Source organism: Cryptomeria japonica, chromosome 7 (genome assembly GCF_030272615.1).
Source record: "Cryptomeria japonica chromosome 7, Sugi_1.0, whole genome shotgun sequence".
NCBI lineage: Eukaryota > Viridiplantae > Streptophyta > Pinopsida > Cupressales > Cupressaceae > Cryptomeria > Cryptomeria japonica.
Genome location: NC_081411.1, coordinates 819,312,158 through 819,384,246, shown reverse-complemented (window position 1 = coordinate 819,384,246; position 72,089 = coordinate 819,312,158).

Sequence of the window (72,089 nt, the reverse complement as noted above, 5' to 3'; positions counted from 1 at the left end):
TTCTTACAATGAAAAGAAAGAACTCAACCTTTAATAGGTCAAGAAACCCTAAAAAGGGAAAACCTAGGTTTGCACATAATAATTAATTAAAATAATTAATTATATGCACCTAAAGTTAGCTTAAGTGTAAAAGAGATAAAGGGAACTTAAATAATTAAACAAAGAATGTTTAATCAATCAAGTAAATACCCGAATACTCTAACACCCCCCCTTAAGCTAGACTTAGGGAGAAGCTAAAACCTAGAACAGCTACTGAAAGCAATAAAGATGGGTCCCAGCAACGAGGCCTGATCAGGTACCCAAATACAATGAAATCTCTATGAACTGGAGAAATAGAGAAAACCACGTGGGAACAAAAATCTACTCCAAAAAGAGATGGCAAAGAATATCACTGAAGCATGAAGACCCTGCAAACTCTGTCAAAGAATAACTGCTGATCTGAAGAACATCCACTGAACTAGAACATGACCAGGTAGAGAAGACTGTAATCTGCATGAGTGCCCTCAAATGACACTACTCGAATCAGGAGGCAAACAAAGCAAAACAACTGAAATCGAAGATACAGATGGCATTAGAAACCAAAGCCTGAAGAGCTGATCAATCGAACCACGGAAGCAATAGAACCAACAGGATAAACCTCCCCATAATGCGAAAGTGGGAGAGGGACAGGAACACTGAAAAGGCTAGCCAAAAACAACTGCATGACGAAGGACCAAGAACATCAAAGGTGCTGAGACACATCATCATGAGGCGAATGTCGTAGAAGGAACACTCACTTGACAAAGGAAGATGGCAAACAAAGGCAAACATCAACCCCCTCATGGCACTTGATCAACAGTGCATGTACAATGAGACACAAGATATGCAAGATTCCAAGTAAACAATGCATGATGGCACTTTATCTTAGTGCATTTTCATAATTACAAGCTACAATGATAAGAATACTGGAAATAGAAACGAGAATCAAAACAGAGACACCCTACTCAGAAAAGAGATCCCAGGACCTGAAACAACCACGATATCCACCAAAGTGCTGAAAAGAAAAAAATTGAATAAAATATGCATGCAGAAGAATCTAGAAAAAAAACTCATATTTCTGGAAAGTACACAGAACACGCTTTCCGAAAATATAAAGTTTTCAAAAAATGGAGGTCGGATGCTCATTCTACGTCTCCCAGAGTGCGAAAAAGAGACCTCACTTTGACTGAAAAAATACACAGTCAAATAGAAAAATTATAAAATATTACCAATACCATGAGGTTGGCCTTAGAACCAGCTTTCCGACGCCTATTCGGTTTCCAAAATCTGACTCCGTATGCCCAAGATAGGGCCAAAAAACCAAACCCCCCCCTGAAAAAGCCAAAAAAGGGAGTCTGGTGGCCTGTGGGTGGTCTGGTGGCCAGGGAGCAGAGATCCAGTGGTGCACCAGTGGCTGGGCAGTGGCCGGGTGGTGGAGTGGTGGCCGGCTGGAAAAAAACGGCACCTGGGGAGCAGAGCGGAGGGCGGCCGGAAGCGGCGGCGGGGGCCAGGGAGGACTTGGCAGCTGGCAACGTAGGGAGGCAGCGATCGGGTGAGCTGGGCTGAGCTGTAGGTGAGGAGACTGGTGGCGATAGGCGATGGTGGGCCAGGGCTGAGCACGGAGCGGGCGGAGCTGGGCAGGGAGACCGGCGGCGGTAGGCGGCGGTGGGCCTAGCAGCCGGTAGCGCAGGGAGGCGGCGGCCGGGCAAAGACTGGCCAGCGGGGGCCGGAGCAGCGACATGCAGTGGCCGGCGGAAGCACCGGTAAACAGCGGCATGGGGCCCGAGGGCAGGCAGCAGCAGGAGTCATACGGACAGCTGTAGGGGCTCCACGGTACCCTGCGTACCGTGGGAACCCCAAAATTTTTGTTTTTCCAAAAAATTTTAAATAAAAAACTATTTGCCCTTTTTTTTAAAGATTTTTCTTAAAGGAAAATTTCGGCCTGCATGTCGTAAAAAGGCAAAAAAAATTATTTTTATTTTTTGAATTTTTTTTCTTGATCTGTGTGCCAGGGTTGTACGACCTGGATCTGAGAAATCAAATTGCTCCCAGAGGCTCAGGAACCAAAATAGGTCAAATTTTATATGACCATAGGGGTTTTTGGGCCTTCTGAGCACGATGGTGAGGTCTGTTTAGGCCCAAAGTGCTCAGAAAAAAATCTCAAACCCTAGGTACACAAAAAAATTCCTGAAACCCCAGATCTGCTTCCAAAGAAAAAATTCTCAAAACAAGAACAGGCAGCTGCAGATTTGAGCTCTAATACCATATAGGAGTTGAGAAAATACAACACCACAGGAGCCTGAAGATCTTCTGCAAGCCGAATAACCTGTTACAAGGAGAAGCAATGAAGCAAAATCTGAAGAACATACAAAACATAGAGAATATTCTCAAAAAGAGAGAGCTCAATATTCACAAAAATATGTAATGTCATTCTTACAATGAAAAGAAAGAACTCAACCTTTAATAGGTCAAGAAACCCTAAAAAGGGAAAACCTAGGTTTGCACATAATAATTAATTATATGCACCTAAAGTTTGTTTAAGTGTAAAAGAGATAAAGGGAACTTAAATAATTAAACAAAGAATGTTTAATTAATCAAGTAAATACCCAAATACTCTAACAAGAGAAGCCCTCTTGTGTGCACTTTTTGATCAGCAAATAATGGGATTAACAAACAAATCATCTGGAAAGGCTATATGGGATAAGTTGCAGACTCTTAATGAAGGTGACCCTATAATGAAGATCACTAAACTTGATTGTTACCAGGTGAGATATAAAAACCTAAAGATGGAAGAAGATGAAAGGATTGCTACATTCATTAAAGGGGTAAATGAGATTGTTATGGGAATTCAATATTGTGGTGGAACTCTGAGTGAAGATGAAATTGTTTCTAAAGTTCTGAGAGCCCTACCATCATCTTACAAAATGAAGGATACTACTATTAATGAGTTGAGAACAATTGCTAATACATTTGTCAACATAGATACTTTGGTCGGGAAACTATCTGCATTTGAGCTTGAGGAATTAGGATCTTCTGGAGCTGTGAAGAATGAACCTGCTTTTCATGCATCTACATCTACAACCGGTAAGCAAGACTAGAAAGCTCTATATGCAAAACAACTAGAAGATATGAAGAGAGAAGATGATGAGTTTGAGCAACTTGAAGAACTATTTTCTAGAAGAGTACCGAAAAGACAGGTAGCAAGTAAGTATGAAGGAAAAGCACCTTTTAAATGTTTTGCATGTAATAAAATTGGTAATTTTGCATCTAGATGTCCTGAAAGGAATTCAAGATTTGAAGAAAGAGTTAAAAGATCATTTAAGCCTAACCCTAGATATCAGAACAAGTATAGATTCAAGAAAAACATAGACAAATCATGCTACATAGAGGATGAGGAAGGCATTACTGATTCAGATGATGAACCGGCAGAAGACTCTGCTAGTGGATCTGGCAATGGGAAAGAATGGGTATTCTTCGCTATCAAGGAAGATGATCCAGCACTGGAAGAGAATGTACCTAAGGAGAAGGCACTTGCTGCTAAAATTGCGGATAAGGATGAATAGGTAATTGACAATGATTGTTCACATCATTTGATTGGAGATAAAGAGAAGTTTCTATCTTTGCAATAATTTGATGGTGGACTAGTTAGATTTGGAGATGACAAAGCATGTATGATCAAAGGAAAAGGAACTATATCATTGGATGGTAAGAACAATACTGACAATGTTTATTATGTTGAAGGTTTGAAGCATAATCTTTTGAGTGTAGGACAATTGGTAGATAAGGGATTTCAATAACATTTCAAGGATGGAAAATGCAAAATCATTAACAGATCTGGGTTGGAGATTGCAACCGATACACAGACAAAAGGTAACATATTGGTCATGTTCATTAACGAATCTAGGTTGGAGATTGAACTCGCATCTATTATTGAAGCTTGTAAAAATAAACATTGGTTAAAGGCTATGGAAGATGAATTAGATCAAATAGAGAAGAATGAGTCTTGGACTTTAGTCCCCGGCCTAAAAATAAGAATGTTATTGGAACTAAATGGGTTCTTAGAAATAAAATAAATGATGATGGTCAATTTGTAAGAAACAAGGCTAGATTGGTTTGTAAAGGATATTCTCAAATGGAAGGAATTGATTATGGTGACATATTTGCACCTGTCGCTAGAATTGAAGTTGTTAGACTATTTCTTGCCTATGCAGCTAATAAGAACTATAAGGTCTATCAAATGGATGTTAAATGTGCATTTTTGAATGGTGAACTTGAGGAAGAGGTATACATTGAGTAGCCTGGTGGATTTTCACTGATAGATGATAAAGATATGGTTTGCATATTAAGGAAATCTTTATATGGATTGAAACAAGCTCCTAGAGCTTGGTATGCAAGGTTGGATAAATTTCTTTTGAAGCTTGGTTTTACTAAAGGTAGTGCTGATAGTAATTCATATTATAAGATTATTGATGATGATATTCTGATTATTGAAGTATTTGTTGATGATATCATTTTTGGAGGAGAAGACAAATTGTGCATGGAATTCTCTAATAACATGAAGAATGAATTTGAAATGTCCATGATTTGTGAGATGAGATTTTTCTTACGTTTGTAGATTACTCAAATTGGCAAAGGAATTTTTATCTGTCAAACTAAGTATCTAAGGGAATTGTTAAAGAAGTTTGGTATGGATAATTCCAAACTAGTAAGTACTCCTATGGTGACAAGTGAGAAATTATCTATCAAAGATACATCTGCACCGGTAAATCTGACAAGGTATAAGTCTATGATTGTTGGTCTGTTATATCTAACTCAGACTAGACCAGATATTATAAATGCAGAAAGTATTATTTCAAGATATAAAATTAATCCTAAAGAAAATCATGAATGTGCAATAAAGAGGATATTCTAGTATTTGTAAGGAAGAACAGAATATGGCTTATGGTATTGTAGAGATGATGAATTCACTTTATGTGCATATACAGATTCAGATTGGGTAGGAGATAATGATGACAGAAAGAGCACTTCTGGTGGATCCTTCTTTCTTGGAAAGAAATTGGTTTCATGGATCAGCAAAAAATAGTCATGCATTTGTTTATCTACTATAGAAGCTGAATATGTTGCAGCAGCAACTAATTGCACTCAAGTCTTGTGGATGAAGCAAATGTTGAAGGATATCAAAGTAAATTGTAGTGAACCGGTAGTTATCTACTGTGATAACTCTGCAGCTATTGACATGTCTAAGAATCTGGTATTTCACTCTAAGACTAAGCACATATCAATAAAATATAACTTTCTGAAGGACAAGGTGGAAGAAAATGAAGTAAAATTGATTTATGTGAACACTAAAGAGAAGATTGCAGATATATTCACTAAACCATTGTCTAAGGAATCATTTGAGTATTTGAGAGACAGGTTAGGGGTTTCTGCCCCTCCAGTAGAGACTTGATTGATGTGGTTTGGCATCAGTCTGGCATGCATTATTAGAGATACTATTCATTCTGACACTAACGAGTGGTGCTACTGCTGAGGGGGAGTAGTCAGCTTTGAGATTCAGAGGCTTATATTCTTGCTTTGATATTTTTGTCAGATATCTGGCATTGATGTCAAAGGGGGAGAGATAGTGATGTGAAAATAAATTTTAGAACTTTACAGAGATATTATTCATAGGGGGAGAATTAATGATATTCAGAACTATATACAAGATATTGTTGGTTGTCTTCCATAGGGGGAGACTAGTTTGGCATTTCTTGGTACTTAGATATTTTTCACATCTAGTGTTGCCATCAATGCCAAAGGGGGAGATTGTTGGCAATATGGATGAATTGATTATATGTTGCATTGATGTTTTGTCATTGATGTCAACACTAACTATTTTGGTTGGTTACCGATAGAAGATCTTCTGTTACTGGGAAGGGTTTAAGGTTTAACTGGCAGAGCTTTCACTGAGAAACCTTGATAGAATGCTAAGTGGTGTTGGTGCAACCTCTATATAGAATTCAGGATACAAAAGGTGATCCTTGATCATGCCTCAACTAATTAGAGACATCACTTTGTCGTCGTGGACCCAGATTAGGTCTAGTGCCTAATCTATCTTATGGACTCATATCATGTTAATGTGTTCTCTACACATTACCGAGATGATTTATGGATTGGTTATTGTTGTTTTGGTCTAAAGCCGACATGGCATATCATTGTAATATGGATGTATGTAATGATCTTATTGTAATATCTTTTAGGTGGCCGACCTAATTAGTTTAGGCCTTAGGCTTTGTATAAATTGATGTAAGATCTTATTGTAGATCAAGTGTCATGGTCGTGGAATGCAATATCATATGCAAAGGAGATTTGGTCGATCATAGGTGATCGAATTGGGTTTAAGTAAGAGGTCAAAGGCCTCCGATATTGAGCTTAACTGGGACTATAATCAGGCATGGTAGATGCTATCTCTGGCAGTTCATTCTTCTGGATTGGTGTCCAATTATCTTGAGGTGGTTATAACCTCTCTGTAGTCAGTGAGACTCTTTGTAATGAGTAATACCCTCTAGGTAGTGTGCCTTCCTGCATGTGCAGGCCCCTCATTGTATAACATAATTTCTGCAAAAGTATCATCTAACTGTGGGTAGGCTTCCTACCATGGTTTTTCCCTTTACCAGGTTTTCCACGTACAAATCATGGTGTTATGTGGTATGGTTGCATTGTGTTAATTCTCTATTTCATTCTTAAATTTTATTGCTTACCAGTATCTGTTTCAGCTATTCTGTTAATCAATGTTTATATGCTCTGGCTAAAGGTTATAAAGTGGTTTGATTGATATAATTTGTTAGCAATTGATTCAGCCCCCCCCCCCCCTCTCAGTTGTTCACCGGTTATCCTAACACTATAAGCATATTTGAGCATGTACCATTAGTATTGATCTTACATTGTGGGGGGCCTACATAGTCTCTCTCTTTCCATCTTATAGTGGGTATCAATTCTATCTTTTTGGTGGATGTAGTCCTTCAGGTATTAATGTGTCCTCTATTCATTAATTCTTCTATCACTCATTTATGAATTTTTTTTGCACTCACTCTTTTCAAGAGGATTTTTTGAGCATTGGGTTTTCTCCCTTTCTAATTTAGTGAGAGATAATTTATAAAGGGTACCTAATATGGCCTAGTATATGAGTCCCATAATCACCATAATCATCTTTTCATATTTTCGTCATAAGAGGGGTTGTTGTTGTGAGAATGTGTGTTTCCTAACTAGTTTACCCATATGTAGTGTGAACAAGGTACATTATCTAACTTGACATTAGTTAGGACATTTTCACACATGTTCACATGTTAAGTTTTCTTAGTGAGATAGGAATATCTCTAGAAGGTATAAGGTACATAATGTGATCTTATCCTGTCTTATCACTAGTTCTCATGTATGAAATGATTAAGACACATGTAACTATCCTAGTTAGTCTTATCTCTTAACCATATTTATATAAATAAGGTCTCGTGTGTACATTTCATGTTGTATTGCATATATTGTGTATGTGCATGGTCCAGGAGCACCCTAGGGACCTAGTTTTGGTCCAAAGGTCAAAATTTGAATTTTATGTTTGTTTTGTGTTCTTTTATGAAAATAAGGCTATTTGAGGCCATTTTGATGTATTGAGGACCCAATTTGGAAATTTTGGGTTCCATATGGTTTAAAATGTAAGTTGCAAAAAGTTGTCATTGTTGTTATGACAATTTTTGCAACTTTTGAAAGCAACTTTTTGAAATGTGGTTGAACGTTAGTTTATGGCAGTTTAAAGATATAACCCACTTGGTTGGTTATATATATATAGACCCTTGGCATGCCATCCAAGGCTGGTTGGTGTAATTTTGGAAATTCTGCTAATGAAAGTTGGAGTTTTTATGCATTCTTGGCATAGTAGTTTGATTCTTCTCATTTATCAGTATGAAAGTCATCATGTTTTGATTGGAAACCAATTGAATGTGTTATATTAGTGAACTAACTTCATTTTGGCTTTTGTGAAATTAAATTTAATTTAGATATGAAGTAGTTATGATCATTTTAATGACTGTAACTTCTAGATTTTTACAATAACAGCCTTGTTGCAATGTTTATTCCAAATAGGTATGGAAGAGTTAAGGTTAAAGAATAGAATAATTTGAAATAGGGGTTATTTCATTTGGCACTAGTTTCATGAGTTTTGGTTAATTTTAGTGCAAGTTATAGAAGTTTTTTCTAAAATTTGCCTATGTAAACCCATGTTCAAGGGTTTGAGAGTGGAAAATGGACTTTTCAGCCATTCCACCCATTGTATCATGTTATAACTTGGTGGATTGGATCACACAATTGTAAATGTTTTGTTTCAGGGGTTTTCAAGGGAAGGGGAGGCCATTTTCTAATTTTATGGTGATGCCATAGGTGCATTTTATGTCTTGTTTTGGTGAAAGTTGATGCTTTCATGTACGGTTTGGATGAAAGAACATTGTTACTGAGTGGATGAAGGTTTATAAATCATTTGTAGACATATTTTAACATTTTTGAGATATTTTCAAAGTGGTTTGAGATCCAGAGATAAGAGTTCCAATAAACCCTCATTGTAAGCAAGCCTAGAAGGCCTAGAAGTGAGGTTGGTGTGTTGGGTGAATTTGTGAGGGTTCCCATTGATAAAAATTATGGATTTTGTCTATTTGAATCCTTCCTAGGATATAAAAGGAAAACATTTGGTTTTCAAGACTGTTTAGATGGTAGTTGCTTTGGAAAAGTGGCCTAATTGGCCTTGTGGGACGGCGTATCAGTCCATTTTTGGGATGTTGGTTCCAAAGTGACCTAATCCAATTTTCAGATATGTTTCATAAGAGGGAAAAGGGTATTTAAAATGATGAATATTTTGGGGATTGAGGCATTTCTCTAAAATATATGCCCAGGTTTCATGTTTTGGAGGGCTACAAGAAGTATAGGGTGGAGTTGTGAAGGTATGATGAGTTAGGGTTATAAGGGCTAAAAGATTGTGGGAACTTGACCAATTTGGGTTTTTTAGAAGTTTTCTACCATTCTCTACATCAGTGCATCATATATCATATTGATCTAATATATTTTTGTTAGGAACCAGGAGGACAACTGAGAGGGGGAAGGGGGGTGAATCAGTTGTCGATAAATTGCAACCCAAAACAAATTATTCCAACTCAAAACTCAATGTTGGTAAAATAGATTAATAGTTATAGTATTACTGGTACAACTTAATGCATGAAACGGAAAGAGAAACAGCATCCACAACACATGACACAGAGATTTTAACGTGGAGAAATTGTTGGCATTCTACACTCACATGAGAATGGTTGATGTTGTCATTGATGGCAACCAACTAGAAACAGGTTGAACAGGTTCACCAACGACACAGACATCATCTATAGGCACTAGCAAGCACAACAAGGTCACTCATCGGCATCCAGATTACACTGGCAATGAATTATACCGACACTCAGGCCGACATGAGACAAAGTTTTGTTTATGTGAATTATATTGTAAATGTAATTAATTATTTGTAATCTGACATGATGCATTGTAAAGACTCCTATATGTATGAGATCTAATAAGTCATTTTTGCAATAGTAGGGGATAGAAGAATGTTATGTAGAAGATAGCAAAAGGATTTTGTAATAAGGTAGATAGGTTATGTAAGTGAATATCACTCACCGACAAGGTTTTTGGTTAATTTTTCTGACAGAGCTTAAATTGGTACTGAATCAAGCATTGCAGATGCTATTTTGAGCAATACATTGTATTGGATTTAATTATCCATTTTGTAGTCAATAAGACTCTTCTATTGAGCAGTGAGCTCGAGGTTGTTGGCCTTCCTGCATGTTCAGGCCCCTGTTGTAAGTAATATTTATTCATATTGGCAAGTGAGTAAATATTGTGGGTCACAAATCCCACCAATGTTTTTCCCACACCAGGTTTCCTCGCCAAAATATCTTGTGTTATGGTGTGCATTTATGTTGTCTCTGTTTTTTCTCTTTACTGCACTATTTCTTGTTTACCATTACATTAATTTGGGTTACAAAGTATTGATAAAAATTGTGGATTTTATCTGTTTGAATCCTTCCTAGGATATTAAAGGAAAACAATTGGTTTTCAAGACTATTTAGAGGGTAGCTACTTTGGAAAAGTGGCCTAATTAGCCTTGTGGTATGATGTATCAATCCAGTTTTGGGATGTTGGTTCCAAAGTGACCTAATCCAATTTTGAGATATGTTTCATAAGAGGGAAAAGGGTATTTGAAATTATGAAGAGTTTGGGGATTGAGGCCTTTCTCTAAAATATATGCCCAAGTTTCATGTTTTGGAGGGCTACAAGAAGTATAGGGTGGAGTTGTGAAAGTATGTTGAGTTAGGGTTATAAGGGCTAAAAGATTGTGGGAACCTGACCAATTTGGGTTTGTTAGAAGCTTTCCACCATTCTTTGCACTAGTGCATCATATATCATATTGATCTAATATATTTTTGTTAGGAACTGGGAAGGACAACTGAGAGGGGGAGTGAATCAGTTGTCAATAAATTGCAACCCAAAACAAATTATTCCAACTTAAAACTCAGTGTTGGTAAAACAAATTAACAGTTATAGTATTATCAGTACAACTTAATGTATGAGACAAAAAGACAAACAACATCCACAACACATGACACAGAGATTTTGACGTGGAAACCTAGTAAGGGGAAAAACCACGATGGGAAACCTTACCCACAAGCAGATGATACTACTGTAGATGGTAAGTGAATACAATAATTGGGTCTGCACATGCAAAAAGGCCAACCGCCTAGAGCTCACTGCTCAATCACAAAATTAGGAGTCACATTGACTACACAGTTGGATGGTTAAATCCAAAAACAATGTACTGCTTCAAATTATCATCTTCAATGCCGGATTCAGTAGTGGTTTAAGCTTTGTGCAATGAGGACCAAATACCTTCATAAACTTTAACAACCTTCAGATGATATCTGCATGATTCACACAAGGATCTTCTTGTTTTCGCTCTTCACAATGATCTTCAATATACACACACACACACACTTCTTCCAAATTAGATCTTACAATTATTTATACAAAACCTAAGACCTAATCATTAGGTCAGCTCCCAGAAGATATTACATTTAAATCAATTACAAACTAAGCCTTGGTGCAATACAATATGTCGACCTCAATACATTTACACATTATCCAATCAATAAATCATTTCCAAATCATGTCGTGTTGATCTGGAACATGTTTTCCTATGTCGGTTCATAACCTGGACCTATCTATCAGTTAAGGCAAATATGTGAACCTGATCAGTCCAATATACAAAATGCCAAATGCAAACATCCAATACATGTCTTTGACATAGCCAAATGATCTCCAGATGATAACAAGTCATCACCAACTTCCTAAGCTGTCGGTGAAACATATACCAGTAACTGTGCATAAGCCAATATCCATATCAGGACCATAATATGTCGGTTCATCAATAAACCAATATAACAAGAGTGCCAAATCAACAATGTAGACCTCGAGAAAGATAAGTGTTGACATCAATGACAAAACCAATGTAACACATGACAAATTCATCCATAATACCAATAGTCTACCCCTTTGGCATTAATGGTAACACTAGATGGAAAACATCTAAGTGCCAAAACAGAATGCCGACAATCTGCCTTAAATAGATCAACACAAAGTTTTGTACCAAAAACAGAAATAGTATAACCAAAACCAAAATACATCTTCAAAGTACAATATTTTTCCATAGACATCTCTCCCCCTTTGACATCAAATGCCAAAGCAGTTAAAAATCAAAACATAACATACAGCTAACTACTCCCCCTGAGCAGTAGCTCTCCTTCATCAAGCCGGAAAAAGTTTTTCTGTTAGTCATTGTTGGTTTGATGCCAATCTGCATCATTTAAGTCTCTATCAGTGGGGTGATTACCCCAAGCTTCTCTGTGAGATATTCAAATGTTTCCTTAGGCAAAGGCTTTGTAAAAATATTTACAATTTTCTCTTTAGTGTTCACATAAACCAATCTCACTTCATTTGCTTCAACGTTTTCTTTTAGAAAATTATACTTAATAGAAACATGCTTTGTTTTAGAGTGAAATATCAGATTCTTTCATATATTTATTGTTGCTGAGTTATCATAGTAAATAATTACCAGTTCATTGCATTTTACCTTGATATCCTTCAACATTTTCTTGATTCATAATACCTGAGTGCAATTCGTTGCTACTGCAACATATTTTGCTTCTGTTGTAGATAATGATGCGCAGGTTTGCTTCTTGTTGGTCCATGAAATTAATCTTCTGCCAAGAAAGAATACTCCACCAGTGGTGCTCTTTCTGCCATCCACATCTCTTGCGCAATTTGCATCTATATATGCACATAGCTCAGAATTGGCATTCTTAGGATACCATAAACCAATATTTGTTGTGCCTTGCAGGCACCGAAAAATCCTTTTTACTGCACTTTCAAGGTTTTCTTTAGGATTGCTTTGAAATCTTGAAACAATAAATACAACATTCATTATATCAGGTCTGGTTTGTGTCAAATACAATAACCCTCCAATCATAGATTTGCACCTTGTCGGATTTATAGGAGTTGAATCATCCTTTGATGTCAATTTATCTGTTGTAGTCATAGGAGTGCTTATCGATTTGGAGTTTTCCATTCCAAATTTCTTCAAAAGTTCCTTCAAGTATTTTGTTTGACAAATTAATATACCTTTATCTGTTTGAGAAATTTGCAAACCTAGAAAAAAATTCTCTCCAATCATAGACATTTCAAATTCTTCCTGCATCTTATTAGCAAAAATGATATCATCCACAAATACTTCAAGAACCAAAATATCATCATTGGTAATTTTGTAATACAAGTTACTGTCAGCATTACCTTTTGTGTATCCAAGCTTTAAAATATAGTTATCCAGTCTGGCATACCAAGCTCTGGGACCTTGCTTCAATCCATATAAAGCTTTTCTTAATCTGCAAACCATATCCTTATCATCTGTTAATGAAAATCCATTAGGATGCTCAATGTAAACTTCTTCTTCAAGATCTCCATTCAAAAATGCACATTTTACATCCATTTGATAAACCTTATAGTTCTTGTGAGCTACAAATGCAAGAAATAGTCTTACTGTTTCAATTCTAGCTACCGGTGCAAAGGTTTCATTATAATCAATTCCTTCTTTCTGAGAATAACCTTTACAAACTAATCTTTCTTTGTTTTTTATTACTTCACCATCTTCATTAAGTTCATTTCTAAATACCCATTTAGTTCCAATTACATTTTTATCTTTAGGTCGAGGAACTAATGTCCAAGTATTATTCTTTTCAATCTGTTCTAATTCATCTTCCATTGTTTTTATCCATTGTTTATCTTTACATGCTTCAACAACTGATGTTGGTTCAACTTGAGAAATTAAACATACCTCTTCATTTTCCAATCTTCCTCTTGTCATAACACCTTGATTTTTATTTCCAATTATCTGATTTTCTGAATGATTCAATCTTACATACTTGGGTTTATTCTGATTTCCATTCACAGGCTGTTGTTCTTCAGTCACATTTGATTTTTCTGATGATGTCGGTGTGACTGGTTCTTTATTCTGTTCTATTGCAATCTGTGCCTGTTCATTTATAATCATTTCTACTATTATTTTAGAACCTATAGATCTTGATTCTCCTCTAAAATGTTAATCTATCTTCACATTAGTACTTTCAATGATTTTTTGCAATCTTTTATTATAACATCTATATGCTTTGCTTCTAGTTGAATAACCAATAAATATTCCTTCATCGTTTCTAGGATCAAATTTGCCAATAGACTCATCTCTCCTAATTTAGCATTTGCTTCCAAATATTCTGAAATAATTAAGAGTAGGAATATGACCGAACCATAGTTCATAAGGGGTCTTACCAGTTTCACCTTTGATGTGAACTTTATTGAAAGTATAAACTGTTTTAATTAATGCTTCTCTCTAATACATATGAGGTAGATTTGCTTTCATCATCATGGTTTTTGCTGAATCTAGTATATTTATGTTCTTCCTTTCCACAACACCATTCTATTGGGGTGTCCGAGGTGCTGATAGTTGTCTTTTGATTCCATTCTCTTCACAAAATGCATTGAATTCCCTAGATGTGAATTCTCCTCCTTGATTAGATCTCAAACATTTGATTTTCTTGCTGGTTTCATTCTCTACCATTGCCTTGTATATCTTGAATCTTCCAAAAGCTTCTAATTTCTCCCTAAGAAAAGTAACCCAACACATTCTAGAATAATCATCAATTATTAGCATAAAGTATCTATCACCTTGAGGACTTCTTGTTCTTGCTTGACCACATAAATCAATAATATTATTGGATTTCTCATAAATGCTCTTAAATGTTGTTCTAACTTGCTTTCCCATTTGACATTCCTTACATATCGGATTATGAGGTTTCACAATCTTAAGTAAATCCCTTACTGCCTTGGTTGAATTGATCTTTACAATGCAATCAAAATTCACATGACAAAGTATTTTATGCCATAACCAACTTTTATCAATCTCAGCAATCAAACATGTCTTATCGTTGGTATTCAAATGAAAGATATTACCTTTAGTTTGATTACCGGTTGCAATCTGCAATCCAGTTCGGTTGATGATTTTGTATTTTCCATTCTTGAATTGTAATTGAAAATCTTTTCCCACTAACTAACCAACACTCAACAGATAATTCTTTAAACCTTCAACATAATAAAGACTGTCAGTATTTTGCATACCATCCAAAGATATAGTGCCTCTTCCTTTGATTAAACAAGCTTTGTCATCTCCAAATCTTACTAGACCTCCATGATATTCCTATAATGATAAGAATTTGCTTTTATCACCAGTCATATGATGCGAGCATCCACTATCAATGATCCATTCATCCTTTTCTTCAATTTTTGTTGCTAATGCCTACTCTATCGGTTTGATAATAGGTGTCGGTTGATCTTCTTTTATTGCAACAAATGCCCATCTACTATATGTTGGATCTTCATCAGAATCATCTGTAACACCTTCATCTGCATAGTAACATGACTTATCTTTGTTTTTCTTAAATTTCTATCTCTGATATTGAGGGTTAGGCTTATATGATCTCTTTGCCTCATCTCTTAGTCTTGAATGTCTATCAGGACACCTAGATGCCATATGACCAACTTTATTACAATTAAAACATTTGAAATATTCTTTAACTTCATACTTACTTCCTATTGGACCTTTAGGCATCTTCCTTTCAAATAGTGCTTCAAGTTCTTCAAGTTCTTCATTTTCTCTTCTGATATCTTCAAGTTCTTTTGCATAAAGTGATTTCCAATCAGATTTGTCAGATGATGATGATAATGTTGATGCTTTGAAGGCTATATCAGTCTTGATTGTAGCAATAGGACCAAATTCTTCAAGCTCAAATGCTGAAAGTTTTCCAACCAAAGTATCTCTAGATACTGATGTATTAGGCATTGTTCTCAAATCATTAATAGTTGTCACTTTCATTTTGTAAGCCAATTGCAAAGCTCTTAAAACTTTAGAAACAATTTTATCTTCACTTAAAGATCCTCCACAATGTTGTATTCCTAAAACAATTTCATTCTTTCCATAATACCTAGCCCGGTAACATTCCAGTTTTGCAATTTTGACAGTGGAATCTTCTTCATTCCGTGTTTCCAGTTTATCCCAAATAGCTTATGTTGTAGATCTATCTAATAATCCCATGATTTGTTGATCTCATAATGCACTTAAAACTTCTTCTCTTGCTTTGCAATCATTCTCCAAGTCTTTAGCTAAGGTTGGTGGATTAGGGTTATTCGAATTAGGAGCAACATAACCATTCTTTGTAACATCCCATATATCTCTTCCAATGCAATTCAGATGACTCTTCATTATCTTTCATATACCATAGTTAGTTCCATCAAGTTTGGGACTATCCTTCCTGAAGATATTTGCTACCACAAGATCTCGTCAAGCGGTTAGACTTCCACAAAAAGAGGACTAAGCTCTGATACCAATTGTTAGGAATCGGGAAGGACAACTGAGAGGGGGGGTGAATCAGTTGTCAATAAATTGCAACCCAAAACTTAAAACTCAGTGCTAGTAAAATAGATTAAGAGTTATAGTATTATTGATACAAGTTAATGCATGAAACAGAAAGAGAAACAATATCCACAACACATCACACAAATATTTTCATGTGGAAACCCAGTAAGGGGAAAAACCACGGTGGGAAACCTTACCCACAATCAGATGATACTACTGCAAATAGTAAGTGAATACAATAATGGGGTCTGCACATGCAGAAAGGCCAACCACCTAGAGCTCACTACTCAATCACAAAATTAGGAGTCACACTGACTACACAGTTTAATGGTTAAATCCAAAAATAATGTACAACTTCAATTTAACATCTTCAATGCTGGATTTAGTACCAGTTTAAGATATGTGCATGACGAACAAATACCTTCATAACCTTTAACAACCTTCCTTCAACCTTCAGATGATATCTACATGATTCGCACAAGGATCTGCTTGTTTTCACTCTTCACAATGATCTTCAATATACACACACACTTCTTCCAAAAAAGATCTTACAATTATTTATATAAAACCTAAGACCTAATCATTAGGTCGGCTCCCAAAATATATTACATTTAAATCAATTACAAACTAAGTCTTGGTGCAATACAATATGTTGGCCTCAATACATTTACACATTATCCAATCAATAAATCATTTCCAAATCGTGTTGTGTCATGCTGATCTAGAACATGTTTTCCTATGCTGGTTCATAACCTAGACCTATCTACTGGTTAAGGCAAATATGTGAACCCGATCAGTCCACTATGCAAAACACCAAATGCAAACATCCAATCCATGTCTTCGACATAACCAAATGATCTCTAGATGATAACAAGTCATCACCAACTTCCTAAGCTGTCAATGAAACATATACCAGTAACTTTGCATAAGCCAATATCCATATCGGGACCACAATGTGTCGGTTCATCGATAAACCACTATAACCAGAGTGCCAAATCAACAATGTAGACCTCCAGAAAGATAAGTATTGACATCAATGACAAAACCAATGCAACACTGGTGCAAGGGAACCCCTTCAACATGATCATTCTAGCTCAGAGGAGGAAGGATAAGACCTTAAACATGTCTTGGGATGTTTTCCTTGTGTTTTCAATTATGCATTTTGTGTTTGTAATAAAGGACACCATCTTGTGAACCAAACTCCTATTTTGGCATCTTGATAAACCAATTAGGACTTTTGGACAAAAGGGGACTAAGTGTGCCTAGGATAGGTTTGTCTTAGTGGTTTTATCTTTTTTATGTGCTTCTAGTGTGTTTAGAGGTGTTAATCTTGACCCAAGTCATTCAGGTGCAAGAAATTACATTTTTGACAACTTTGTCAAAAGTTGTCATGAGCAACTTTTGTGCAACTTTTTGAATTTTTGTTAGCTTAACTCCTCCAATGGCTCTAAGATCTTGTTTTCAGTTGTGAGAATTTTTAGAGTGGTATAAACACCTTGTGGACACAATTCCCAAGGAGAGATTGTATGGAGAAAGTTTTTATGATTACAAGCAATAAGAAATTCTGAGTTTTTAGCATGGGGTACGGAGTTGTACAAATTGGGAACAATCCCCAATGTTGTGATTTTGTTAGGGTAGTGAGATAACAATGATTTGGTCTTGATTTTAGGTCTTGATCATTTCTTTTTCTCTAAATATCTAAGTTTTGTTGTAGGTACCCAGAAAACCAGGGTTTTGCCTAGGGTTTTGCCTTCCCATGGCCATAACTTGCAACTTGTTCATCTAAAACTCATGGTAGTGGGTGAGATGCATGTGTGGTATATTTATTCTATGTTTCCAAAATAATTTTGCAGGAGGAGCAAGGAAGATGTGTGCTTGATCAATCCCTAGGTAGACATCTCTATGTAGCTACCTAGTCCTTAGACTGCAATAATTACCCTAGAAGACAATTGGTGATGATTCCAAGTGTGTAACCCTAGAATATATAATGGTTTAAGGCTACCCACATGTCCATGGGGTTTTTATTGTAAGGTGTGTCCATTTTGATATAGTTGCTTCACAAATAGAGGCCTAATTAGCCCTTTAGGACAGTTGGTCATCATTGGGTTCAGACCTTTCCTTGCTAGATCTTGACCTCTCCTTTTAGAGGATTGTATAAAACCATAAAGGGTATCTGAATCTTAGATTTTTTTGTAAGGGTGTTTGGAAAAGTTTGGACTTAAGGTCCCATTACCCATCTCTAAGGGCTACAAGCAAATAGGCCTAATTGTGAAGGTGTCATAGGGAATTGGGTTGAATCCTTGAAACCACTATTTGGTCTAGTCCATGTGAGTGTTGTATGATCCAAAATAGGTGTTGTGAAGGTCAAGAACCTTAGGAGCTTCATGATGCATAATGGAGCAAGTTGCCCAATTTAAGTAGTATGAACCTTGGAATGAAATGAGAAGTTGGAACTAAGATTGTAGAGCCTTGCTTTGCAAGATCCTTTTGGTGTATTGAGGGGTCAGTGTCATACATCCTAAAGTGTTTGACAAGATACAAGGAGGGCTCTGCATCAAGTGGTATTAGAGCTAGTAATGGCTTTGGTAAAGAGATAGTGATTTTGATAAAATGGCAGAAGGAGAGGAAGAAGTCCCTGGGGGACCAATCACCAACATGGAATTGGCAAGGATTGTGAGAGAAAAGAACAATGCTTGAAAGGTTATGCAGAAGGAGATAGAGAGGTTGAGGGGTAGAGTAGGTGAGAAGGAAGATGGAGGCACTGGTAATGGTGAAGAAGGGGATGAAGATGAGATCCCTATGCCAGAGGAAGAGGCGATTCCTCTTGACCAAATGCACTTCCTTAATGCCCTCAAGTCCATGGAGAGAAGAACCATTGAATAGAAGATTTACTTGGCAACTTTCACTAGGAAGATGGAACCAGATGCAGTGGTGGATTGGATAGAATCCTTGTCTAGTTTCTTTGAATGTGAAGACATTCCAGGTCACTAGAAGGTGAAGCTTGCTAAATCCAAGTTGAAGGGAGCTGCCCTAACTTGGTGGAAGTTTGTCCAGGAAGAGAGAGAAAAGGACAACAAACCCAAGATTGTTTCTTGGAAAAAGATGGTTACCTTAGTAAAGGAGTTTTATGTACCCAAGGATTATGAAGTTCAACTCCACAAGAGGAGGCAAAATCATAAACAGAAGGAGATGGATGTGAACTCTTACACTGAGGAGTTCCAAAGGCTATGTATGAAGACTAAAACAAAGGAGGAGGAGAGTGAAAAATTTTCTTGGTACCTAAATGGATTAAGGTACAACATCCAAGAAGAACTAAACCTCCTCAGCCCAGATACAGTTGGTAAATGCCATCATCTTTCCATCAAGGTGGAAGAGAAAATCAAAAGGAGACAAGATCAAAATAATAAAGGAAGAGGAAGACAGTAAAGGGGTGGAAGAAAAATTTTCAGAGGTAAGGGAAATAGTTTTGGAAATCAAGGTGAAACAAATCAAGAAGGCACTAAAGGAGAAAGTAGTCACAATAGCAATGGAAGATACAATCAAAGGGGTTATTTCAGAGGAAGAAGACCACCATTTAGGGGAATATCTCAAGGTAGAGGTCCAATCAGATGCTATAACTACAATCAAGAAGGGCACATGGCCAATAGGTGTCTTGACAAGCCTACTAGTTCCATGGGGGAAAGAAGAAGTAACTTGATCCAAGAATTTGATTGCCAAAGTGTGGCAAGTGCAAATACATACTAGAGTGTCAATACCCCTGATAGATATGGTTACCCTAAAAGATGTGAAGCTTTGATGATCAGAAGAGCAGTAACTACCATGAAGATGGCTGACAAAGAACCCCCATAGAGAAAGTCTCTATTCAAGACCACTTGCAAAGCGGGTGGAAAGGTATGCAAGGTTCTAATAGATTCCGAATCAACTGAAAAATTTGTGTCTCTAGAAATGGTGGAGAAGATAAAATTGAGAAGACTACCTCACCCTTGCCCCTACAAGGTCTCATGGCTCAACCAAGGTCAACAAGCTGTTGTGGAAGAGCAGGCTTGGGTAGAATTCCAGATTGGAGCCTATAAGGATAGGTTGTTGTTTGACATTGCAAAGATGGATGCTTGTCATCTCCTATTTGAGAGACCATGGAAATTTGATTTGAAGGCACAACATGATGGTTCTAGGAACACATATTCAATCACCAAATATGGTAAGGTGATAGAGTTGTTACCTTTGATGGAGAGTGAGGGGGAAACAAAAGGAAAATATACAAAGCTTATGTAGAGGAAGATTGGACTCTGTCAAATCTTGAAAAAATATGGACAAAAAGCTTATGAGCTTCAAATCCCTGTATGTGACTTAACTCTTTACAAATGTAGTGTTGATGCAGGAGAAGAAACCATTCAGGTTGTAGCAGATGATGGCATTCCCAAACATGAACCACCAAAATTACATAAAGTTTTGGACACCAAGGTTGAAAAGAGGACAAGGAAAAAAGTACATATGGAGTATTTGGTGTCCTGGTAGGGATTGCTAGATTTTGAAGCACTCTGGATGGCAGAGCAGCAAATCAAAAACCATGGTGCAGAGCTACAGACTCTCATCTCAAGTGGACTTGAGATTTCTTCTTCCGGGGAGTATGGTGCAGGGGCACCCCTTCAACATGATCATTCAGGCTCAGAGGAGGAAGGATAAGACCTTAAACATGTCTTAGCATCTTTTCCTTGTGTTTTCAATCATGCATTTTGTGTTTGTAATAAAGCACCCCATCTTGTGAGCCAAACTCCTATTTTGGCATCTTGATAAGCCAATTAGGATTTTTGGACAAAACGGGACTAAGTGTTATTAGGATAGGTTTGTCCTAGTGGTTTTAGTTTTTTTATGTGCTTATAGGGTGTTTAGAGGTGTTAGTCTTGACCCAAGTCATTTGGCTTCAATAAATGACATTTTTGACAGCTTTGTCAAAAGTTGTCATGAGCAACTTTTGTGCAACTTTTTGAATTTTTGTTGGTTTAACTCCTCCAGCGACTCTAACCTATTTTTTTTTGTTGGGAGAAGTTTTAGAGGGGTATAAATACCTTGTGGAAACAATTACCAAGGAGATACTATACAAAGAAAGTTTTTATGATTGCAAGCAATAAGAAATTCTGAGTTTTTCCTGCCAACTGTGAGGTTTTGGCATGGGGTATGGAGTTGTACGGATTGGGACCAATCCCCAATGTTGTGATTTTGATAGTGAAGTGAGTTACCAATGATTTGGTCTTGATTTTAGGTCTTGATCATTTTTTTTTCTCCATATATCTAAGTTTTGTTGTAGGTACCCGGAAAAACCAGGGTTTTGCCTAGGGTTTTGCCTTCCCATGGCCATAACTTGCAACTTGTTAATATAAAACTCATGGTAGTGGGTGGGATGCAAGTGTGGAATATTTATTCTATTTTTCCAAAATAATTTTGTAGGAGGAGAAAGGGAGATGTGTGTTTGATCAGTCCCTACGTAGACATCTCTATGTGGATACCTAGTCCTTAGACTACAATAATTACCCTAGAAGACAATTGGTGATGATTCCGAGCGTGTAACCCTAGAATATATAATTTTTTATGGTTCCCCACATTCCCATGGGTTTTGGGTTGTAATGTGTGTCCATTTTGATATAGTTTCTTCACAAATGGAGGCCAAATTAGCCTTTTGGGACAGTTGGTCATCATCGAGTTCCAACCTTTCCTTGCCAGATCTTGACCTCTCCTTTTGGAAGATTGTGTAAGACTATAAAGGATATCCAAATATATGATTTATTTGCCAAGGTTTTTGGAAAAGTTTGGACTTGAGGTCCCATTACCCATCTCCAAGGGCTACAAGCAAATAGGCCTAATTGTGAAGGTTTCATAGAGAACTGGGTTGAATCCTTGAAACCAGTGTTTGGTCTAGTCCATGTGAGTGTTGTATGATCCAAAATAGGTGTTGTGAAGGTCAAGAACCTTAGGAGGCTTCATAATTCATAATGGAGCAAGTTGCCCAATTTGAGTAGTATGAACCTTGGAGTGAAATGAGAAGTTGGAACTAAGACTGTAGACCCTTGCTTTGTAAGATCATATTGGTGTGTTGAGGGGTCATTGTCATACATACTAAAGTGTTTGAAAAGATACAAGGAGGGCTCTGCATCAAACACATGATGAATTCATCCATAATACCAACAATTTTACATCCATTATTGAAAATTTATGCTCCTACTTTTCTCTCTTTTAGAAGGTTATTTTGGTTTTTGTAGGTGATCTTGGGAGCTTGAGTCCTTAAGTGACTTTAAAAAGATACACCTAAATATATATTAATGAAAATAAATTCTTTATAGTAAACTTCTACTATTCAAGGAAACTCAAGATAATTTAGTTGCTAGTTCATTTTCAATGGCTCTAGATGAGGATTTTAATTTTTGTAGAATACTATATGAAAACTTAAAGTTTGTAAGAAAAATGTTTAAAGTATAACCCCTATCAAGTAGAGATACTTCTCCAATATTTAAAGGGAGATTACCAACCTTCATCTTTACATACCTATTATTTGATAGCTTGTATACAAGATACTAACTCCCAATCCACTTTGAGTCAATAAAATGAACCACTTGTATGCTCTACCATAAATGATAAATCCAATACTTTGTATGTATCATTGTATATAACTAGTTTCAAAACATAGAAATTATATAATAGAATTTTGTGCTTTTGACAATTCCATACCCTCAAAAGTAACCTCGACTTAGGTTCTATATCTTACCAAACATTTAGGAAAACCTTTCTCTATGCAATCAAAATAGGTACCTAAAACTAAGTGAAAATTTTGAAATTTTTTGTTGAAGAAAATGACTAATTATATTAACACATTATAGATACTAATTCTCACATTGTAAACTCTTGAGGCTTGTTAAAATAAGTATAAATGGTCTTGAGGTAATTTTGATTAGTTTACCCTTGTTTAAGATCTAACAACAAAATTTAAATCTAAATTCTTAGAGAATAGTTACCATAGAAGTGTGTGTATATGAGGTTTTCCCAAACCTATGAATAAATAATTTCATATAAATCAAATTTAAAAAATTAATTCCTAATCAATTTATATTCTAATAAATAGGAGGTAGTTTCATAGTGTGTCAAATTCTAATATTACCATTCTGATTCAACTGTCTTATTTTTTAGTCAAACACATTAAGCCATATTAGATGAGTAATGGTTAAAAAAAACCAATTTCTTATGATAAATTAAGCATCCAAATTTATAGGGAGGTCACCCATCCCAGACTACTCTAGAATTCAAATGTACTTAATAATGTAGATATTCTCAAAAGGTCAAGCCCACTTAGCTTGCTACCCCATTTTCAAAAACATTAGAAAGTTTTGTGCCTTATGAACCATTCTTAATAGATCCCATTATCTCATCAATTGATATGTGGTATTTTTTATCATAAAAGTTTGCACCCTTGATGACCCAAGAAACCTTGATCATCAACCTTGTGAAACATTGAATCAACCTATCAAGTGTGAGACCTTGCTAAATGTGAGGTTGAATCTCTGGAGAAGGTTGACTTCCTTTCCAATCTAATGCAGGTGTTGGACCAACCCAACACAAATAATCTAACACTACTGATTTTTTATAGGGAAAAGGGAGAGAGAGAAGGGTTGCACGAAAGAAGGGAAATAAGGCTTGCACCTAGATTCAAAATGATGATCTCCCTACCTATAATGGCACAAAACATAAATGAAACCACCCAAGACATGTACAGATTTCTACCATAATTAGCCACCTAAGTGCAAGTGAAGGTTGAAATCTATAAAATGGGGAGAGGAACTGGCCTCAGTTCACAGTCGACAATCACAGAGGGGGTCAACATGAACACTTACGGTGAAGTAAAACAAACAAGAATGTATTCAGACAATGAGGTAAGAGAAATACACACATTATAAGAAATACATTAGGCAAAACAAGTGAATTTCATTGATGAGGAGGCAAGGCATTATTTACAAGTGCAAAGGAACATGAAGAGTTCTATAGAAAAAAAAAAAGGTCTCGTAAACAAGTTACAAAATTGTCTTTATAGTTTAGGCATAATTGAGATGATTACAACTGATGACAACCCTAACCCTAACCAGGGTTAGGTTATGGAATGTCTAAGAGGGGAGAAGATCAAATTGACAGATCTGATAACATGTTGGAACACCCTCTGGAAGAGCAAAAATAACCCATTGGTGAAGTAATCCCTGTCGACAAGCATAGATGAGAACACTTGTAGGGACAAAAAGTTTTTGTATTGCATTGAAAATGCATGGTGGCATCTGAGATTGACCTATAGGGGTTACTTCTAGAGTTATGGCATTGAAATCTGGTGGTTGGAGTGAGATCAAGTCTGAAATGGGCGTCGACTGAGCACAGAATGTCCTCGACCATCGAGTCGACAACCACCCTCCTGAAGAGCATTCAAAACCCAACATCCACCATGACTTCAAATGACCACTGTCGATCTAAGAGATTTGCATGAAGATGGACATGCGAGATCTCTCCATGCTAGCACCCAACGGGCCCAACGCAAGATTAAAACATGGTCGTCAGATCAGGCCTTTATAAAATTCTGGCAGTCATAGATTTCTAACACGGCACCTCGGGTCTAGGTCTCACTGGTTGTGTTTGACCACTGACCACATTGAGTTCTTATCTTACGACATCACTGTGGGTCTACTTTTGCCCTTGCGGGATAAGCGTCTCTTTGTTTTTTCTTCTTTGTTTCTTATCCTATGGCCCTCTTTGAGCCTTCGCTTTACCCCGTGGGATAAGCATTTGTCACTTTTGATCTTTTGCTTCTTATCTTGCAGCATCACATTGTGTCCCTTTTAACCCCCCAGGATAAGAGGAAACACATCAGCCTTAATTACTTTCTTATCCTGCAGGCCGCCATTGTTGTCCTTCTAACCTCACGAGGTAAGGGGAAAGCCTAGCTTTGCCCCTAGAAAACTTATCCCATGGCATCCTTGGTGCATTTTTTCTATCCTATGGGATAAGCAAAAAGCTTCCACGGTTTCTTCAAACCTCTTATTTAGCGAGATGTCATTGAAGTCCATTTCACTTTGCAGGATAAGCAAAATGCTTATCGTTATTTCTTATCTTGCATGGTTTCTCTTTTACCTTTATTTTCTTATCCCTAGGAACGTACCGGATAAGAAATTCTTAGTTTTCCTTTGTTCTCTTATCCCACAGGACCTTATCCTTTGAGAAATTTTTTTCTTTCTCCCTATTAAGGTTGGCAAAAAAATTGCCAACATTTCTGGCAACTCGACGAGGATGGCAAGCCTTCTTGGCACATTGATCAGTAGCCATGAAGTCTATTGGGCACAAAGTCAAAACCTGAAACAAAAAGATAATCTCTACCCCTACAAAAGTCATAACTTCACCATTCTGGAGAAGAGCTTGTGCGCGTGCACTTGTTGGAAAGCAAAAGAACATAAATTACAATATTTACCAACGGGCTACAACAACCACCCCTGAGAGCATGCCTTAAGGTGAATCCCATTCACCATAATGGGGAGAGATTCCCCATTCAACCTAGATAACTTGAAAGCATTATCCTCCTTGCAGCCTATAATCACATAGGGACCACTTGATATTGTGTCAAATTTTGAGTGCTTCCCAAGTTTCGCTCTATCAGTATCCCATTTTAGGACAAAATCTCCAACCTGGAAGGTCCTCAACTTGCTCTTCTTATCAAAGTATCTCATTAATTTTCCTTGATGGACATTTATAGTCTACTTGGCCTTCTCTCTAACCTCTTCAAGCTCTGTAAGTTGCCTTACTGACAAAACATCATTTTCCAAGAGCTCCAACTGATGTGCTAGGTCTAGAGATGGAAACTCAAGGGATAGGGGGAGCCTAGATTCCCTCCCATATACTAGCATGAAAGGAGAATTACCCAATGCTCTCTTGAGAGTAATTGTATCAGCCCATAGGGCTATTCCCAACTTGAGGTGTCATGACCTCTGATTGTCCTCAAGAGTCCTTTTGATGATCCTAATTAAATTCTTGTTGGAGGACTTAGCCAATCAATTGCCTTGAGGATAATAATTTAATGATGTTTGTAGAAACACGTCATGATGGATTGCCCATATACTCATCTGAGATCCCACAAAGGCCTTGGCATTGTCTGATATGATGGTTGAAGGGGATTCAAATCTAGTTGCAATCCCCTCAAGGAATTGAACCACTGAATTCTTAGTTGCATCCTTCAAAGAAATAATCTCTGTCCACCTTGTGAAATAGTCTGTGGCGGCCAAAATCCAATTATGGCCTACACTTGACATTGGATTGATAGGGCTAATGAAATCAAGCCCCCATTGTGCAAAGGGTTTATCAGTTCAAATGGGATGAAGAGGAAGGGCAACTAACCCTTGTTACTACTTATCAAATTTCCATTAGTTTTATATACAAAGTCATTCTATATACTCTAGTCGGTTACCACTACTGAAATATTTAGTTGGTATGAACAACCTAGTCGGTTACAGAAGGAAAACAGTCACAAAGCCCAGTATACACCGAGTTGTCTACCAAGTGTTATTTCATGACTATTGAGTAGTAAAGATAATACACTGAGTTGATATACACCAAGTGAAACGTGTTACCAGATTCATTGAACCTGGACACACATATGAAAACATGTTACAAGATCAAGGCACACAGAATCGTTATCACATTGGAAATTGCACATACAGATTTTGTATAATTTTGAGGTCATCTAACCAATGAAATATTTTGCATGGTTATTTATTTGAGAAATCATGTTTGTAAGATTGAAGCAATGAATCAGATCACCGACATAAGAAGTCTATTTATACAACATGAATTTAGGGTTAGAAGAGGTGTGAATGTGAGAAATGTGTGTGCATATGTGTATGAAGCAAGACTTATGTGATACATGAGAAATCATAGAGTATTATGACTATTATAGAGACATAGAGGTCACCGAGAAGGTTATCAAAGAATAGTCAAGGAACAGAGTAAATAGAAGGGTTTACCGAGTTACTTTATGAGTTACCAAGGTATGCTATAGGCAAGGTAATCTTATTTTGAGCACATAGAATCTGTTACAACATTTCAGATGTAAAGTTGCAGATATTTGTAATGATTATATTGTAATATTTTGAAGTTGTAAGAGAAACCTTTAACAGTGTAAAAGACTCTAACCAAGTCTATAAATTGTAAATCCTTTAACCAGGTGCTACACTTATATAGTGTTGTATAAATCCTTTAGCAAGGTAGATCTAACTGATCTTAATACTCCTAACAGGGTAAGCTATCAGAAATAGCTAAATGTATCTCTAACCGAGCACTCTTTATTATTGCAGTAGTGAAGTTGTGGGTGCCATCCCCACCGCAGTTTTTCTCTCTAACCAAGAGTTTCTGTGTGACCAAAATATATGTGTTATGGAGTGAATCATGTATGAATGTTATCTGTTGATTATAGTTTTATTTTATGTTACTGCACTATTCTATTTATGCATAATAGCTAAGATATTGTTGAGAAAAGGATTTGAAGTACTGATTCACCCCTCCCCTCTCAGTACATTAGCTTTCCATATTGGGCCTAACAATTGGTATCAGAGCTTGAATCTTGGAAAAGGGTTTAACTACCTAAAGAGAAAGATCTTATCAATGGAAGGCTATAGGCAATCTCGGAGGATTGTGTATCTACAAGAAGACCTGGATAATGCAAATCAAGTGATTGCAGACATGCAAAGGCAAATGCAAAAATCTTTGAAAGTAAGGAGAAGATTATCTGATGACTTGCAGGATTCTCAAGAGTTAGTGGAACAAATCGAGACATCATCTGAGAATAGTATATCTGAAGAAATTGAAGAAATGATTGGAAGGTTGAAAGAAAAGAACAAAGCATTAGCTAATCAACTAAAAGCTATGAAAAGAGAACATGAACATTTCAGTACAGAGATGACTGAAAATCTAGATGCATTAAGGATAGCTAAGGATAAAGCAAGAGATCTACAAAGAGAGAAACAACAACTTGAAGTCTTAGTATCTGATAAGAATGATGAAATCATAAGGCTAACTGGTATTCAACAAAATCTGATAAATCAACTAGGTTATACACATCATGAAGCAAATCTAAAAGATGATGAGAATCAAGCATTGAAACTTGAAGTATCAAGGTTGAGCAATGAACTTGAAACAAAGAAGAAATCCAAGGAAACACTGAAGAAGAGTTATGAAGCATCAAAGATGTTGGATGAGCAACTGAACACAAGACGGCCCTACAAAGAAGGAGGACTCGGTTACAAAGGAAAAGACTCTACCGAGAAGGGAATCTGCACTACCGAGAGAGGAGAATCATAAAAACAAGCTAGAAGAAGGAATAACATCAAAAGGAAGAGGCCTATTTTCTACTACTGTGGAAATCAAGGTCATATTGCCAACATGTGTCAAATCAAAAATGGTAAGCAACTGAATACCACTAAAACCAATGGTTATTGTTACAATTGCAATAAATATGGTCACACATCTAATCAATGTAGGACAAAGTCTGTTAACAATTATCAGAAGGCAAAATTCAAAGGGTTTTGTAAAAACTGCAATAGATATGGACATAGTATCGAGAAGTGTTGGTTTAAGCAAAAGAACCACATGTGGTCTGCACACCGAGCAAATACTAGAGGTTACCGAACTCACATAGATCCTTACTGACAATATTCTGTAGTACCATGGGATTACAATACAAGGATATGGTGTGAATGTTGTGGAAGATATGGACATATAAGTGCCAATTGCTTTATAAGGTTTGGAATGAATAACCGAAGATCATGGAGAAATCCTGGTATGGCATGTTTTCATTGTCACAAAGTTGGACACTTGGCTGGAGATTGCAGAGATCAACCTAGAGAAGACACTAAGGAAATAAAAGAGAAATTAAAGATGATTTGGAGAAAGAAGGAAATTGTGTCAAATAAAGAAAGCACCTTACCTACCGAGTTAGGTGCTCCCACTCCAAATTAATTAGTAAAGGTATGAAGGGACTGCAATCTCACAGGGTTAAATCTTAAACAGTTCCTATTTTAGTATGAACTAAATTCAAAATCTGCATAGTAAGATGTAGTAGTAAGTTCGAAATTCTATCAAAGTCTTTTGGAGCACTTTACAAGAAAACTGTTAAGTCGGTGAATTTAGGAAGCTTGTCAAGTCGGTATATGAAGGAAATCTGGTTACTCGGTTAAAGTGCAAAATAACGGGAAAGAAAGTTAAGTGAACTGAGTGCATTTAATGTCTTTAACCTAACTTGCATGGAGCCCAACAAGGTATTTTTGAGTACTTAAAAGTTTTTTCATAGTCATTTTCATTCACTAAGTTTTTGAGAAGCAGAGCAGAGAAAATCAAGGTGATCAAACCATCTTCAAAGCAAAACTAAGGTATTTACATCGAATCTCATCACATTGCTAAGTTGGTTTACCAAACCCATTAAGTTGTTATTATCTACTGAGTGTGAAGCGTCTGCCGTTTGTTAATTTCTCAAACCCCAAGGTTCCTATGTCAATTTTTATCTAAAATCAAAATGGCATCTAAGATCCAAGACCCCATTGTTGTCACAAATGTAGAAAAGCCCGCACTAAAATACTCTTTAACTCCCAAAATTGCATCTAAACTGGATGACAAAACTGCTTTTTCACTCATCCCGAATTGAGTCTTGTTAGTCAAGGATGTGAGATTCTTCACAAAATGTCGTGTTGAAGAACTCGGTCATGTTGAGATCAAAGATGCATATGATGAATTGTGCACAGATGGTAAAATGGATAGCAAGTATGAGCATATCAAAATCAAGGGATTGACTGAAGCCCTAACCTATCCCCATGTGTTCAAACCTCGGTGGGTCAAGTTTGTACTAAGCCGAGTGCATAATGATTTCATGTGGCTACAAGAGCAACCATTTAAGATCACTAAAGAAATCATTCATTTGATCACTGGTTACCCTATCTATGATCATGCCTAAGCACAAAAAATGATATCACAGAAGGAATTGATCAGTTTAATTGGAGTTGAATCAGATTACAAAGGTCTGAAGTTGAACAATGTCAATGATCCTGAACTCAAATTTTCCATTAGAGTAATTGGTTACTATTTCTTCCAATCGGCAAGGGAAAATAGTGTACCCTATGCAGTAGTGGACTTAGCATACAAAATTGTTAAGAAAGGCATGAAAATTGACTTGTGTGAAGTATTGCTGAAGAACTTGTTTGAAAATCTGAACACAATCAGGAAGCCGAAGAAGAACAACTCGGCAAATACTCTAAAATTTGGATCACTACTTGTATGTATGTTTTTCTACTTTGAAAAGTTTTTTCCAACAGTCAGTAAAGTTGTTTGGGAACTACACCGACCAATCACTAATCAGATCAATGACTTCATCAAGAAGTTAGGTGATAACTTTAATGATATAATGGATGATTACTTCAACAAGTTCCAAGAGAAAATGCATAACAGGTACCGGATTCCACCACAGCTGGTAGAAAAATACAAAGATGAAATATGTTTTGAGGTCAACACCGATTACTGTTATATGAATGTTGTGGAACCAAGGACTCAATCTTTGTCACCTATGGGTTACAAGATTGATTTTGATATCACACAATAGCAAATTGACGCCTATCTATCATTGCCAAGGCATACTACCGAGTTGAGGTATGGAACCTATGAAGAGGTGAAGGAAAAAGTAAAAATGAGCATTGTAGTACCTAAGGCTAAAAGAAAAGCTACAAAGATGATTAAGGCATTAACTGAGAAATTTGGAGAAGAGTCTTCCTCCACACCTGTCAAAAGAGTTCTAGCCATCACCGAAGAGGAGACAGAAGCCCAAGAAGTAGCCATAACACTTAGCACCGAATTACCCAGGGGAAAAGTGTTGAAGAGAAAGAAACAGGACACTTCAATGGCCCTACTGACCCCTCCAACAAAGAGACCTAACACAAGGGCATCTACTGCATCACCGAGTAAGAAACAAAAGACTATTGCCGTTTCTAAGGTAACTAGAACTTACAAGAAATCTACTTAGAGACTCATTTTTCCAAAAGAGTCAAGTGATACCGAATCTAAAGATGCAAATAAATTTCAGATTGTGAAAAGCAAGAAGGTAGATGTACATAGTGTAGAATTTTTTTGTAATAATCTAAAGGAATATGGTGGATTTGGTGGATTCAGATTTGTCAAATATGAATCCAGATCTGCTGATGAAAAGAGGCAAATTGAAGAAGGTGTCATTTGCACACTTCTCAAATTCTGAGTGGTCCCATTAGAAATATGTAATTCTATTCCTACGGAATTATATGCACATATTGAAACCAGATGGCAATATGCCCTAGACTCAAAGAAACAAATCAGAGAAAGAAGTTTGGTGCATCTCTTTCCTGATATGTCAGTTGATGAAATAAAAGAACATCTGACAAACAACCAAACTCAATTTACAGTAAAACAAAAGGCCTTAAAATTGATGAATGGCCTGTATATAGAAGTGGAGAAGGAAACAAAAGAGCAATGGAAGACCATCTTTCGAAGAAAGAATGTTGGTGAACAATCTACAGTCGAAATAGTCGATGTCACCGACCAAGAGCCTAATATCACCAAGCAAGACCCTGTTGTCACCATTCAAATAGATGAAGATATCGTGGATGCAGAGGCACCTGAACAAGAAATGATAGAAGGCAATGCTTATGCAAAACTTGTCTCCAGTGAATCTGTTTTGGAACAAGTTCAGCCTTACCCATCGATCAATCAACCTGCTACAACCGAAGCTCCTCAGGCTATAGGTGAAGACACCAAAGGTCAAAAGTATACAACAGAAGGTACTTCACAAGAACAAACCTCTCAAGCACCTTCTAGCATGGAAAATGTTACTGCTGAGACACCAAGCACCGAGACACCGCAGGACACTACCAAGGCTAAAGAAACCGACAAACATGTTGTCTCTACCGAGCAACCTACGGAGGTTTCTCATGCCTCTCAAGCTATTGTAGTGGTTCACCCAGTGAAAGGTAAAGAAAAGAAGTTGAAAAAGCATAGTTTCAAAATTGATTTATCAAAACCGATAGTGTTGCCCAATGTAGACATCTCCAAATTGAAAGGGCAAGCACTCAATGAATTCGGTGAACTGTGCAAAGCAATTGGCCATACAAAAGAAGAACAAAGTAATTTAGAAGGTAAAGACCTTACTATCAGATATGCTACCTCCAGCTACAGTATCAACCGATGCAGCCATCCATATTCAATTGGATGAACTCCTAAATCAGATTGAGACATCTGGAGTAGATGCATCTGAATACTTGAGCAAACTAAAAGACAAGGAGCTAACTGCTAGAATGATAGAGGAAGTACAGATATCCATTGTTGTTGGCAAGGTAAAACTTGTCAAATTTATTGCTGAGTTGTCCCCTCAACTCAAGCACATTCTTTCATTATTTCAGAAACTCTGCACATTTTCTTTATTTCTTAAGGACATTAAGAATAAAACAGAAGCAATTGAGAAAGAGATCACTGATCTCTCAAATAAGTTGACCCCCAAGCCCAATTCAGTTCAGAATTTTTATACTAAGCTACAACAGCTCATGGCTCAACAATTGGAACTGAGGAATGAAGAACACAAGAACAGGATGGACATAATGACACTTCAAACATTATTCCTTCCTCATCTTTCATCTATTCAAGAACAGCTAAACCGAGCCACTTATCTCTCTACTACACAAGAGGGAAGCACTTTAGATGGCTTAATTTCATTACTGGCTGATATTAATGCACAAAATTCTTTAATGGACAGTGTAAAGGATGCACTCTCTGTCGCTCTCACCAAAGCCAAGACAAAGTACAAATCCATTTTTGATCAATTGCCACCTCCTAATGGTAACTAAATTTTTTATGTTTGTCAAAAAGGGGGAGTATATCAGAGTATATCAAAGTATATCATCAGGAGTGTATAGTATTCAACGTATCAAACAACTGAAGTGTAGTATACAAGGGGAGTATACCGAGCAGAGAATGAGTGAACCGAGAAATGAACAGAGGAAAGAACAGTGATTATAGAGTATTGATCACCGAGCACACATTACAGAGTTGTGTACAGCATATTGATAAGGGGAGTATATTTGATTATACTATTTCAATGACTAATGTATATACTGCATGTTTAGTCAAATTTTGTAAAGTATACAGATTTTTGAGTAATGACTTTGAAAGTAGTTTTGTCAAACATCTCAACTAATGTTATCAGAGTAATGACTTTTATAGAGACACAGAGGTCACCGAGAAGGTTATCAGAGAATAGTCGAGGAACAGAGTAAATAGAAGGGTTTACCGAGTTACTTTATGAGTTACCGAGGTATGCTATAGGCAAGGTAATCTTATTTTGAGCACATAGAATCTACTATAGCATTTCAGATGTAAAGTTGTAGATATTTGTAATGATTATATTGTAATATTTTGAAGTTGTAAGAGAAACCTTTAACAGGGTAAAAGACTCTAACCAAGTCTATAAATTGTAAATCCTTTAACCAGGTGCTACACTTATATAGTGTTGTATAAATCCTTTAGCAAGGTAGATCTAACTGATCTTAATACTCCTAACAGGGTAAGCTCTCAGAAATAGCTAAATGTAGCTCTAACCGAGCACTCTTTATTATTGCAGTAGTGAAGTTGTGGGTGCCATCCCCACCACAGTTTTTCTCTCTAACCAAGAGTTTCTGCGTGACCAAAATATATGTGTTATGGAGTGAATCATGTATGAATGTTATCTGTTAATTATAGTTTTGTTTTATGTTACTGCACTATTTTGTTTATGCATAACAGTTAAGATATTGTTGAGAAAAGGATTTGAAGTATTGATTCACCCCTCCCCTCTCAGTACATTAGCTTTCCATATTGGGCCTAACAACCCATGCTTACCTGTAAAAAGTGCACTATCTAACCCATTTGTTCGCATCATTGAATAGAGAAGGCCAATAATAGCCTGCTCTCATGATATTCATAGCAATATGGAAAGCTAATGTACTAAGAGGGGAGGGGTGAATCAGTACTCCAAAACTTTTTTTCAATAATAACCTTACTATTATGCATAAACAGAATAGTGCAATAACATAAAATAACATTAAAACAAACAGATAACAATCATATATGATTCACTCCATAACACATATATTTTGGTCACGTACAAACTCTTGGTTAGAGAGAAAAACTATGGTGGGGATGGCACCCACAAATTCACTACTGCAATAATAAAGATTGCTCAGTTAGAGCTACATTTAGCTATTTCTGATAGCTTACCCTATTAGGAGTAACAAGATCTGTTGGATCTACCTTGCTAAAGGATTTTACAACACTATATAAATGTTGCACCTGGTTAGAGGATTTACAATTTATAGACCTGATTAGAGTCTTTTACCCTGTTAAAGGTTTCTCTTACAACTTCAAAATATTACAATAAGACTTTACAAATATCTACAACTTTACATCTGAAATGTTATAGCAGATTCTATGTGCTCAGAATAAGATTACCTAGCTTATAGCATACTTTGGTAACCCATATTGTATGTCGGTAAACCCTTCTGTTTACTCTGTTCTTCGACTATCCATTGATAACCTTCTCGGTGACCTCTCTATGTCTCTGTAACAGTCTTCCTTCATACATACACACACATACATATTTCTCTCTTCCCATGCTGTATAAATAGATCTCTTAAAGTGGTGATCTAGTTCATTGCTTCGATCTTACAAACAAGATTCCTCGAATGAATAACTAAACAAAATATTTCATTGGTTAAATTGACCTTGCAATCATACACAATCTTCTAGTGCAATTTCCAATGTAATAACTGTTAGGTGTGCCTTGATCTTGTAACACGTTTTCATGTGCATGTCCAGGTTCAATGTATCTAGTAAAACGTTTCACTCAGTGAATATCAACTCAGTGAGTTAACTTTACTGCTTGGTAGCCATGAAACAACACTTGGTAAACAGCTCAGTGAATACTGTGTTCTGTGACTGCTTTCTTCTGTAACAGACTAGTCTATTCATACCGACTTCTCTATGTGTATTTACTGCATGATTCAGTAATACCAACTGACTAGAATATATAGTATGACTTTGAATATAAAAACTAATGGCAATTTGATAAGTAGCAACAAGTATCTCATTAATTTTCCTTGATGGACATTTAAAGTCTACTTGGCCTTCTCTCTAACCTCTTCAAGCTCTGTAAGTTGATCATACCTTACTGACAAAACATCATTTTCCAAGAGCTCCAACTGATATGCTAGGTCTAGAGATGGAAACTCAAGGGATAGGGGGAGCCTAGATTCCCTCCCATATACTAGCATGAAAGGAGAATTACCCAATGCTCTCTTAGGAGTAATTGTATCAGCCCATAGGGCTATTCCCAACTTGAGGTGTCATGACCTCTGATTGTCCTCAAGAGTCCTTTTGATGATCTTGATTAAATTCTTGTTGGAGGACTCAGCCAATCAATTGCCTTGAGGATAATAATTTAATGATGTTTGTAGAAACACGTCATGTTGGATTGCCCATAGACTAATCTGAGATCCCACAAAGGCCTTGGCATTGTCTAATATGATGGTTGAAGGGGATCCAAATCTAGTTGCAATCCCCTCAAGGAATTGAACCATTGAATTCTTAGTTGCATCCTTCAAAGAAACAACCTCTGTCCACCTTGTGAAATAGTCTGTGGCAGCCAAAATCCACTTGTGGCCTACACTTGACATTGGATTGATAAGGCTAATGAAATCAAGCCCCCATTGTGCAAAGGGTTGATCAGTTCAAATGGGATGAAGAGGAAGGGCACCTAACCCTTGCTTACCTGTAAAAAGTGCACTGTCTAACCCATTTGTTTGCATCATTGAATAGAGAAGGCCAATAATAGCCTGCTCTCATGATATTCATAGCTATAGTTCTTGATGATAAATGGCCACCAGAGGCATCCATTATGAAATTCCTCTAACAGCCTGTCAGTCTGAATTCCATAGATGCACCTCAGCAAGACACCATCTAGGCTTCTTTTGACTAATATACCATCCACTAAGGCATAGGGGATGGCTTGCAATCTGAGATGCCTTCTCTTGGTTATATCAAAGTGGGAAGGATAGCTACCATCCTTTAAGAAGGCAGATATAACTTCCAACCAACCGATTTGTGCATCTCCCTGGTTATCAACATGTTCTTCTTCCTACAGTAAGAGGGAGATCTCTGACTCTTTCCCAAAAGATGAATTTAACTACTCAAAAAGTCCTCTTCCCCTCACTAACCAAGTAATTTTTATGTCAAGGTCATACTCCATCACCTTATTGATCCATCTAGCTCTCTTCTCACCTATATCCTTGTTGAGAAGGAAATCTTTAATGCTGGCATGTGGGACTAGGAGTTGAATCTTGTTGTTTGAGAGCATGTGTATGAACATTTTTAGTGCTCTCACAACTGTGATGACTTTCTTTTCCACATAGCTGTACCTGAGTTCATATTCCTTTAGGCCTTCATTGAAAAAATCTATGGGTTGCTCCAGATCATCTTGATTTAACTGTGTTAGGATAGCAGATATACTTAATTCTCCTCCCAAGGTGTAAAGGATGAAATCCTTCTCATAGTTTGGATTTACTAGGGCAGGAGCTTGAGAAATTGCTTGTTTGATCTGATGAAATCCCTCCTTCCCCTCCTTGGTCCATTTGAAGGGAAAATCCTTCTTTAGCATGGTTGTGAAAGGCTTGACCAAGGCTGCAAGGTTTGGGATAAATCATCTAACAAAGTTGATTCTTTCTAGGAAGATTTGAAGTCCTTACTTATGATGTGAAAGTGAAAGAGACACATTGGCTTCCACTCTCTCTAGGTCTATGGCCAGACCATCTTTGGATACAATGTGCCTAAATAATTTTCCCTGATCAATGGAAAATAAACACTTGTTGGGGTTCAAGTACACACCATATTCCCTGCACTTTTTCAAAACTTTCTCAAGATGAGCAAAGTGGTTTGCCGCATCCTTGGAGTATACAGTAATATCATCAAGATATACTAGTACCAATTTTACTAATACTCCCTTGAAATCCATATCCATGGCTCTTTGAAAAGTTGCACTTGCATTTGTTAGTCCAAAAGGCATCTTACAATAGGCATAGGTTCCCCATTTAGTAGTGAATGCAATCTTGTATTGGTCAGATTCATGGACTAAAATTTGGTTATACCATGAGTATCCATCCAAGAATGAAAATCTTTCAAAACCACTACCCTTGGCTAAAATTTGTTCCATGGAAGGGAGGGGTTAATGGTCTTTAAGGGAGGATTTGTTGATGTCCCTAAAGTCTAAACAGTCTGATTTCCTCAGTTTTCTTCCTAACTAGAACAAGATTGGCTACCCAAAAAGAATGCTAGATTCTATAAGATTAGATAGTTCTCTCTTCATCAAAGGCTCAATTTTGGGATTAATAGGCCTTTGCTTTTGTGTGACTGGTTTCGCATCATGATCTAACTCTATGGTATGTTGAGCTAGACCAGGATCAAACCCTTTTAGATCCTCATATGTGAAAGTAAAAATATCATTATACTCTTGACAAAGATTGACAAAAGTATTTTGATCTGATTAGGAACATACCTTCCCCAAATTGAGAGATTTTTCTTCTACCATAGCTATTGATTTGTAGTCTCCTTTCTTGGCAGCCAGGTTCATTTCTCTCCCTTGCATTTGATCATCATGGTTGAAGACCCCCTCCAAGGTGATCAACCCCTTGGGCAGCTTGTTAGAACTAAGTTGCATGATTTGGTCTCCATACCGGTCTTGTAGCATGCCCTACTTCTTATGGGAGAACTTTGCCTCATCTTGCAGGAAGTTCACAATCTTCTAATCAGAATCAAAGACCTACTTGGTAATTGGGCACTACAGGTCTCACCACAAGTCTGATCTGTTGTTCTTTATCTGCTGCAACATGATATGGAATGTCATGTCGGGCACCTACTACTGCTAGTCTATCAACATGTTTATTTTGATTTCTAGGGACACTAGAAATATTGGAGGCCTCAAATCCCTCAATTAGGTCCCATGCTCTATGTTTGTAGAACTTGAGAAGGTTGTTCTTGGTGGTATTCTAAGATCTGACATGATTTACAACCAACTCAATGTCTCTATGCACCCTCAAAGATTTGATCCCTCTCCTCTATGCTATCTAGAGACCTAAAATCAAAGCTTTGTACTTAGCTACATTGTTAGTGCAACTAAACTGAAGTCTGAAAGAAAAGAAATATTTCTCCCCCTTGGGAGAGATTAGCAATACACCATCCCTTGCACCATTTTTATTCCTTGAACCATCAAAGAACATGTCCCATATCTATTGGCACTATGTGAACCGACATGAGCCTTATGTAAACTGGCATAAAGACATAATGATATTGTATGTTGTCATTGATCTCAATATGAGACATGGTGAGAACCGGCACATGTGATAGGTGAAGAGAGAGGAACCGACATATGTATGAACCGGTTTATATGCAAAAGTAAAGCGGCACATTTGTTCAAGGTGAACCGGCATGTAGTTATGTGAACCGGCACATGGAAGCATTGTATGGTTACCGGTTGGTAGGTAGCTTCCACTTCAGGGTTTCTGGTTGGAGCAACTCAAGTGACTCAATCGGTAATCTTCGTGTGATGAGTTAGCAGTATGATGGAGGACAGATCGTGTTGCCACATAAGCTCTATGCATGTGAAGGATCTTGCATGAAGAAGACTATTCCTATCCACCTCGGGAAAGTGCGAAGTTTGTCAAACAGTGATAATGCATGATGGGTTATCAGCCGCCATGAAAACAGTGGATAATGGATGATGGAGAATGTCTTGAGATCGATTCAAGATTGTTGCATTTAATGCAGTATGATTCAATGGTCAGGATCGAATGTTTGAATTGCTTAACCTAATAGGTTTAGGGTTTAGGGTTTTTGCTACCGACCTGTATGTTTCCTATAAGGTCGATGTTGGGTTTGTATCTGAGGTTGTTGGAAAAAGTTGTGAGTGTGTATCCAAGGAAAGTGATACGTGATTCTTGCCAAACCATAGGAGAGAAGAGATACCTGCAAAGTGAATGTGTAGAAGGAAAAGAGGAGTCTAAAGGGATCTGCATTAGCATTAAGTGTTGTTAATAGATCATTGTAATACCTATTGATCTCTAACCACTTCAACAATTGTAAAATGCCCTAACAGGGTAGCCTTAACTGGCTTGATTCAAAATCCCTTAAATCGGGTGGTCTTAACCGGCTTGTTTCAAATCCCTTAACTAGGTAACTCGAGGCTAATGAGTTCTGAGAAGCTTGAGAAGCTTAGGAGATCCTTTCAGCTATTGAGTTCTTGAAATCCTCTAACATGGTGACCCTACTAGGTTTAACCCTTAACTGGGTATCCCTTAATTAGGTGATCCCTAACAGGATTGGTTCCTACCAGAACCTATTGTAATGTCCTTAACCGGACAAGGCTCCTAACAGAGCGGACTTCTAAAGAGTTCAAAAAGTAGCTTGTGGGTATTCATCCCCACCGTGGTTTTTCCCAATTGGGTTTCCACGTGAAAAATATGTGTGTCATGTGCAATGCTTTTGTCTTGTGATGCTTTGTCTTACCTGTTAAGCGTATGAAGGTTCTATGTTTTATGCCTATCTATAAAACACATTGAACTCACTGTTGTGAAGATCTTATGGTTAAGTTTACTTATTTATGCATGAGAATATAATGATACTGTGGTATTGAGCCAAGAGGAAAGCTTATTGAGTGACCGGTTCATGACTGGTTGAGCTATACTGGATGTTGCCGGTTGCACTCTGTTTTACCGGTATCCTTGTTTGTTAGTCTTTTGGAGTATTTGCTGTCAAACTGGTTTTTGGATGATATTGGTGTCTGTACTGATTCAGCCCCCCCCCTCTCAGTATCGGTTTGGTACTAGTGGCTCATCATTGAGTTATCAATATCCCCTACATATCATTGTCTCCCTTTGAAAGATTGGGAATGAGGGTGTCTTCCTCATGTATACAATATGTACCTAGGTCGATATTATTCATTTCATCAATGGGGTCAAAATGAAATGCATTTGCCCACTCATCAAGTAGGAAATTAGGAGCCTCGTCCAACTGAATTGCAAGCTCTCTTACTAGAATTTCTTATTTCTCCTTATAGAGAGTATAATTCATGTTGATAGGACATGGGGTATAGGGCTCTATATGATCATTAGCAATAGATTCAGCCCCAATGGTTACTTTAGTACCATATCTTGTCCTAAACAACATGTGTGACCAATCCAAAGATAGGTAGCCACCTATCTTGGCAGTGAATTCCCTAGATAAACAAATGGCAAAATAAGCAGGGGGGTCAATCACTAAGATGTCTTGCAACACACTACAACTTAGGCAAACATGCAAGGTTAGATTTAAAACTTTGATGACTCCCACGATCTGAACAGATGTGCCATCAAGTTGCACAAATCCTCTTGTTATAGGTTCATACTTGATGCCTAGGCGATCATCTATCTCTTTTGGCATAATTGAACTACTAGCCCCACTATCTATCATGCAATTATGAACAATTTTATCTCCTATGATTAATGACATATAAAAAGGGGGAGGCTTACTGATTTTCTTTGAACTCTTTGCCTCCAAAGGTTGCACCAAGCTTGTGGAAGTTGAAGAACTACAACCTTGACGGGTACCTTCTACAACATCCATCCCCTTTACGACTTCTTGAAGTAGGTCTCTTTGAGATGGAGTAGCCAGAGCATCCCACATCGATACATTGAGGCTGGCCATCTTCATATGTTCAACAATATTAAAGGGGATGGTAGCCTTAGTAGGGACCTTTGTAGCGACTAGGTCTGATTTTGATGTGATAGGAACCTTTAGTGGCTCTCCCTCCTTGACATTTTGTGTCAATTCTCGCTCTTTGTTTGGATCAGTCGCCTTATCAAATGAATTTGGCATTGAAGATTCTAGGATAGTCTGTGAAGCTTGATCTACGGATGGAACCCAAGTTACTGCTACAGAATTAGCACTAGGATCTATGACCCTCCTTTTTGATCTTGTGTTGTTGGCCATGCTATCCCCACTTGTCTGATTCATGCCACAAAAATCAACCTCCTGCCAATTCATGAAAGTTGTAGCCCCATGTGGATGACTAGAACAGTCATTGAACTATTGCTGCCCTAAGGTTGTTGGCTCCTCTTGTGCTACTAGGGTCTGAGAAAACTCACTATTCTGACATGAGGCCTGATTATGTGGCTGATTGCATGGGACACACCAATCTTTCTCCTAAGAAAGATTGTTTTGAACTAGCACTATACCCTTTGAGGTGCTTGCAATTGTGGGATTCAAACTATTCAAGGGCCTAGCATTGCTCCATTGAATCTACCCTTAAAAATTAGGCCTCTGCTGCTGATAATTCTATTTTTGGGGTTGATAAGGCTTGTTGTTAGCCTACGGTAACTGTCTCTTGACTGAGACCAATTCGTTTCCATATCCCTATAGTTGTTGTTGTAATGGATTGATCATTTTCTACATCGATGCCTCAAGAGAGGCCTATAGTTCCTTAATTTCAAAAGATAAGGGAGATGGCACAGGTGTGAGCAGATGGCTTGAAGACGTCATTGGTATTGGAGACAAAACAAGCTGTTGTGGAGGAGCCTCTGGCAATAAAGACATTGGAGGCCTTGGAGACAACTTTCCTGCCTCTATTAGGCAATTTTCTGCGCTTATGGCAGTCTCATAAGCTAATGGGAGATTATTTCCCCCCATAGATTGAATCATAGCTGCAATATCACTATTTAAAGCCTTAAGAAAATATAGAAAAGCATGATTTGATGAAGGCTTTACCAATGATGGGATCCTATCCCATGTCTTTTGGAATCTATAATTGAAATCACCCATGAATTCATGAGGTGCTCTTTTTATTGTGGTCAGTAGCTCCATAAGTGATAGATGGTCACTTTTGTCCTCAAAATGTTTGCGCAACTTTTCTCCTAACTCATCCCAATTGTGAATGGAGTTAGGAGCTAGCCCTTTATACCATTGGAGGGATTTCCCCTTGAATGAGGAGGCAAGAATCCTCACTACTACATTGTCCTCAGTGACATCAAACATAGTGCAGATGCTTGCCACATCCTGGATATGTTCCTCGAGGGAGGTAGATGTTTCTCCAGTAAAAAATGGTATACCTTTCAAGGCTGCTATTGGAATGTCATTATTTTGAGTTAGGACTAAGGGATTTCCACCATTGAATGTAACAAAGGTATGTGCTCTTGGGACCTCCATTGCAAATAAGGGTCTGTTAATATGGATGGCAAGGTCTCTAAATTGTGTTAATTTTATGATAGGAGGGGTCGACTGAGACCTTAAGGGTCTAGGTGGTTTTCCTTGAGTTCCCCTTGTAGGTGACAACAAAAGCCTACCTCTAGTTCTTCTATAAATTGAATATTAAAGTTAAAAAGTATTGGAAGTTACCTCTAGAAGATGCTCTAGTGTGTATTCTTGGCATGTAAGAGGTAGCTGGTCCTCACCAAGAGTCTAAATTTGTTCCTCAGAGTTGCCAAGTGCTTGATTGATTGCCTCTAAAGGTTGAATTACTCTAGAAAAGAACTAAATCCTTGACAAGTATGTTGAAATATGTCCCACCGGGCGTGCCAAAAACTATTGTCACAAAATTTTGCACCCTTGATGACCCAAGAAACCTTGATCATCAACCTTGTGAAACATTGAATCAACCTCTCAAGTGTGGGAGCTTGCTAAATGTGAGATCGAATCTCTGGAGAAGGTCGGCTTCCTTTCCAATCTGATGTAGGTGTTGGACCAACCCAACATAAAAATTCTAACACTACTAATTTCTAACAGGGAAAAGGGAGAGAGAGAAGGGTTGCATGAAAGAAGGGAAACAAGGCTTGCACCTAGACTGAAATGATGATCTCCCTACCTATAACGACACAAAACACAAATGAAACCACCAAAGACCTGCACAAATTCCTACCATAATTAGCCACCTAAGTGCAAGTGAAGGTTGAAATCTATAAAATGAGGAGAGGAACTGGGCTTAGTTCACAGTCGACATTCATAGAGGGGATCAACACGAACACTTACGACAAAGGAAAACAAACAAGAATGTATTTAGACAATGAACTAAGAGAAATATACACATTATAAGAATTGAAATTAGGCAAAACAAGTGAATTTCGTTGATGAGGAGGCAAGGCAATTTTTACAAGTGCAGAGGAACATGAAGAGTTCTGCAGAAAAGAAAAAAAAAGGAGAAGATCACGTAAGCAAGTTACAAAATTGCCTTTATAGTTCAGGCATAACTGAGATGGTTACAACTAATGACAACCCTAACCCTAACCAGGGGTAGGTTACAAAATGTCTAAGAGGGGAGAAGATCATATCGATAGATCTAGTAACATGCTAGAACACCCTTTGGATGACATCCTTCAGCCTCTCGAAGAGAGAAAATAACCCATCGGTGAAGTAATTCCTGTCGACAAGCATGGTCGAGCACACTTGCAGGGACAAAAAAAAATTGTATTGGATTGAAAAGAAATGGTGGCATCTGAGATTGGCCTGTAGGGGTCACCTCTGTAGTTATGGCATTGAAATTTGGTGGTTGGAGTGAGATTATGTCTGAAATGGGCATTGACTAAGCACAGAACGTCCTTGACCATTGGGTTGACAACCGCCCTCCTGCAGAGCATTCAAAACCCAATAGCTATCGTGAATTGAAACATATGTTGTCGATTTGAGAGATTCGCGTGAAGATGGATGTGTGAGATCTCTCCATGCAAGCACCTAGTAGGCACAACACAAGATTAAAACATGGTCATCGGATCAGGCTTTAATGAAAATCCGATGACCGTAGATATCCAACATGGCACCCTGGGTCCATGTCTCACTGGCTGTGTTTGACTGTCGACTGCACGGAGTTCTTATCCTATGGCATCACTGTGGGTCTACTTTTACCCTCGCGGGATAAGCGTCTCTTTGTTTTGTCTTCTTTGTTTCTTATCCTGCGACCCTCTTTGAGCCTTCGCTTTACCCCGCGGGATAAGCATTTGTCACTTTTGCTCTTTCGCTTCTTATCCTGCAGCATCACATTGTGTCCCTTTTAACCCCCCCAAGATAAGAGGAAACACATCGGCCTTAGTTACTTTCTTATCCTGCAGGCCGCTACTGTTGTCCTTCTAGCCTCGTGGGATAAGGGGAAAGCCTAGCTTTGCCCCCGGTAAGATTATCCTACGACATCCTTGGTGCATTTTTTTATCCCGCAAGATAAGCGAAAAGCTTCTGCGGTTTCTTCACAACTCTTATCCTACGAGATGTCATTGAAGTCCATTTAACTTTGTGGGATAAGCAAAATCCTTATCATTATATTTTCTCCCATGTGGTCTCTCTTTTACGTTTATTTTCTTATCCCGTGGGAATGTACGAGATAAGAAAGTCTTAGTTTTCTTATGTTCTCTTATACCACAGGACCTTATCCCGTGAGAACATTTTTTCTTGCTCCCTATTAAGGTTGGCACAAAAAATTGCCAACAGTATTTATTGTAGTGTTTCAAGTTATGATATTACTATCAAGATTCAACTACATTTGTTTTTCAAACTCATTGACCCATATTTTCTGAAGTGGTTCATGTGAAATCATGTCTTATGAAAATAAATGGCACACTTAGCACTCTTTTTATCTAGGTGGTTCTCACAAGGGTGAAGCATCAAAACTTCATGAGATGTCGCTCATCCAAGAACTATTATAACTCAAGCACACTTAACTATGGAGTTTACCCCAAGGTCAATCCCATTTAACTTGTTATCTCATTTGTATAAACATTAGAAATTGTTGTGACTTATGAACCATTCATCAAATAATCCCTTTAGCTCATCAATTGATAAGTGTGAGGTAATTTTCTATAGTGTGTCAAGTTATGATATTAGTATCAATATTTTAATTGCATAGTTTTTGAGTTAAACTCGTCACACATTTTAATAGTTATGGTTCATGAAAACCTATCTCTCATGTGAATGAATCCACTTAGCAATCATTGCATCTAAGTGATTCTCATAATGGTGAGTTATCGAGACTCCCAAAGAAATCGCCCATCCAAATACTACTCCAACTCCAACAATGAATTTCAAAAATGTCAATAAAACAATGACTATAAAAAATGTCAATAAAACAATGAATTTCAAACTTGCCATCTCAAACCTCCACAAAACAAATTTGGCAAGTGAAAAGAAAGAGCCACCTCCCACCAATGGATATAATCATAAACAGTTTTGTAGCAAGCGTAAATTGGCTCCACTCCAAAGCCAAACAAAATGACAATAAGCTGTATTTAATATTATCCTTTGTATTTTAGCCAGCATTGGAAATCCCTCGCCATTACGCCATGTACAGATATAGGTGAAAGGCAAAAACTAGAAACATATCATATTCCACAAAGATATTAAGAAAGGGATTGGAAAAAGAAATTTTAAAAGGCACGGTAAGAATCAGATCATATTAGTTATTTCAGCTGTTATAAATTCAATTGAATATTTTTTTAATGTTTATCGATTATGGAAAAATAGTATATAGAGGGAATATAAAAATATAGCAATTATTTTTACATGTTATAATTGTACATTAATTGTTATGGCAGTTTTTATAATTTCTGTCATCAATCACATATTTCATCCAACTGAATATTTGATTATATTTATTTAACCACCCTCAATAATTTATACAGATCTTTTATTTTGTTTACAAAAAATTACAAGTTCTAAAGCAGAAATTAAATTGCTATTAATTTTATTAATTGATTGTTTTTAATAATTTTGTAAGGATTTAATAATATCAAAAGTGAAAACAAATAGGAAAATAGAGAAGAAAGGCTCTACTAAATATAAGCGCAGTCTATTCAATTTATAGGAGAATTACATCATAAATGTTTTTCATACTATTGCAAGGAGTTAGCTGAACAATTTAATGTGGATAGGTGAAATAGTGTACACGTGAAAGGCATGCACTGCATAAGGTGGCTAGAAACAATGCTTGGTTGGTGCTGGTATGTGCCAACAGATTCAAAGATAATTAATTTATTTTCTAACAAAAAGTACATAAGATTTAAAGAAAAAAACATCTAAAAAGAAAAAATTTATTTAAAATTAATTACAAAATTTACATTTACTAAACATTACAAACTCTTAGAATTACTAGGCAATCGTTATAATTAATCTCCATTTTACTTTTGTGGTTGAACATTTTTTACTTAAATTCTTTTATACTTTTGATATACAAACATGGATTATTAGACTTGACTTTATTTCAATCCCTTGTCTTCCCATAATCTTTCTCTAAATCTCTCCATTAATGAGCCTTATGGACACCAACTCCTCTAGTCTTTGCAACCTTACCAATCCATTTGGAACTTTCTTCACTCCCTAGCACCTATTTAACTAGAATTGTTGGAGGCCAACATTCACTACTTTCCTTGAAATCTAGCAACTTGTTCACAAAAGGTAAGCTTTCAATAAAGCTAGATGATTTTCCAAATGCCTTTCGTACCTTCTACATCTCTCATTACTAATGGTGTTGCTATGTAATGAAAGATTGTGAAGAGATTTGAGAAAACAAGCCCTACTCTATGTGATGACTTCGACATCATCTATCTCTTTTTCTAACAAATAAAATTCTAAACTAGCTAAAACTTTTATATACTAAAATAACATAAAGCATCTTCAATAGAAAGTTTATTTGGTCAAATCGGGTAGCAAGTAAATTAGGAAGTTGATATAAATGGCTCCAAGAAATATTATACTTATCCTTTTCTTCTCAAAGAATCAACCATCTTGCTATTCAAAGATATAAGAGATATTCACAATCTATTTTTTCTCTTTTAATAAATAAATAAAAATTATAAATAATGCCTAAAATTTGTAAGCAAGCAATTATAAGTAATCTGATGATGAAATATGGATGAAAGGAGATAAAATTCATATAGAAAAAGTCACGCAGCTCCAAATAAAACATACACCTCGAGTTAGAGAACAAATGAAATCATAAACATGAGATTATACCTCCATTGTTCTATTAGATTGCTCCAAGATGTGTGAATGTGATGAATAATTGATGTCTAAGTAAAGTTTTTTTTGTGGAAGTTGCGTAAATTGACATGTACTTTGGCTCAATAATTTTTATTATAACTATTTTTTGGAGAAGACTTGTTAATTAGAAAAGTGGGGGGTTGATTTGCAAGATCAAGGGTGGAGATTATCTTGTCCATTGTATGAATTCTCATTGTGGCAAGCTGAGGGAGATGGTATGTTGAGAGATCTCTCACATGTGTGAGAATGGATAGTGAATATTTACTTAGGATCCAAGATGGATGGTGAGGATTTCTACACAAGGAAGAAGAAAAGAGGGTAAGGGTGACATGTGGAATAATCACACATGTGAGAGAATGTGAGAATATCTGTGGAAGTGACAAATGGAAGATCTTACATGTGTGAGAATATGCAATCTTGTGTCATATTGAAAAGTGAGAGATCACCCACATTTGTCAAAATATAGATATTTGTGAGATATCACAAGTGGGAAATATCAAACATGTGTGAAAATGAGCATTTGTATGGTAATGACAAATGGAAGACCTCACACCTATGTAAGAATGGAGTGTGTAGATATTCTTGGGATAATGGGTGGTGGAGATTATAAGGTGAGAAAATATGTTTTAATTAATTAAAAATCAATTTCATTAATTATAAAATGGAAGAGATTTAAAAAATGGATTGTTTTAATTAATTAAACAAATAAGCTTTAGTTAATTAATTAATTAATTAGAAGAAAGGTTAGGCTAGGTTAATTAAATGGACTTAGGGATTATTCAATTTAAAAAATAACATAAAATCACTCAAGTAATCAAATAAATAAAATTTATTTATAATTCATGGCAGGAGAAGTTGATTTGATTAATTAAATAAAAGATTTACTAAACTAGCAAATGATAAGAATTAATCAATTGAATTTATTAAATCAAAAGTTAGCTCAAATAATTAAATTAAATTTATTCAATTATTGATGATAGGGGATTAATTAGATTACTTCATGAAAGACAATGGGGAGAGTCTTAAGAAAATTTAGGGTATCTACATTTTTTCTCTTCTTTGAAATGATATAAAAATTGCAAGTTGATGTCATTTTAAAGAAAATTGGAAGAAAAATATATTTTGTGAGAGAAAGGTGATGAAATTGCTCCAGTGCATGGGACCTAAATGGTCACTTGTATGGAGTATTTTGTTAGATCCTATGATACATGACAATTTGACATAAGATTTGATATTGGTTGTAGGTCACACTTACTGCAATTGATATATTAACACCCCCTTAAATTTAACTTAAAGAGAAGCTAAAAGGCTAATAAATGAATGAAAAATGTAAGCATGTGTGGTTCCTAACAACAAGTCTTGATTAGGTACCCATGTACAAACCAATGCAACTTTCACAAACAAAGAAAAGGAGAAAAACCCAGTGGGGGAAAACTCTTCTCCAAAAGAGAGAAAAAGAAATGAAAAGGAGTACATCTGACTAAGAGTGAAGGACTCAAGATTTCCCCCAAACTAATGAATCGATCATATAAGTACAATCAATATCCACCATAGAAGAAAGCAAATGAGGATATGAATCCCCCCAATCAATAAGTAGCTCATATGCCAATGATGAGAGCTTGAAGATAGAACACGGTCCACTTCCCACAAACAACATGTCTTCCCTTATCAAGAAACAAATCCACAAGAAATATGAGACGCCACTCCCATAAATTCAAAGAAATAGGAATCCAAATTCAAATACTTTGTTCCTTTAGAAACTATTCAAATGTCACTATATTCATGAAAGATGATGATTCCAAAAACTAATCCAGTACATTCTCAATCAATGTAGGAGGTGAAAAATTAGGACTTTGTGAAAACTAATGAAGAACAAGCTTCATGGGCAATGAAGATGGGCTGACAACATTGATGTGGCTATCAACAGAGAGGAGATGAATGTCCTCTAGGTAATCCTCTAGATCTTTAATATGAGACTCCACAAACAAGGGTGATATGTCTACAAGATAAGAATCTCAAGTAGTTGTGTTTGAAAGAACAATATCCTACTCCACTAAATTAATGGGGGAATTTATGTGCTAATACCAAGGTAATCAAGAACAACAAGAGATGAATATTTAGATGGTCTCTCAATGTGAGGAGTGGCAACTAAAATACAAGCCTCTAATCCATCGAGACATGAAAGACTTGTGATATACTCAAGCATCTCAAAAGTGTCATTATCATAGGGTATGTAATTTTCATGTTCAAAGAGAATAAGACAATCTACTACATGATCCTCTATAAATGGAGGAATATGAGAGTCTTTATAGATCTCCCAAAGGCGATTCCAAAGTTGGTGGGCACAATTAATATCCAATAAAGCACACATAGTGTCAACATCAACACTAGAACCAATCACTCCTACAAGATGATCATTAATAATTCTCCAAGAGTTATTACCCCTTATTGAGGTTGGTTTAGGGATGAGTTCATATATTAAGGCAAAAAGTCAAGCCACCTAAGATGTGTGAAGTAAAGGAACACAAATAAACACTAAGAGGGGGGGTGAATCAGTGTATTTAAAAAAATTTAAGATATATGTGCTAATACTATGACTTTAAGCTAATTGAGAACAAACACAAATAAGAGCACATCACATAACACAAGATATATGAGGAAAACCCAATGTGGGAAAAACCTCAGTGAGAGTAGTTGTTGGAGTCTACAACTCCAATCCATCCTCACAATGAATAACAGTTACAATGAGTTTTAGGGCACCAACCCCTGATATTTTGAGCATCAATCCCTAAATTTATGAGCTACAAATCAAAGGAGACCCTACCCCTTCTCTAAGCATCCACAAAGAGGTTACAAGTGAATGATCAAGTTTACAATACAGTCATGAAGCCTTGTTACAAATATGTTTTGTAACACTTACAAATTTTTACACATATAGAAATAATTTGTCTCCTTGTTGATGTGGTTCCTTTGTTTCTTTCTTCTGCCTCTAATTATATTCTTCTGTCTGTCTCAAGCTTCATCTATCTTAGACTACTGTTTTTCCTTTGTTTCTATAGATTACACTCTCTCAACTGCCACTCAACATTCTCAACTACTTTCTTTAGCTCTTACTCCTTACTTCAGCAAGCTACACACTTCCACATTCAACTAAGTAGTTGTCCTTTCTTTTTTTTTTCATCTTTGTCTCAGTCTGAACTACTCAACTACCTCTATCCATCACATTTACTTCTTTGCATCATGAGCTTTGCATCAAATAATGTCCTTTCCTTTAATTCTGCAATTTAGAATTAGTTCATTTGTCTCTCTCTGAGATTTGGTCTTCAGTAGATTTGATCTTATTCTTGGTTCGACCACCTGCATTGAATGACTCTACTCTGGTTTCCAACTATACTCTATACTTCGTTTGCTATTTTTAGCAAACTAAATATATAAATCAGATTTTATCTTGTCTTTGTCGGATTTCTTGAGCCCATCAACCACCTGCAATAGATTGGCCATTAATGTGTTCTTCATGTTCTTTCAACCTACCCTGAAGAAGTCGACAACCACCTTAGTAAATCGACTTTCATCTTTGTTAGAACTGACCTCTGCATATCGAATCTCAGAGTTGTCCACTTGGTTGCCACATGTCATCATATTCTGCATCCAAATCATCTGGTTGAAAATTGGTCACATCCCACACAAGTCCCTGCAACTATCAGCATGCATCCATGGCATTATTGTTCATACTGCTACAAAAACAATGGCATAAAACAACTTTGACTCAGCTTTAAATCTCCACTGTAGATCTGCCTCACAGTCGGAAAATTGAACAGTCATCGATTAGTCAATCAAATTTTGACCTCCATGTATGCAGAAGGCCACACTCTAGGCCAATCAAAAAACTCTGTGTCAGTCCTGCCTTGCAACTCATCTCTGTGGCCCCACCTTCTACTTTGACCTCTCGGCATGGGCACATGGAAGTATCTCGTAAGGTCGCGGTGATAAACATCCCTACAACTTTTGATCATGAGTAAATGGGGACCGTTGGATCAGTGTGCATGTTAAACCTATTGTCTTCACAACTTTACAAATGAACATCTTTTTCATGCGATTAAAACACTGTCGTCGGATTTTACCACGTACAAAATTGTGTACCTTTAGTAGCTCGGGATATAACAAATTTCCATTGACTAAGGACTTAATAAAGATTTAAAATATTTTAGGTCCGACTATAGTCTGTAGAAGAAATATTAAAGCACTAGGACTTAGGAAAAATAACATGGGCCCAACAAAAAGATTAATCTCCTAGGAAAATAAAAAGGTAAACATGGCCCTGCATGACGACTGATGACCCTCAGCTTAAGTAAAGAAAAAAGTAACGTAAAAATAAAAAAGATTTAAGGGTTGAAAGGTTTTAACAATAAATTTTGATACAAAGGCATAACCCCTAAACCCTTGATTTGAGGGCAGTGATAGAGACAATTTAAATTTGTACACCCTAGGCTTTGGTAGGCTTAAGGGCAACAACAGAGGCACAAAAATGGATGTTACATAACAACGACTAGATTTTCCAATATTTGGTCATGACACATCTGCCAATCCATTAATCTGAACTGCAACATCTTCACAACCTTGATCACTGAGCAAGATCACTCTGCAACCTACAACCATGTAGTTCTCTATATCTTGTTCTCTGCAACCTGTAACCCTGGTTTCATTCTCCATCTAGTTGACATCAATGATAATAATGCCAACAATCTCCCCCTTTGGAATTGATGGCAACACACACAGGCATCTTTTTTCCTTATCAACACACAAAAGCATCTATTTCCTTGTCAACACGCATAGGCATCTCTTTCCTTTCTCGCCCTTTGACAACAATGGCAAAGGGACCTACAAAAAACTATTATGTAACTTCTGATGGAAAATTTTAATCACTCTCATCAATGTGAATCATCTGAATATGTTCATTAGTTTGACCTTATAATACCTGTCAAACGATGTTTTCTGTGGATTCCACTAAATGAACTATTATTACAATATAAAAAGAAGTTCCTATACTGCTTACAAGAATTTTAGAACCCCCCCTGAACCAGAGACTTCATAAAAATTATTTGTGTTGAATGAAGGTGGAACAACACCCAATTTTTGTCTCAAATATTCATAGTTGTCTTTTGGCAGTGGCTTATTGAAAATGTCAACAACCTGCTCACTTGTGGGAATGTATTAAACTTTTACCTCCTCCTCTGCAACCTTCTTCCTTATAAAATGATACTTAATTTCTATGTGTTTTGTTCGTGAGTGCATAATAGGGTTCTTGGATATGTTGATTGCACTTGAATTGTCACACATGATGGGAATAGGATCCAAAAACTCTACTTGAATGTCCTTTTAGGTATGTTTCATCCATAGGACTTGAGAACAACATGTGGAAGCAACTATATACTCTACTTCAGTTGTGGATAGGGAGATAGAGTCTTGCTTCTTGTTGTTCCATGAAACCAACCTGTCACCAAGAAAGAATGCTCCACCATTGGTGATCTTCCCGTCATCTATGCAACCTACCCAATCAGCATTAGTATATGCTTGCAAAGTGAAATCTCCTTTATTTGGATACCACAAGCCATAACTAAGTGTTCCCTGTAGATATTTAAAGATTCTTCTAATAGGATTTACATGTGACTGCTTTACAACAAATCTTGAAATCTTACTACCATGCACATTGCTTGCACAATATCTGGCCTTGAAGTTGTTAGGTACAACAAACTACCAATCATGGATCTATACAAGGTCTTACCAACACTAGGTGACTCATCATCTTTGCTCAACTTGCATCCTGTCACCATGGGGGTGCTAACCGGTTTGTTGTCTTCCATCTGAAATTTCTTCAACATGTCTTTAGCATACTTGGTTTGAGAAATGAATATGCCCTTATTCTGTTGTGATATTTGCAAACCTAGAAAGTATGATAACTCCCCAAGCATTGGCATCTCAAACTTTGACTACATCTAATTGGAAAACTCTTTGCATAAATAGTCCTTGTTGCCTCCAAAAATGATGTCATCTACATACACCACAACTATGATCATGTGATATCCATCAACCTTAACATAAAGGTTTCTATCAGCATTTCCCTTTTTGAAACCCTACTGAATCAAGTATTTATCCAACCTAGAATACCATGCTCTAGGTGTTTTCTTTAAACCATATAATGCTTTCTTCAATCTGCATACAAAGTTCTCATCTTCATGTAGCCTAAAATCTTCAGGTTGCTTAATGTAGACCTCTTCTTCAATATTACCATTTAAGAATGCAAACTTGACATCCATTTGATATACTTTCTATCCTTTATGGGTTGAGAATGCCAAGAATATTATGATTGCTTCAAGTCTTGCAGTTGGTGCAAAGATTTCTTCAAAATCTATGCCCTCTACCTGAGCATATCCCTTGCATACTAGTCTTTCCTTGTTCCTTATTACCTTACCTTCTTCATTCATCTTTTTTCTATAGACCCATTTAGATCCAATGACATTTTTGTCTAGAGGTCTAGGAACCAATTCCCATGTCTTGTTCTTTTCAATCTATTGCAACTCTTCTTCCATTGCCTTTATCCACTTTTCACTCTTGCTAGCCTCATCATATGTCTTGACTTCCATTTTAGTCATGAGGTAGGATTTTACTTTCTCATTGTTTCTTATACTCCTTGTTTATACACCATCATTCTTATTACCAATAATCTGATCCTCAGGGTGATTCTTTTGCACATATCTATTTGGGGCTTTGTTGGGTGCTTCTTCTTCATGTTCACTTTCAAATTGATCTTCATCTTCAACATATGGTGCTTTAGTTGGAATAATTGAGTTATGCCTTCCTTTATGCATATCTTCATCTACTTTCACATGTACACTCTCAATTACCTTCTTTAGTCATTTTGTTGAAACACTTGTAGGCCTTTCTATGAGTAGAGTACCCCAAGAAGATTCCTTCATCACTTCTTGAATCAAAACTTCCTAGTCCATCTTCATCTCTTTTGATGATGAACTTTCTACCAAACACCTTGAAATACTTGATTGATGGTTGCCTATCATACCATAACTCATAAGGTGTCATTCTAGTGTTTACTCTTAATTGCACCATGTTTAGTGTATATACAGCAGTGTGAACTGCCTCTTTCCAATAAACATCATGCAAATTAGCTTCATTCAGCATTGTCATTTCCATCTCCTTGATTGTTCTATTCTTCCTTTCCACAACACCATTTTGTTGTGGTATCCTAGGGGAATAGTATTGTCTTCTAATTTCATGTCTCTCACAGTAATCTTCAAACCCATTAGATGTGAACCCATCTCCATGGTTTGATCTCAGACATTTCAGCTTCTATCCACTTTCCTTTTCTACCATCTTCCTGAAGATTTTGCGTTTACCACAGGCTTGAGACTTGTCTTGCAAGAAGGTGACCCATGTCATCCTAGAGAAATTATCTATCAGCAACATAAAGTATCTTTCTCCATTTAGGGCTCTTGTTCTTGTAGGTCCACACAAATCAATATGCACCAACTCAAGAGGTCTTGTAGTTGAGTATTCTTTTGTCTTAAAACTGGCCTTTGTTTCCTTAACTCTTTGACACTCATCACAAAAGGTATTTGTTGGCTTAATAATTTGAAGTATGTGCCTTACATACCCTTTATTTCTTACCTTAACAAGGTTATCAAAATTGTTGTACCCTAGTCTTCTATGCCATAGCCAACTCTCATCAACTTGTCCCATCATACATTGAGACTCAAAGCATTCCTTAAGATTATACACATTTCCATCTGTCCTTTTACCTTCTGCAACTAGCTTACCACTGCTCTCTTTTCTAATTTCATAGCCTTTGTAATCAAATGTAAACGTATATCCTTTGTCACACATTTGACTCACACTTAGTAGATTGTGTTTCAGACCTTCCACATAATAAACACCATGAGATTTTTGTTTACCATCAATGTTTAATGTAACTTTACCCTTTATTTTAATTGACGAGTTGTCTCCAAACCTTAATAAAACACCATTCCAGTCTTCTAATTTGATAAATTTCTTCTTATCATTGGTCATGTGATTGGAGAAACCACTGTCTACAACCCATAAGTTTCTCCTTTCAGCATGTAGGGTAGTTTGAACAATCAAACTTGACTCAATTTTGTCCTTTTATTTTTCAACCCAAACTTGTTTTGATTCTTGCTTCTTCTCAACTATTGCATTAGGTTTAGATGTTGATGTTGTCTTATTTTGCTTACTTGTCCTAAGCTTACAATGTTTTTCAATGTGGCCCAGGTTGTGACAATGATAGCATTTTACATTTACATTGAATGATGAGTTTGAAAATCTATTGTAGGACTGAGATAGAGTTCTCCTACACTAATAACTCCTATGACCATACTCATTACAATGATAAAAAACAACATTCATATTCATAAGAGTAGCAAATTTATTTCTACTTTCCAAACTAGGAGGAGACCTATGCATAAGCCAGCATTCTGCAATTCTATTACTATAAGTATTACATTTATAGTATTAGCCATGGAATTGAGGTACATACCAGTCACTATTGAAGTTATTTCTCATTGTTCTCCTTGGAGAAGTATAACTCAATCTTCTTGAGCTCTTCCCCATATCCTTGACTCTTGTGAAACCTCCATCATCCATTTTGTCTTTTCCTTTTGGATCAGCATGTTGGTTCCTTGAATGATTCTTTGTAGTAGCAGCATATGTCTCTTCTCATTGGCTTTCTGACTATGAAGGTTTGTTTGAATTCACTTCCACTTGAAGAGGTGAAGAGTATCTCCTTGTTTGATGAATCTTTACTGTTAGAAGATTGACCAGCCTCAAATACAACACCCTCTGTGTCTTTGGAGTTATTTTTCTTACTTAACATTTCGTCTAATGCTTCGGCATTGCCATCATACTTAAGCATCATGTTTAGTTCATTTTTTCAATTTTCAAGTTCTTTTCTGAGACTCACAATATCTTTCTCTAATTGTTGATACTCTTTATCCTTTCTTTCTAAATATGACTTTGTCACTTCATACATCCTCTTTTCTTCTTCCAATTGAATCTTCAAATTAGAGATTGTTTTCTTTAATTCCTCAAGAGATTTGATTAATAGCTCTTGTTCTTCAGAAGCAACATTCTTGTGCTTTTTATATTATTTTCTTACTTTTCTAAGTTCCTCTAGTGCACTCACAAATTCACCTTCACGGTCTACTTTAGGTTCTATTTCCTCCTCTTTATCATCAACAATATGTTCATCAGATAACTCTCCTTGTTCCATAAAGAGATTAACTTCTCTTTCATCTTCACTTCAGAAATCTTCAGAGAAACTTTCTTCATTAAAGGTATCATCTTCAAAAGTGTAAAGACTTCTCTTAATCCTAAAACTTGTTCTCCTTGGCTTATAAGAGTTTTTCATCTTTTCCTTCCTTAAAGACTTTATGGTTTTCTTTCCATCTACATCCTTTTCTCCATAAAGGAATTTAGATGCAAAATGTCCAATCTTACCACAGTTGAAACATTTGAAAGGCATCTTACCTTTGTACTTTCCTGGGCCTCTTTTCAGTTTCCTAACAAAATTTACTACAACAACATCAAAGTCTTCTTCAACTTCTTCATGAGCAACTTCTTCCTTTCCTTTCTTGGTTATGTTGAAAGCAACCTCTCTCTTTGAAGGTTCATCACTTATTGTTGTCCTCTCATAGGCAGGCAGAGAGCCAAACAATTCATCAATGGAGAAAGTCTTTAATTCCTTTGCTTCCTCAATAGCAGAGACCTTTGTATCATATTTTGCGGTTAATGATCTCAAAACCTTTTTTACAATAACTTCATCTGAGACTTCTTCTCCAATTCCTCTTATGGAACTCATAGTTTCATCCACTCTTTGCAGATAGTCAGCTATCTTCTCCTCATCTTTCATTTTTAGATTTTCAAATTGAGCTCTCAAATTTTGTATCTTGGCTTCTTTCACCTCGGCATCTCCTGCATATATACTTTGTAGTTTATCCCATGTAGATTTTGTTGATGTGTAGTGCATGACTTTTACAAACTATGTATCTAACAGACCACTCAAGATGGAATTCTTAGCTTTAGCATTATTCTCATATTCCCTTTTAGCATCAGGGTCAATAGGAGGAGCTTGAGGGACAGTATAACCATTCTTTACTGACATCCAGACATCAAACCCAAGGGAAGACAAATATGTCTCCATTCTTCTACTCTAGAAGGCATAGTTGGTGCCATCAAATATAGGTGCTTTAGAGGAGGATTCATTTCTAGCCATTGTGTTCACTAAGAAGGATCTACCCAAGCTGGAAAAAGATTTTCAACAAGGGAACCTACGCTCTGATACCAATTGAAGGAACACAAATGGATAATGAGAGGGGGGGTGAATCAGTGTATTTAAAAAACTTTAAGATGTGTGTGCTAATATTGTGACTTTAAGCTAATTGATAACACACACACACACAAGAGTACATCACATAACACAAGATATATGAGGCAAAACCCAATGTGGGAAAAACCTCGGTGAGAATAGCTGTTGGAGTCTACTGCTCCAATCCAACCTCACAATGAATAATAGTTACAATGAATTTTAGGGTACCAACCCCTGATATTCTGAGCACCAACTCAAGGAGCACAAACCCCTAAATTTATGAGCTACAACTCAAAGGAGCACCTACCCCTACTTTGAGTATCCACTCAAAGGTTACATGAAGTAGTCACTGGTTAGGAGGGACCTCAAACAGATCAATTTGGACCGGTCAGCAAGGGTAAATGCAAAGGAAACATAAGGACATGATGGAGGCAATGCAGAACAGATTGAATTAATACATGAAAACTAATTACAACCAACCAGTAACAACCGGGTTACAGAAACCGGCTCACAAGCCTGCTAAAACATGCTGAAAATAGAGAACAGGTCACAACCGGAACCTCAAATCTTAATATTTATCTTCTATGCTCCATCTAACTTATTGGTTTCATTCTAATGCTCTATTACAATGATTTATATGATCCAAGGGGATCCAGTCGGCCCAAAAAAGGAACAAAACCTGAAGAACAAGACCTAACGTGCAAAACCAACAAGGTCGGCCTCCGCCAAATAAATTCCTCCGTAAAATCCAAAGGATGAAGAGTAGATCATGGGAAAAGGTTGGCCACATGCCAAGGAACATCAGAATCAATTATCAAGGCTCTTTAAGCTATGGAAGGGATCTGGTAGATCACAAATGCAAATAGGTCCAGGCAACCGATAACAAAAAACTATCAATAGGTAACAAGAAACTATCTCGGAAACCGGTAGCGATAACTTGCTGGAAAACAATCTGAATGCTCCACAACTTGGAAATAAGGAAGATGATCAAGTCTTCAAGCCAAAATCCAACTCCATAGGTTCCGATGATCCCAATTCGGGACACACGAAAAGAAATGTTGAAACTACAAACAAAAAGAAAAACAAAAAGGAAATATCTTTGTTTGATGCAATATTTCTATTAACTAGGGATGCTCCTTCATCATTACAAGTGAATGATAAATTTTACAATATATTCATGAAGCCTCATTACAAATGTGTTTTTTAACACTTACAGATTTTTACACATAAATAATTTGTCTCTTTGTTGATGTGGTTCCTTTGTTTCTTTCTTTTGCCTCTAATTATCTTCTTCTCTCTGTCTCAAGCTTCATCTATCTCAAACTACTATTTGTCCTCTATTTTTGTAGATTACACTCTCTCAGTTGCCACTCAACACTCTCGACTACTTTCTTCAGCTCTTACTCCTAACTTCAACAAGATACACACTTCCACATTCAACTGAGTAGTTGTTCCTTTTTTTTTCATCTTTGTCTCAGTCTCAAATACTCAACTACATTAGTCCATCACATTTACTTCTTTTCATCATTAGCTCTACATCAAAGAATCTATTTTCCTTCAATTTTGTAATTTAGAATTAGTTCATTTGTCTCTCTCTAAGATTTGGTCTTTAGTAGATTTGATCTTCTTCTTGGTTTGACCACCTGCATTGAATGACTCTGCTCTGGTTTCCAACTCTACTCTATACTTCGTTTGCTAATTTTAGCAAACTAAATCTATAAATCAGATTTTCTCTTGCCTCTGTCAAATTTCGCGAGCCCATCAACCACCCGCAATAGATCAGCCATTAATGTGTTCTTCATGTTCTTTCGACCTACCCTGAAGAAGTCGACAACCTCCTCATTAAATCGACCTTCATCTCTGTTGGAACCAACCTCTGCATATTGGATCTCAGAGTTGTCCACTTGGTTGCCACATTTCATCATATTCTACATCCAAGTCATCTGGATGAACATTGGTCACATCCCACAAAAGTCCCTGCAACTATCGACATGCATCCATAGCATTACTACTCATACTGCTGCAAAAATAATGGCATGAAACAAATTTGACTCAGCTTTAAATCTCCACCATAGATCTACCTCACAGTTGGCAAATCGAACAATCATCAATTAGTCAATTAAATCTTGACCTCCACGTATGTAGAAGGTCACACCCTAGGCCAATCAGAAAACCCTGGGTCGGTCCTAGCTTGCTACTCATCTTCGCGGCCCCACCTTCTACCTTGACCACTCAACATGGACACGTGGAAACATCTCGTAACATCACGGTGATAAGCATCCCTATAACTTTTTATCATGGGAACACGGGGACCATTGGATTAGTTTGCAAATTAAACATGTCACCTTCACAACTTTACCAAAGAACATCTTTTTGATGTCATTAAAACGTTGGTGTTCAGTTTTCTCACATGCATAATTGTGTACCTTTAGTAGCTCGGGATATAACATATTTCCCTTGATTAAGGACTTAATTAAGATTAATAATATTTTAGGTCAGACTATAGTTTACAGGAGAAATATTAAAGCACTAGGACTTAGGAAAAATAACACAGGCCCAACAAAAAGATTAATTGCCTAGGAAAATAAAAAAGGGAAACATGGCCCCGCATGATGACTGATGACCCTCGGCTTAAGTAAAGAAAAAAGTAATGCAAAAACATAAAGGGTTAAAAGGTTTTAACAATAAAAGGATTTTGTTACAAAGACATAAACCCTAAACCCTAGATTTGAGGGTAGTGATAGAGACAATTTAATTTTGTAAACCCTAGGCTTTGGTAGGCCTAAGGGCAACAATAGAGGCACAAAAAAGGATGGTACATAGCAATGACTGGAGTTTCCAATATTTGGTCATGACACATTTGCCAATCTATCAATCTGAACTGCAACATCTTCACAACCCTGATGATTGAGCAAGATCACTCTACAACCTACAACCATGTAGTTCTCTATATCTTGTTCTCTGCAACCTACAACCCTGGTTTCATTTTTCATCTAGTTTACATCAATGAAAATAATGCCAACATCAAGATGCCCTTTCTCCAAGACTCATTATTTCCCTTTTCTAGGCTGATAATAGAAGAATGAATAAAAAACCCATGGTACAACCTCAAATAAAATAAATAGACCCCAAGAAACCTCAACACAGGTAAGAAAAATCAATTAAAGTCCTCTCCCACAAATTGATCCATTCTAGGTACCAAAACATCCAAGTAAATGACCAAATAGTGAACACAAAAATTTGAATAAAATATACCTAGGAAAAAATTTGGAAAAAATGTATATATAGATCTAAAGAGCTCTTATTCACCTTTTCAATGTTGCAAGAATTATAAAAACAGAGATACTAATCAAAATATATGAGCTTAGAAGGTGAAACTTAATATTTGACTTTGGTTGCATCTACTAGAAATATAGAGTTGAATCTAATTATAAGACCACCACCATTAGAAATTTATTGAAAATAACTTTGCAATGATATCTCATTTACCCAATTTTGACATTGTATGCAAAAGTTGTGGCTAAAAGAAGAATAGGCTAAATTTAAGCAGTTGACAACCCTCAAACATGGTCCATGCAATTTAATTTTTGCAAAATTTTCTCACTTTATGTAAAATCTAATGGATACCTAGATAATTTTTTAGGGAGGAGAACTCAATTCACAAACCATTTTTCAAAAAAAAATGTAGACAAAAGTTATAGTCAAATTTTAATTTTTTTTTAATTTTTATTTTCTTGCAAAATATGATAAATCTTGGCAAACTAGGAATGACACAAATGGTTTTTTGTGGTTGTGAAGAAAACCCCCAAAAAAATTCTCCAAGATAAGTCGATTTCTCACCTTAATATTGGATCTCTCATAAAATAGATAGGAACTTAGTAGATCTAGAGCTCTAATACCATGTTGGACTTATTTGTCCAATCCCACAATCCAATAAATCACCCGCGAGAAAAAAAAAACTATCACAACTAAAGAGAAAATTTCATGATTGATGTAATGCAACCTTGAGAGAGGATTGATGCAAAGTAGAATTTGATATTTAGATTAACCTGTAATGAAATTGGATAGATTACAATAAATGAATAACTTGCTTTATATAAAGCAAGAGAAACCTAAAATAAAATTAGGAAACTAAAATTTGTTCAATAAACTAAATATTAGCTCAATCAAGTAAATTTAGTCTAATATTAGAAATCTAATAAAAGAGAAAAAAGCACCTAATTTGAGTGTGTAATTAAATGACCTAATTAATTAAATAATTAGATAATATCCTAATTACTCCAACATTTAAACCTTTCTTCTTTTAGTTAGATTCTCTAAATGTAACTTAGATCCAAATATCTATATGGTGTGAAAAGATGAATCTCATTTTCTTCTTGTGATTTATGTTGATAACTTGATCGATACAAGGAGTTCACCATCTAGCATTGGTAGAGTAAAATCTACTTTGTGTGACAAATTTAATTGATAAATTTGGGTCATTTATACAAATTTATTAGGAATGAGATCACTCTTTATAAATCCAAATATGCTCTTGATATACTATCTCAATTCCACAAAGCCAATTCTAATCCTAAACCAACTTCCTTTATGTTTGTCTAGAGTCTAGATTGAGGTAAAATATCAAATACTCCACTAGTTGATGCCACTTTGTATCACCAAATTGTTGGGAGTCTCATCTATTTCACTCACACTCACCACCTTGAAATTTTTTTTATAGTTGACATGGTTTTATACTATACCATCCTAAATTGTACTTGAGTATAATATGGTCTTCACCTAGGCCTCACTTTGGCATTCCAGTTTCCAAGGCCTGATTGCAATGTTGATTCTGCTCACACCACCCATCTATTCGACATTTTCATCAACTTCCTAGTTGTCCCCTTAATCTGGAGTCCTAATTTCTAGGACCAGGGTGTGGTACACCCTAGCCCCAAATCAGGACTAGGGTGTACCATACCCTAGTCCTAAATCACAACTAGAGTGTACCACACCATGGGCCTCATAATAGTCATCATTAATGAGCAAGAATTTACATCTCGTGGCATCCTGTTGCTAAAATTTAATTTAATTTTTGATGGTCGAGTATAAAAGGATGTCTACCCATCTCATTTGAACCTAACCAAAATCAAGATATCAATTACACTCTAGCAAATTGAAGTGAGAAAGCAATCAGTCATTCATCAAGCATTGGATCAAAAGTGAAGTCAAATTCAAGCATTGAAAATGGTATTCATGATCAATGAAATATGAAGATCTCCTACATGAAACCCTAAATTCTTCGTGTGAAGAAAAACAAAACTTCATCGAGGTAAATATTACGTTTTCAAGCATTACATTTCAAACTTAGTCTTTCCCTCAAAAGGATTTGAGTCTTTCATTACATTTGTCAATTCAATTTCATGGTTAATTCCAAAACCAGGATTTGACCTTAAGAAAACCCCTATTCCCAACATATTTCCCTTCCTTTATGTGTAGGAAATAGGTACAGAGCTGTACTTAGTAAATCTAGCATAGTCAACAGTGACAAACATATTTAGTTGATGATCAAAAATTTGGAGGACCAAAGTGAATTTGTGCTACCCGATCCCAAAAAATTAAGCCAAACTTCTGAGATTAGGTTCTACACATATCCTTTTTCCCAGATCCAAGTCGGTGGCTTAGTGGGACATTTGTAGCTTACTATTTATGTTAGTTTACTTCAATAATTCATGGTTTTACCTTAATTTTATAATTACATTAAAAAATCAACTTAGAAAGAGGATAGTTAATCCTAACTAGTAGAATCCAATCAAAATATCAATCTCTTTCCCATTAGAATTGAGCCTAGATCTATTGGTTCTGATCCTCTTTCAATGTAATTTGGTTAATTGGGTTATTTAGTGGATTTACTTAGTAGAACCCTAATTTCTAATTTTTCACAATTACATTTTGGTGAACTCGACATCTTCCATACCTAATTATGATTTATTGTCTCATATCTAATTTTGTATACATTTTGAAATTCAAATTTGTACTCATAATTGTTATTTTCAAGTGAATTTCCTAAATTTCGAGGTCAAATTCACAAAAACCCTAATTTATTATTCTAAAATTAACTTGTAGGTTGCATAATTTTTCAAGTGTATTTTCAGATCTGGTTATTATGACATGTTAAATTATGATCTAAAAAAATTTATTGTTCAAAATCAGAATTCAAATTGCTTAATTAATTCATTAATCAATCATTGTTACAACAAATTGCATTGCTTAATCATAGTTTTCAATTTTTGCATTCAAATTTCCCTCCTTTGTGTACGATTTTTGTTATTATTAGTCCAACATTTAATATTCCCATGAGAAGAAGTTGTAGAATTACACCTCCCCAAGGTTTAATCACTAAGGGTATGGAGTCTCAAGTAGATTATTTATTCCATGAGAATGTTGGTGCTTCCTCTAATCTAACAAATGACATCATTTATCCCCATTCTCATAATTCTCATGATGTGGATAAATCACTAACTAGGGTTACTATTGATCAATTGGACAAGATGACAATGAATTTGAAAATCTTCAACAATGGATGAGTCAACAATACCCAGAAAATGAGGCAATCCTTTTTCTTGAAGGAATAAAAAGATTGGCTCAAGTGATAAAATTGGTGTTGATTTGTTGCACGGACTTTCTCATATTGTCAATACTAATATCATGTCAATCAAAAGTTTTGTTGAAGTCCTTGGTTACTCTCAACCTAGTCAAGTTAATAATTTCATTCTTATGCCTACATCCTTTCCTAGTGTGCTTGCATTTACATCTTCTATCATCGCTACTTTTACATAAAATGTCGATCCTATACATGTTAGTCATGGGGACAATCTCATTAATCAATATTCTTGCATACCTCCTTTTGTGAGTCTTATATTTGTATTCCAATCATCTCCCATACCAACATACTATAGTGTTCCACCTCCTTTTTCTCAACCTCCACCTACATATAGAAATGTTACTCCTCCATCTGAATCCAATATGTCCAATTCAAATCCATCCACCAAAGAAACCATCAATAATCTAGCTCAAATGGTAGGAGGAGTAGCAAGCGGTAATGAGAGAATTCAAAATTCAAATTATCTGAAAGGCAGGAAATCTGGTTCCAATGGTGGGAGCGGCCATATCGAAGGAGCTGGTCCTATGGGAGAGAAGGACAAGCCTCCGGATATTCTGAAGGCTGTTGACATTCCGCAGACTGATGGTACTATTCCAGAGAAGAAAGAGGGTTCTGGTTTTTCGGGGGAGGGGTCCAGTGGGGGGTCTAGCCCATGTGATGAGACCTTGGAGAATGGAAATGAACCTAGAAAATGGTCATCCCTTTTTGGAACAAAACCATCTGGTAAATCCTCTTTACCTCCTATCAAGAATATTTTTGATCCATCCGGTGGAAAGTTTGCTATTTCTATCCCTGATCTGGTTCTAGATCATAATATAAACAGTATGTTGAACTCCCTGGTAGGTAAATTTATGGGTTCGCGTCCAAACATCGAAGTGTTAAGGGCTTATGTCAAGCGAAAGTGGGCTTTGAAGGGTAATGTTGAAATCTCGGTTTTGTCTAAAGGCCTCCTATCTTTTACTTTCTCATGTGAAGAAGATAAAATAAGGATACTTTGTGGAAGTCCCTAGATGGTAGGAAAGACATCCTTGGTTCTTTGGAAATGGCATCCAAACCTGAACATGAATGACTCCCTCTTGGCACAAGATCTAGTATGGGTAAAATTACCAGGTCTGCCTCTTGAATATTGGGTAGAAAGCATCTTCTTGGGAATTGCAAGCTCCTTTAGTGAACTCCTCTCTATAGACCTGGTCACAACTTTAAAAAGGAGACTAACTCATACTAGGTTTTGTGTAGGGATAGCCCATGATGCAGATATGTCAGAATAGATAGATATAGTGTCAAAGTTGGGGACATGGAAACAACAAATAGAATATGAATCTATCCCCTTTTCCTGCTTCCATTGCAAGAAAGTTGGCCACTGGGCAAAATCCTGTCCTATCAAGCCGAAAGGAGAGCTCAAGCAGACTAAACCCCTGGTTGAAAGTAAAAAGGCTCCAAAAAAAAAGGTATGGCAAGTCAAAAACTTAGAGAATAAGGAAGCTGACTTTATTGACCACAACTGTTTTGAACCATTGGGGGAAAATAAGGAAGTTTCCTCAACCTCTACCTCCAATCCTCCAACTCAGGAAGTATTGAGAAATGAGCCAACTCAAGTAAACAACTCTGTGATAGAGCAGATCTGAAAAAAGGAATTGAAAGAACAGTCTGAAACTTTAAAAGACACAGTTGGATTGGTAATTGCAGATACTTATGCTGGTAAGGAAATGCAAAAGAAAGAGGATCAACCTGAGGAAGGGGAGATCCCTGGCTTCCAAGAAGAAAAGACATATTCTTCCCCACTCATGATATGTTCTGAAATGCAAGAAGCCCAAAAATGTGCTATACTGGGTATAAACCTTTCAAATTCAAATCAGAACACAAAAATAGTAAATAGTGTCTCACATGATTCCAGATTCCCTAATTGGGGAGATGAAGATGAAATATCCAGAATCCTCAGTAATCCGAAAATGGTTCTTGAGAAAGAAGCTCACTGGAAAATACCAAAAAATAGGAACAAGAAAGGATCCACTCCCTCGGCTTCTCAACTAAGGAAATCCAGCAGAATAGCTCAAGTTGATGTTGGTTATATCTCCTCTTCCCCAAGATGACCTTCTAACCATAAAGCCAGAGACAAGGAGGCCAATAAGAACATTGCAGATGGGACCCAGAAGACTCTTAAGGAGTTAGGAATTGATAAGTAACTATGAAGATTATCTCTTGGAATATAAGGGGACTTAACAATCCTCATAAACATGATATCATTAGGAATATGATAAGGGATAGCAAACCTGATGTTTTTCTTATTCAAGAGACCAAAATGAGTAGAGAAAAAGTTGAATCTTTGAAGGTGCTAGTTTGGAAGGTGCTTCGAGAGGTATAGCTACCATTTGGAATCTTAATAGTGTCAAAGGACATGTTCTTATTCAAGAAAAAAATTTCTCTTGTATCAGATTTGAGAATTTAAAAGATGGAACATCTTGGGTCCTCACCAATATTTATGCACCCAACACCTTGAAAGCTAGAAACTCCTTCTGGAAAAAACTTAAAGAAGTTAGGGACAGTTTCAAAAATCTTAGCCGGTTGGTCATGGGAGATTTTGATACTCCTTTGAGAGAAGAGGAGAAATTTAGTGGAAGCCCCTCTCAGTTGGAAAGTAGGTTGGCCCTTATGGACTTCATAAATACTCAGGCTCTCAATGATAGGGCTCTTATCTCCGATGAATGGTACAAACATTATTTTTGCTCCCTGTCTGCCCATATCTGGGTTGGGTCAGATCATTTTCCCATCACCTTCATTGCTGACCCAATTAATAGAAGAAGACATTCTCCTTTCAGATTTGAAAAAAAGTGGACTCGCCACCCAAAAATCACTCGAAATATTCAGAATTGGTGGAATATCCAAGTTGAGGGAACTGCTATGTACAGAGTTGTAAAGAAACTTAAAAGTGTAAAGGATAATATAAGACTTTGGAATAAATCTAGCTTTGGGAATATTTTTGAGGCCAAAGGCAAAGTCTAGGATGACCACAAGAAAATACAGGTCCAAATTCAGAAGGATGGCTTCAGTACTGTGTTTATTGCTGAAGAAAATGAGACCCTTAAAAAATACCATGAAATCATTGCTAAAGAGGAAACTTATTGGAAGCAGAGATCAAGATGCATTTGGCTAAAGGAAGGAGATAGGAATACAAGATTTTTTCATATGTCTACACTCAAACATAAAGCGGAAAACAGGATAACTAAACTAACAGTGGACAATGGGGAGCTGGTCAAGGAGGAAGAAATTAGGATTGAAGCCAAAAGGTACTTTTCGGAACTTCTCAGGAGGGACCATAGGTTGGATACTGATTCTCAATATTCTTTTCTTCAATATATTCCTTGTCTTATTGATGAGCAGATGAATGTCTCTCTTTCTTCCATTCCTTCAATTTTGGAAATCAAAAATTTTTTTTTTTCTTTTGAAGGTAATAAAGCCCCCGGACTAGATGGTTTTCCCATGTTCTTCTTCCAAGAATTCTAGGACATTGTCGGGAAAGATGTTTCCAATGGGGTCAAGGAATTTTTTAGGGCCAGAAGACTTTTAAAGGAAATTAATGGCACCTTCATTGCTCTTATTCCCAAAACCTAAGGTGTTGACTCCATGGACAAGTTCAAACCTATCAGCCTATGTAATTCTTTCTATAAGATCATCTCCATGGTTCTTACTACTAGAATTCTGACTATCCTTCCTTCTTTGATTAATCATCGGCAAAATGGTTTTGTCCCAGGAAGACAAATTCTTAACTCCATTATTATTGTTCATGAGAATATTCATTCTCTTGTTAGAGCTAAGAAATAGGGTCTCATCCTCAAGCTTGATCTCTCTAAGGCCTATGACCGGGTTGAATGGTCTTTTCTTGTGAAGGTTCTTGTGGCTTATGGTTTTTCCACCAAATGTGTTGACCTCTTTAGTCAGCTTATTACCACAGCCTCTTTTATTGTTCTTGTCAATGGTTCCCCTTCCCCCTTCTTTCAAGCATCTAGAGGACTGAGGCAAGGGGATTTCATCTCCCCTATCCTCTTCATTATTATGGTTGAATGCTTTGGAAGGTCTATGGAAAATATGGTTATGCAAGGTTCTTTTAAGGGACTTCAACCCTCTTTAGTTGATCTTATCTTCACCCACCAACAATTTTTGGATGATACCATTGTCATGGGGAAATCAAGTATTTATGAAGCTAGAACCTTGAAGGACACTCTTTGCAAGTTTGCCTCTGCTTCTGGTCAGCTCATTAATTGGGTCAAAAGCGAAGTTTTTTTCATCAATACTCCAGAGAGAAGACAACAGAGAATTAGCAAAATCCTGCAATGTCGGATTGCAGATCTTCCTGCCACTTATCTTGGCCTCCCTTTGGGCATTGTGCCTCCTAATTCTTTCTGGAGCTCTCTAGTGGACAAATTTCATAAAAAGCTAGCTGGCTGGAAAGGTGCCCTTTTAAGTTAGGCTAGAAAGCTTCAACTTCTAAAATCTTCACTTCAAAGCATACCTATATATGGCCTAAGCCTTTTTAGTATTCCTATTAAGTATGTTGATGCAACTGAAAAAATCCAAAGAACATTTCTATGGTTAGGGGTTGAGGACAAGAAAATAATGTCTCTTGTGGCTTGGGAATAGGTATGCAGACCGAAAAGTAAAGGAGGTTTGGGACTGAGAAGAATCTGGACCTTAAAAGAAGCTCTCTTGTCCAAACAAGTTTGGAGAATGTTCCACTCAAATAATGAATGCTGTAAAATCTGGCCAAGTAAGTACTCTCTTCTGTCCTCATCTCTTTCCTCTTTTATCAATTCTGAAATTAGCATTAATGGGTCCCACGTCTCGAATCATGCCTCTAAGTGCAGAGATAGCATTGCTAAAGGGGTTACTTGGAAAGTTGGCAATGGTAGGAAAGTTAAATTCTGGGAAGACCCCTGGCTTTTTGATAAACCTTTGACTGATATCCCAGAATGGGCCCCCTATGCCTCCTCCTGTATTAGATCTTTTGGTCCTCTAGTTGAAGGGTATTGGACTGGAAATAATTAGCAAAACATTGAAAGCATCCACCCAAGCCTCATTAAGCTTAAGAACCATCTGTCTTCGGTCTGGTTGAATAAAGAGGAAGACTCCCTCATTTGGAAATATGAACCAAAAGGTATCATTACTATCTCTTCAATGTATGGTGTTCTTTCCCCTACCCCTCCTGATAATCCTTTTTGGTCTAAAGCTTGGATAAAGGGTCTGATCCCCAAAATCAACTTTTTCTATTGGACTATTCTTCAAAATAAAATATTGACCTTAGATAACCTCAAGGGTAGAGGATTTGCCTTTCCTAATATATGTGCTCTCTGTCTTAAGGAGGAAGAGTCAGTGGACCATCTAGCTATCCACTATTCCTATTCTGCTTCGATTTGGGAAAGATTTCTTAAGAGTTTTAGCATTGATTGGGTGTTTCCTAATACTATCAGTGAGTTGTTCTACTCCTGGAATTACCATTGGTCTAACTCCTTTTTGAGATCTCTGTGGTAGCTATCACTCCCTCACATTTTGTGGGGACTATGGAAAGAAATAAACAATCGTATCTTTAGGGACACCACTCTTACTCCAGATATTGTGTTCTAGAAAATTCAATGGGCGATTGTGGAGAACATTAAGATCATTGGGGGGCCCTATTTTTCAACCAACCCTTTGGAATCTCAAATTTTAAGTTCTTGGATTTTGAAGAATGCTGGCAGTTCTGATCCTAAGCAAAACAAAAGACTTGAAGCAAGGTGGCAAACTCCCCCTCATGGTTGGTTCAAAGTAAATTTTTATGGTGCTACAAAAGGTAATCTGGGCCCTGCGGGATGTGGAGCTATTCTTAGAGATGACAAATATATATGCAAGGAATTGATTGTTGTTCCAATAGGAAGTCAAACAAACCATAAAGCAGAAGCAATGGTAGCACTCCAAGGTATTCTTCTCGCAAAAAGATGGAATTGCCCCTAAATATGGATTGAAGGGGACTCAAACAACATCATCAAATGCCTCAAGGGGACCTATAAGCCTTCATGATCTATTAATAACATTATAAAAGTAGCTAAAGACCTCATCAACACTTTTAAGAAAAGCCACATATCTCATATCTACCATAAAGCTAATGGGTCTGCTGACTGGGTAGCCAACGCGACAGTCAAGTAAGATTAATCATTTTCAAGGAATGATATCATAGAATCCCAAAGATTTTTGATGTACAAACTAATAATGAAATGTATTAAAAGGAGCGCTATGAGCAATTATAATATTGTCAGCACCATTTATTATAACACTCAATCAATCACTTCCTACGCTTTCTAGGTAAATTTGGTAGCTTCAAGAAACTTTCGGTCTAAAGTTCTCTGCAAGTCTCGACATTCTATTTTGAATAGCAAAAATATGGGTGGAAACAGATGCCGATACGAGCCTAGCAGCTACAAGGAATGGAAGCAAAAGGAGGTGGTCTGGAACATACTGCAGAAGGGTGGTTTTTCTAAATTCATGGAGAGGCTTCATGGACGAGACGCCACAGTCACCAATTTCTTTTTGTAAAAATTGGAGAAAGTGTAGTTTGAAGATGAGAGATTAGTCTGTTGTCATAGATGAAGACCTTATTGCCCACGCCACGGGGCTCCGAAGGGAAGGAAGAAACTACTATAGAGATAGAAAAGTGAGCAAGGAGGCCATTGATAGATATCCGGAAATTGAAAAGGTGAAAAAATGCCTGGTGAAGCTAAGTAAAACTTACTATCCCTCTAGGGGTTTTGTCAAACCATGGAGGGAGGTCCTTTTTCTTATAATGTGCTATATTACTTTAGATGGTAGATTCACTAAAGTATACAACTACCATTTTATTTTGTTGAATCATTTTACGCATGACGAGAAGGTTAACATTCCATATTTTCTGTTATGTTATATGAATGCCACCATAAAAGCCTATAAAGAGAACCCTATGGGGGATACTACCATGCATCAAGGTTTAATGGTTCTTATTTATGACCATCTCAAGGATAACCAAATAGCCCGCCTGCAGCCCTCTATTTCTGAGTCTGAGGAGGATGGGATGGACTCTGTTTTTTCCTTGGATGAGGGTTCTGATAGTGATCTAACGAGCGAGTCTGAGGAGAGTATGGATGACTCAGAAGTTAAAATAGATAAGAAGAGGAAATATTTGAAAACTGTGTCTTCCTCCTCAAAGGGAAAGAAACCCAAAGGCAAAATTCTCCAGATTAGCTCGGAGGAGGAGGAGGAGGGCTCAGAAGATTCAGAGAAGGAGAAACCCCAGGGTTCTTAGAAAAAGAAAACTAAAGTCCATACATAGATCAGAAACAAACAAAAGAGAAAGGATGAGAATGTGAAGGAGCTGGAGGATCATAAGCAGAAAAAGATTCTGAAAGCTGACCAGAACTTGGAGGAGGTGACCACTGGAGAAATTCTTAGGGCTGATGACAAAGCTACTATTGGTGACACCCCTAATAAGGAACAGGACAACTCTAGAAAGATTGATCTCTCCGTAAACCCACCTCCTCAGGGTATGAAAGATTTTATGGACACCATAGAATGGTTATTCACCATTTGCAAGAAAGTTGTGGATGACAACAAAAAAATCAGCCACGGAATCCAGATTCTGGAAACTATTAACACAGGGGAAGGGAAGACTATGGCTGATTATATGGAGGATTTGTCAAATGTTGTTGCTAAAGCTGAAAACATAAGAGACTCCTTCAACCCCAAATTCAAGCAAATCGAGAAAGACCTAGTGGAGAGGAAAGAAAAAGCTAATGCTATGGATCAAACTATGTCGGAAACTG